The following is a 71471-nucleotide window of genomic DNA, read 5'->3' as shown; positions in this document are numbered from 1 at the left end:
TGTCCAAATTTCCCCTTTTATGAGGCACAGTCATCCTGGATTAGAGCCCACCCCAATGCTTAACTTGATCATCTGCATACACCCTATTTCCAAATAAGATCCCACTCACAGGTACCAAGGGTGGGAGGGACGTAATTCAATCCATAATTGGGCTGCAATGAAATACACGTTGTGCGGTGTTTTTGAGCACCAACTGTATACCTGGCCCATGAGGGAGAGAGGCAGGGTGGGGGTGGGGGTGGAGGAGAACTAGTATCTAGAAGCGGGGACCCTCAACGGGTGTGGATTGAGGGTGGTAGGAGGTGAGGTGTCTCTGGACCTGAAGGGGGCGCACGGCGGGGGGCTGAGTCTAGAAGGAAAGTGGGGGGACTGATGGTAATAACGTGAATGTCAGGTGCCAGAGTTAGGAACTGACCCACGAAGACATTCTCAGCAGTAAACAGAAGTCTCCGATGGACGAACTCAAGAGCTGCAGAAAGAATGCTCGCTTGGTCGGTTTGTTTGGCGCGGGGAAGTCTGTGTCTCGGGGCTCAGCTCACCTCCGTGTCCCCAGGGGAAGAATCTGAGGCCCCGAGCAGGGTAATGACTGCCCCAGGGTCACACAGCCAGCAAAGGGCCGGGAGCGGCCCTGGAAGGCGGACCTACTTGCTTCCAAGTCTTCGGAGCCCATGGCCCGGTGTGCAGTTATAAAAATGCTTATTCAAAACACAACAGCCGTTACCGATGACAATAGAAGCCATTTGCCTGGTTTCGCTCATCTACATCTCTAGGGGTTAGTAAATTTGCAGCCAATTTTCAGGGGTTTCAAATTGAATTTCTAGGAAGGTTCCATGGAGACATGGAGAAATGAGTCTTAGTTCCCACGCTTATCCTATAAGGGGCTAGGCTGAATTTTTATTCATCTAGTGAGTCTTTACTGACTACCTACTGTGTGCCGTCCCCCTCCCCTCCCCAGAAATGGGTTGGGGATTCAGAGATTTGGAAAAGAAAAGTTCTTCTGGGATCCAAAAATACTCTTGCTGACTCAGCCTCATGGGACTCAGTGTTCATGGGACAGGCAGTCCCGTGCAGGGATAATCAGAATCCAGGTAGCATGACTGGAACAAGCTTAGGGGCCAGTGGGAGCCCCGGCGGCTGTCTGACCTGCCTGGGGGGTGCCAGGAGGGCTTCCTGAAGGAGGTGATGCTGGAGTGAGTCTTGAGAAAGCGGTTGGAATTTACCCAGTGGGGGAGAGGAACAGGTGGGCGTTCCAGGCAGGTGGGGTAGCCTTGCTTTGGAGTGCAAAGCCTCAGAAGTATAAGGTTTTATGAAAGACTGTAAATGCATGGGCATGGGGTTGGAGAGTATGAGGAGTGGAGGGGCAGAGGTGAGCAAGAGCCTTGGAAATCATGGGAAGGATTATCCAGAAGGTAATATCTAGAAGGCATTATCTAGAAGGTAATAGGGATCTATGGAAGGGTTTAGAGCAGAGGAGTAACCTAGCAGTATTGGCCTTTCTGGAGAGATCCCTTTGGCTATCATGAGGGGAACAGGTAGGAATGTAACCATAGAGACCAGTAAAGAGATGGAAGGGTGGGGTATTTAATACGAATAGTAATTATGACAATATATCGCTTACTGTGTACCAGGGGCTGTTCTAAGCGTGTACCTGTTTTTAACTCATGCCATCCTCAAACATCCCTGTGGGCTGAAAGGCATGTCAATAAAGCTCTTAACCTTAGGGCCTGGCACATCGTTAAGTATCAACAGATTATTTGCCTAGTGTTAGCAACTCCATGCCCCATTTTGCAGCTGAGGGCTGAGGTTCAGACAGTTTATGTAACTTGCCATATTGGATGCCGTGATGCACAGCCCAGATCTGCTTTTGGAAAGAAAGGATTTTTTAAATGTTTATTTATTAGTTGAGAGAGAGGCAGAAAGAGAGGGAGAGAGAATCCCAAGCAGGCTGCACGCTGTCAGCCCACAGCCCGACGTGGGGCTCGATCTCATGAACTGTGAGATCATGACGAGCTGAAATCAAGAGTCGGACACTCAACCGACTGAGCCACCCAGGCACCCTGGAAAGAAAGGATTTATTTCTTTGCTGCCAGGACCTTGGGCGCTGCCACTCCCACGGTCACTCCCTTCTGAGAACAGTAGGCATCATATGCTTGGTAGATGACGAAGGATAAGGACCATGTCCCGACTTGAGACAGCCTTGAAGGGCCACTGAGCTCCAGAACTGCGCACGGGGTCTGCCGAGACCTTGGCTGGACCTTCATCACGGCTCAGCTTCTACCTCTTCCATTGCTGCTTCCTTCTCTCTTCCACGGGTTTGGGGTCCCAAGATCACCTCCTCCTGAGCATCTTGCAGGTTCTCCTTGCTGAGGACGGACCTGTGATACTCGCCCAAGGGAGCACAGCCAGTAATCAGCAGAGCTGGTGTATCAGGGTTTTCTAGAGAGACAGAACCAATAGGAGATAGATGATAGATAGGTAGATAGATAGATGATAGATAGATAGATAATAGATGATAAATAGATAAATGATAGATAGATAATAGGTGATAGATAGATAGATGATAGATAAATAGATAGATGATAGATAATAGATGATAGATGGATAATAGATAGATGATAGATAGATAATAGATAGATGATAGATAGATAATAGATAGATGATAGATAGATAATAGGTAGATGATAGATAGATAGATAGATAGATAGATGATAGATAATAGATGATAGATGGATAATAGATATATGATAGACAATAGATAGATGATAGTTAATAGATAGATGATAGATAGATGATAGATAGATAGATAATAGATAGATGATAGATAGATAATAGATGATAGATACATAGATAATAGATAGATGATAGATAGATAGATGATGAGAGAGAGAGAGAGACTTTGCCCTTCGTCTACCTTTTTGTTCTATTCAGTCCCTCAACGGATTGGAAGAGGCCCACCCACACCGGTGAGGGTGATGTTACTCAGTCTGTCAGTACAAATGCTGATCTCTCCTGGAAACCCCCTCACAGACGTGCCCAGAAGACATGTTATGGCAGGTATCTGGGCATCCCTTGGCCCACTGGAGCTGATGCATGAAATTAACCATCACAGTGAGGAGGAAACCCCTGACTCATTTGGCTTCAAAACCTCCATCCTGCCCTCACGCCAGGCTCCCTCGATCAAGTCTCTTGGACTCTCTGAACTTTGGTTTCCTCGTCCGTAAAGTCAGGGTGTACCAGTGTCTCGGTCTGTCCGGGCTACCGTGACAAAATGCCATAGACCGGGCGGGGGGCGGGCAGGGCTTAAACAGCAGCCATCCGTCGCCTCGGTGGCTGGAAGCCCCAGATCGAGGTGCCAGCAGGCTGTCACCAGGCTCGGATGGCTACAGGCTTAGGCATTCCCAGGCGTTTCTTGATTTCAGCACTCAAAGTCCACATCTCAGGAAATCCATCAGTCCCAGATAAATCAAGGTCATCCGCTTGGGACTGTCCCCGTTTGAAAACCGCAACACCCTCAAGCCTCGGGGAAGCAGGACAGTCGGTCACCCTTTCAAAAAAGAAAGGTTAATTTTTCACTCACTCACGTTTCACCACCATCATGTACATCACACTCCACATTGGCTGCGGCTCCTGCTTCAAATGGTTTTTGCCCGCGACTCAGGTCACTGGAGCCACCTCTCTCTGGCACGTGGCTGGTCTGTCTGGAGGCAGCGGAAACAGAGATTCAGAGAAGCCTGCACCGTGTCTTAAAGAGTCAGCTCCTTAAGAGTCACTTCTGCCCTCGTCTCATTGGCCAGAATGAGCCACATGACCAAGGCCAACGGGAATGATGGTAGAACCCCGCCTTCAGGAAAGGGATCTGGGACAGCTGGATGCTGCTGGGAGGAGGCGATCTAAAACATCTTGGGTGGCAGTTAAACACTTCTTTCCAGAGCTGGGGGCCTCCTCTCCGTGTCTGCAATGCTCCGCCATGCTCATGATTTGAAACAGTGGCTAATTTGACAAGCCAATTGGAGTCCCCGTGATTGCATTTGACTTTCTGACTAATGACAAGAGATGAACTCCCTTTTCTTAGTGCAGCTTACAGTTGGATCGCCTTGGGCCATCGCGCGATCCCAGTGTTCAAAATGTTGCCTTGTAAATTGTCTAATAAAGTAATAAAGGAAGGGACTTGATACATGATTTGTCTTTTAACCATTGTAATGGGATTTTTTGGGGGGTGGGTGGGGTGGGTAACATTGTTTTATGTTAGAATGCAGAAATTATCACGCATAATTAGAATCATTTCAATTCCAGTCTCTGCCAGGCCCCTGACATATTCCTCGATTTGCACCACGTCGAGCACGGCGGCTTGTAAAACCTCATCGAATAAAATTTTAAAAGGCAAACCAATCTGCAGTGGTGCAGCGTAGACTGGAAGAGAAGGCTGCCCGAGTGAGCTTTGCCTTTGAGGGAGGAGAAAGAAGGGGGAAAGGAGGAGAAAGAGACAAAAGGATGACATAAGAGAAAAGACCACGGCCAGTCAGTGTCATTAAGGCCACTCTCTGCTAGGGCAGCCTGGGACCCGTCTGGCCATGGGTCAACCTCAATGCTCTTAATTAGTGGCCCTTCAGTCCCACTCAGATTCCACATTTGTGCCCCAGGTTTCATTTCATTCAGGCCGACCAGATCCCTGCCTGTGCATCTTCTTAATATTTAATCCTAATCATGCAGACACATGTATGGATCTATTTATCCACAAAAGCTGCCGTATAAATGTTTAACCAGGAAAGCACGGGGCGACTCAGATCAGCCGAGGGACAAGCTTTTCCAGGGGCGCAAGGACAGGCAGGCTGTCTGGCTCTAGGGAGAAGATATTTATCGAGAAAAATGTCCCCGGTTCCGAAAATGTCCAGGTCAGGCCTCGGAGGTGGGGGGGGGGTTAGCAAAATGTTGCTTTCTTCAGTTGGCTTGCGTGAGAAGCTGTGCACCTCTCTCTGGAGCTCCGGCGGGAGGGGGAAGATGTCGGTGGGATTCTTTCCCTGTCCTATGGTGTCCCCATGCACCAGAGGCCGGGGCGTCTAGTTCTAGGGAGGAGGGGCGCCTGTCCGGGCTGGGACGTGTGGCAGCCTCTGAAAACCTTGGCGGACCAAGTGCCTTGCAGTAGAATTATCGCGCTGTAAAGGGGGAATGGTGCCTCAGGAATGGCCACAGCGCTCATGAATATTCCGGGCACTTGTACCCACAGCCAGCACCGGGCCTGGCTCCTGATTCATCAATATTACAAATCGGCACCGTGGCGAGCAAGCTGTCAGCAATTTTAATATTTGTCTCCAGCTCGAGGAATTACAGTGGAGGTATTTCCCAGGGACACCCGGCCTGAATGCAGGGCAATACCTCCCCCTGCGGTCAGAGAGCCTGGGAGTGGGCCTCGGAAGCTCTGGGTTCAAGACCCAGGTGCCCCAGTCAAGTTTTATGTAGCCATGGGCAAGGACTGAGGTCTTCCCGGACCCCCCCCCCCCCCCCTGCCGTCCCCTCACTGTCCCAGGGAGATAAGAAGAAATTACGTGAGCACTTACTGTGTGCCAGCAAGCACACTGCAGCAACTTTGCAGGAGAGAGATGATTGGGCCCCATTTTACAGATGAGGAAAACTGAGGCTCATCATGGGCAGAGCAGTTACCTACCAGGGGGGTGTCGATGCCAAGTCTGGAGGCCTGTTTGAATTGCAGGCGTGCAGGAAGGATGGCCAACTTAGAAGGGGCGTTATGAGGATAAGAGGAGAGCCAAGCTTGGGCGTGCTTTGCAATTATCTTGAGTCCCCAGAAGGAGAGCCTTCAGAATCCTGGGATAAGCATGGCTCACATCAGCACAGCCTGCTGTGGGCTGCGGAGACCTTTCGCCTCCCCTGTGCCTACTTTGTGTCCTCAAGGGGGAAGGAGCGTGCTGTCCGTCTCGCAGGTGGAAAGACTGAGGCTCAGAGAAGTGAACTGCCTTGTCCAGAGCTCCACAGGTTGAAAAGTGGCAAGGTCGTGGTGGAAGGTCATAGCCGAAGGTCTTTAGCAGAGTAAGGAGGGTAGCGGCTATGCACCCATTTTACAGATCAGAAATGGGAGGCCACGGGCAAAATGCTGAAGGGCTTACTTCTCTGCAGCAAGTAAGAGTTTTTTTGAAAGGGGGAAGGAAAGATGAACCCATTCCTGTAGTCTCTCTCTTTATGTCTAGTATTTTAGCTAAAAATAAGGTGGGGGATGATCCTCCCTCCCTCCCTCCCTCCCTCCTTTGTCCTTCCTTCCTTCCTTCCTTCCTTCTTTCCTTCCTTCCTTCCTTCCTTCCTTCCTTCCTTCCTTCCTTCTCCCTTCCTCCTCCTCCTCTGCCTCTCTCTCTCCCTCTTCCTTTCTCTCCTTCTCTCTTTCCTGACTCTGTTCTAGTGCGTCAGGAAATCAGAACCTCTTGTAGGTATTTCAAGCAGGCAGAGTTTTAACACAGGGCACTTGATGCTTAGGAACTGGGTAGGCGGTGGGAGAGTTGCTGTAGTGTTTGGGAAGGCAGGGTGTTCGGCCATCGCAGGCCATTACTGACGGTCTCAGCTGCTTGCCATACCTCCTGCTTTCCCAATCTCACGTGAACACTTCCCACGGGAGTGGTGGGAGGAGGCGGGGGCGAGGGGGCGCGTGGGGACCTGAACCTGAACTCTGTTGGCAAGAAGTCAGAATACCGTCTCCAGGAGCCGTGTTGGGAGCTGGGATGTCAGCACCTGGATCCCTGTCGTGTGGTGGCTACACCTCTTCAGTGGTTTCCCCGCGACGCTTGGGGTCCCCATGGAATGAGCGGTCTACCAACAGGGGGCGCAGTATGAGGCGCGCCGAAAGATTTCAAGCTCACTTCCTACTTTCAAGCCCAGCCACCCTGCCCGTTTTGTGTGTTGGGTTTTCTCTGAACCGCTATGCCACACGCACAAAGTTTGACTCTCACTGTATCGCAGTGAACCACGGCCAAAGAAAAAAAAATCTTCTGACCCTTGTTAAAATGGTAAGGAAGAGTTTATTGGGGAGTGAGGGTAGCGGTGAGAGATGAACACAAAGTACAACGGGAACACGTTGGGATTTTTCAGACAAGGAGCAGGGTAGGGGGTAAGGGGTGGTGGGTGGACAGTTCCTAAAAGAAGACATCAAGGGTTGGGGGGTTTCTTGCTGTTGACCGAACAGGATTCTTGCCGTTGACTGAACAGGCGGGGTGATCGGATATCACGGCTGGAGGAGTCCCCCTAAAGTGACTTAGCAGGATTCTAACCTCAGCTGGGCTATGCCAGAATGGGGGCCAAGGTCAAAGTCTAGTTTGAGAAGGGGGCTCGGAGGAGCCCAACTGGAGCTTGGTTAAGTAGAGATTCTTTGTCAAGAGGCAAGTGTGTCTTACGAGGATGACAGAGACCCTCTGCTGGGGTGATGGGAACAGGATGAGTCAGAAAGCACCTTGACTTGTCGTCCGTCTTTCTGGATCCCAAGCATGGATCTTGCCCCTTCTCCGGCCCACAGCCTTCACGCAGAGCAACTATGCAAATAGCTGCCTGAGGGTAGAGCGGAGCCAACATACCAAATTTCTGCTTCAGCTCAGCTGGGATCTATAGTTCTGTGGTTTTTTATGATTCGATGGTTTTTAGTATTCTTTGATTCTGTAGCAAGCCATCCTCAACTTCTGTAGTGCTTTGATTTTGCCTTTCTTTGATTTTTTAGACACGATGATCCTGGGATGTGGACTTTCCGGCTCAATTATTCCAAGAATGAAGTTTTGTGAGTCAACGAGTCCAAGTCCCTCTTGGGAGGCGCTGGTCCATCCCAAGGCGGGGCCCCAAGGAAGGGAGTGTGATGGGGGGGAAATGGGAGACGCCGACAGAGATGTGGACTTAAGTCCCCGGTCGAAACCAAAGCACTCACACCTGCCATCAGGTTTGAGGCGCCAGTATGAGGCCAGGAGAGTCATGCCAGGTGGTTAAAGGTGGGAGCTGACTGGGGCGCCTGGGTGGCTCAGTTGGTGAAGCGTCCAACTTCGGCTCAGGTCATGATCTCCCAGTTTGTGAGTTCGAGCCCTGCATCAGGCTCTGTGCTGGCAGCTCGGAGCCTGGAGCCTGCTTCGGATTCTGTGTCTCCCTCTCTCTCTGCCCCTCCCCTATTCGTACTGTCTCTCTGTCTCTCTCTCTCAGAAATAAATAAACGTTAAAGGAAAAGGGGAACGTGAGCAATAATGGAGATGAAGCAAACATCACCTGTTTGATAGGAGAGGAAAAAGACGCTTGAAACCATTGGGTTTGGACAGATCCTACGGTTCTCTGTGATAAACCGTTTCTGTCCTCTTTCCCCCCTAAGTCAACCTGCCACAGTATCCCTTGCTTCCTACCAGGGATCCAGACAAAGGGACCTACGTATTCCATGTTGGTTAACACTTCTATTTGCATTTGGATGGGGGTCTTCTAGACATAATACAATAATAATGACTGATCGATCAGTCAGGATAAGGTGGGCTGCTGTAATGAAAAACCCAGGGGCATCTGGATGGCTCAGTCGGTTGGATGTCCAACTCTTGATTTCAGCTCAGGTCATCATCTCACAGTTCGTGAGTTCAAGCCCTGCGTTGGGCTCTGCACTGGCAGCACAGAGCCTGCTTGGGATTCTCTCTCTCTCAATCTCTCTCTCTCTCTCTCTCTCTCTCTCTCTGTCCTTCCTGCTCTCTCTCTCTCTCTCAAAATAAGTAAGTAAACACATTAAAAAAAGAGAAAAGCCCAGGGGCACCTGGGTGGCTCAGTCGGTTGAGCATCCGACTTCGGCTCAGGTCATGATCTAACGGTCTGTGAGTTCGAGCCCTGCGTCGGGCTCTGTGCTGACAGCTCAGAGCCTGGAGCCTGCTTCGGATTCTGTGTCTCCCTCTCTTTCTGCCCTCCCCTGCTCATACTCTGTCTTTCTCTCTGTGTCTTTCAAAAATAAACAAACATTAAAAAAGAAAAGAAAAGCCCAAACCTGGAAGCAAACTTTATTGTTCACCTCTGTAACGTCCACTGTGGGTCTGGGCCACTGTGGTCCACGTGGTGACTCAGGGATCCAGGCTCCTTCCATCTCTGCTTCTGCATTGCAGCCTGAAGTCCCCTCCTGAACTGCATCAGCTCGGAAGGGATGCTCGTCCCCTGCACTCACAGAACCAGTCGCGTGATCCCACCCGCCTGCAAGGGGGCCGGGAAGGGTAGCTTCCTGTGTGTCCTGGAAGAGTGAATAAGGAACAGCATTTCGTGAACACCTGGTACCATTTCTGCTGCAACCGCCATCTTTTCTTCTTCTTCTTTTTTTTTTTAGTAATCACCGTAAGACCGTTACTCTACATTCATTGGCTGAAATCACAAAAGATCTTCATAAGAGGAGGAAACTGAAGCCCATAGAGAAGTCCGGTAAGTTGCCTGAAATGACACAAGTAATGGCAGATCCAGAATTTAAACCCAGATGTGCACGCGCCCCAAATCTGTGCCTTTTACGCTCATGTGGCCGACCCTCGGACTCCAGGGGGGCTGCTGGGGTGACTGCCTTCCTCTTCAAGTGACGACATACGTACCAGTCTCTGCCCTAGTCGGCCTGTGGCGGCCACACCTGGATCCGTGAGTGGAAACACCGTCCGCCACCCCGGAAATCCCACACCGTGCATGTGACACCTCGCAAAAGACAATCGATGGCTCCTGACAATTTTTTCATTTAGCATGAAATATGGAAAGCATATTTTGATCTTTGGTTTTCTTCCATTTCCCATCTGTTCTTCATTAGGATTTCAAACTTAATAACCTAGAGTCAGCATCAACTTCAGAAGCCGATGCTCCTTGGAGGGTTTTTGTTGTTGTTGTTGCAAGAGGGTGGGTGTTGTTTTTTTCCACTTCTGCTCCTGTCTGTAAGTCCGTCTGTTTATCTCACCCTCCCGGATTAGATTCTCCTCATCCCAAAGGTGAAACTCACTTGTAGGTTGAAGCATGAGATCACTGACTGCATAATTTCCAGAACACTTGATTGATCCAGTGACCCTTCGGTTTCTCTCACTTGTGCCTAAAATCCCACCATTCAAGGACCTGCTCTTTAGCTTAAGAGGACCCTTTTCTTGGGGGGACCTGGGTGGCTCAGCCGGTTAAGTGTCTGACTCTTGGTTTTGGCTCAGGTCATGATCTCGAGGCTTCCTGGGTCTGAGCCCCACATCAGGCTCTGTGCTGGTGGTACAGAGCCTGCTTGGGATTCTCTCTCTCCCTCTCTCTCTCTTTCTCTGCCCCTCCCCACTCATGCTGTCTCTGTCTTTCTCAAATAAATAAACTTAAAAAAAAAGTTAAAAAAAAACATTTGAAAACGAGGACCCTTTTCTCTTGTCAAGATGCCCGAGAAAGGTCACCATGCCCCAGTACTATGCCTTTTCAGTGGCTGGGGGAAAATCTTGAAGTCCGCAGGTTTCAGAGGGGAGAGAAGGAACGCAGGGACCCAGAGGACACAGGGACAGTAGCAAGAGTATTGACCTGGGGTTGAGTCTCACATCTACCAACAAACCCCAGATATGGGCCTAACAAGCCATCCGACCTCTTTGACCCTTTGTTTCTTCATCTATAAAATGGGGATGTATTAGAAATTTCTTCCAGGGTCATCAGTGTGAATCAACAGAGAGGCCACAGACAACTTCCATTCACACAGTGCTTTACAGCGTAATAGGGAAAATATTTTGAAATATTAACTGAAGTTCTCTCTCTCTTTTCTTGTTAAAATTCTGTGCATTTATTTATGTCCTGTGGCCAGTCTCGTCTTTCAGGCAGCAGCCAGGCCATGCAACATTCATTGCCTTTGGGAAAGGGTGACACAGCAGAACGCAGATAAGGAAGAATTGAATTCTTGGCTTTTGAATTTTAAAAGCTGGCCAAGGACTGGGCATATGACAAAGGATTTGGAAAGATGTAAAACCCTGTATCTAAAACCAGGAGAGACTCCCTGGACTGTGGAGCAGAGTCGGGTGGGGAGTGAAGGGAACACACATATATCCTGAGAAAGGACAGAGAGGGCTTGAGGTCAGGAGGGAAGCAGGGCGTCTGTAAGGTACCATGGGCCACACGTGAGCCAGGGCATCTCCACAGAAGCCGGGGGTAATTACACTGAGAAGAACCAGATGACCCTCATTCCTGACACCCCATGGGTGGCCGGTCTCCAAGATGGCGCCCAGCGAGTGTCCCCTCCTGGAATACAGCCCCTCCTGCAGCCTCCTCCTTCATTCAGTCAGGACTGTCTGTGTCATCAGTATTGTGCAGGACAGGTGACCTCTGAGGTGAGGGCACAAAGGGCTTTGCAGCTTCCACCTCATTCTCTTGGATCCCTGGCTTTGAGGGAAGCCATGTTGGGGGGACCCCAAGGAGCTCTGTGGAGAGGCCTGCGTAGAAAGACAGGAGATGCCCGCCAACAGCCGGGGCCAACATATCAGCCTTGTGAGTGGGCCCTCTTGGAAACAAAGCCTCCAGCCCCAGTCAAGCCTTCAGAGGAGCCTGCAGGCCCAGCTTATTATATCTGACTGCACCCTCCTGAAATCCTGGACCCTCCCCCAGCTCACGAATTTCCAACGTATAGAAACCACATGACCTAATCAATGTTTATTGTCATTTAAACAATTTTTTAATGTTTATTTATTTTTGAGAGCGAGAGAGGGGCGAGGGGGGAGGAGCAGAGAGAGAAGGAGACACAGAATCCGAAGCAGGCTCCAGGCTCTGAGCTGTCAGCACAGAGCCCGACGCGGGGCTCGAACTCACGGACCGCGAGATCATGACCTGAGCCGAAGTCGGCCGCTCAACCGACTGAGCCAGCCAGGTGCCCCAATGTTTATTATCTTCTTAAGCCACTACGTTTTGGGGGGTAATTTGTTAGGCAGTAAGTCACAACTGATGCATTCGAGCTGGCATAAGCCAGCTAAATTCTTGGCAATTTAGACACGATTCCAGAGAAAGGGGGCAGAGGACCCTAACTGGACTAGGCTTACATTTCTGCCACCTCGTGTAACACAGGCTTGCATAGAAATTAAACTCAGCTGCAGAAAAGTAAACTCCTATTTCTAGACTGCCTGAGTTCCTAGATTTACCTGTTTTGCTGTGACCCATTCCAAAGGGTTTCCATGGCCTTTTCAGGATGCTGGGAATCTGGGGAAGCCAGGACAAGAGACGCTAGATTTTTGGGACAAGGCTGCCCTTTTCTGCAAATGGGAAAATAGGGTGATGAAGAGACAGACTCCCCCCACTCAGTTCTGGAATTTGGGGACCACTCAGCCTGTGCGTTTGTCTCCTCCAGGCCCTCTCTTGCTCCTTGCTGCACCCTTTCCTGTGCACATGCACAAGCTCTGACAGACACCAGAGCCCTTCAGTTTGTCTTGTTAGAAAACCCTCGTGTTAAAGAGGCCATTAAAAAAAGAGGGAAAGATAAATTGCCCGCAGCTTCAGGGCCCAGGAGGAAAGGGGAGAGCAGGTAATGGAAAAAAGTCCTGTGATTACAGGGCAGGGGTGGCCCAGGAGCCAGAGCAGGCAAAAACCTCCACTTGGAGATGTCAAAATATTTGAAAATTCTCTTCCTTTGGTGAATTGAGTTACCAAAATGTATTCCACCCCCCCCACCCCCTTTTTCCACACAGAGAAGAATCTGGAAGAGAGGTTAAGAGCACAGTTTCCAACATCAAGCAAAGCTCAGCTCTGTCCCTTTATAGCTGCTGTCTGACCTCGGGCAAGTCTCTGAACCTCCCTGACCCTCAGTTTCCTCATCTAGACAGAGGGATAATGATAAGCCTATAAAAATGGCCCACCATCTTCCCTTGCCTTTGTACTCATGTCCTTTGCAGTGCGATTTTACATCTCCTCCCATCTCGAGGTGTTTTTTTTTTCCCCCAACACCTCTTGATTCTGGGCTGTCCATTTGACTTATTTTGGTCGCTAGAAGGTGGGAGGCCAGTCCCGAGCCTACGTTCCAAGAGGCTTTGTTCACTCTGTTCTCCGATCCCCATAAGGAGAAGCTCAGGCAAGTCTGCTGGTGAATGAGATGCCACCCGGACCAGACACGGGCTGTCCCCGCTGAGGTCGTTCTAAAACACCTAGCACCTGGGTCAGCGCAGATGCATAAGTGAGCCAGCCAGTATCTGCCAGGACAGACCCAGAAAAGCGAAAGAGCCAGCTGACTCATAAACTCATGGGCAGCAACAGATAAAAGTGTATTGGTTTAAGCCACTAGTGCTTGGGATGGTTTGTTACACAGCCACAGCTAACAGATACACCTGTGTCTTAAGGAGTTGCTACAGGGAGGAGGCACAACAGTCGAAACAGCTGGCATGGGTGGAGTGCTGACCACCTGCTACCGTGCCCAGGATGGACACACATCATCTCAAAGCCTTGCAGACAGAAGAACAATAGAAGGCTGTGTTCCAGACTGTATCTGGAGGCCGTCGCGAGCACAGAGCCGTGGGAAGATCAGGAGGCAGCATCTCTGGGTACAGGGGTGCCACAGGGAATGAAATTAGGTCAGGAAAGGGATAAGGCACCGCAGGGGGTGCTCCACACTCTCCTCTCACCAGTGTGGCCCCTGGACCAGCACCACCAGAATCCCTTGTTGGGGATTCACCACTGAGCCCTTGCTGAAAATGCAGACTCTCAGGTCCCACCCTACTGAAGTCAGGCCACCTGGCCCACTGCTATCGGGATCCCCGTTTTAACAAGATCTCCATGGGATTTGAAATTTGATGTGATGTTCAGGTTTGTCTAGAACATTGTTTTTTAAGCTACCTGCACTGAGGGGCCAGTATATTTTCCTTAATTCCCGTTGCATTGCAGACTGACGTTTTGGCAAAATACAGTAAAAAATGAATTGTAGAACTAGGAAATAAAAGATTAAAATGCATCCAAAATCCAGGCCTCTGCTTTTTTTATCATTTACATTCAACAGGCATAGAATTGCTATCTGTCAAAATGACTACAGAAGTTTCACTCACTCCCTTTCTCTGTACCTACCTCACTATGGGCTGCAAACCACACTTTGGGTAGCACGGTTCTGGAGTTCTCAATGATAAAGATGTGGGGAGAGTACATGTTTTTTAAAAAAAAAATTTAATGTTCATTTCTTTATTTATTCATTAAAGATGTTTTTTAATGTTTATTTTTGAGAGAGAGAGAGACAGAGCATGAGTGGGGGAGGGGCAGAGAGAGAAGGAGACACCGAATCCGAATCCGAAGCAGGCTCCAGGCTCCGAGCTGTCAACACAGAGCCCGATGTGGAGCTCGAACTCACGGACCGGGAGATCATGACCTGAGCCAAAGTTGGATGCTTAACCGACTGAGCCACACAGGGACCCCTGATGTTTATTTTTGAGAGAGAAAGAGAGAGAGAGAGAGAGAGACTGTGCGTAAACAGGGAATGGGCAGAGAGAGAGGGACACAAAGAATCCCCACTCTCTGCGCAGAGCCCAGTGTGGGACTTGAACTCACGAACCCTGAGATCATGATCTGAGCGGAATTTGGACGCTGAACTGACTGAGCCACCCAGGGGCCCCCGCGAGTACATGTTTCTAGCATCACTTTCCAGATGGGGCAGTGGAGGCCCAGAAAGGCTAAAAGACTTGCCCGAGGTCACACAGCGCATAAGCGGGGTAACCACAGGCCACCTGTTTAGCCACCGCAAGGCGGGAGGAGGAAGAGGAAGGCACCGCCAATGAGAGGCACAAGGACAATGTCCCTTGCGCCCTGGGTGAGTGACAGCTGTCAAAAAGCCAGGCAAGGGAGCACTTGGTTGTGGAGCCTGCTGGGCGATCTGCCAGCCCCGGGCTGGGAGAATCTCCGTCTCCTGCGTTCTTGGGCACAGAGCCGGCGGGAAGGAACCCAGCCCCTGGAACCACCCTGGCCTGGCGGGCGGCAAGGGGCGGGGGCCGAGTTGCTTGCAGCAGGCTTCTCTGTCTTGCTTTCTCTCCTCTCCCTGCCCCAGTCCCCCCAGCCCTGGGGGCCGGCGAGGGGCCAGGCCGAGGAGGGGTCTGGCAGGCTGGGTGATAGCTAGTTATCGACAGGTTGATGACTCCCACAGAAGACTGCCCGAGGACATTGAGGCGGGAGCTGCTTCTGAGGCCCGCTGCTCCCGCAGAGCTGGCTGCCCGCGACTCTGCCCAGGGCTCGGCGCTTCCCCTCACCATCTCATTAATCCTGATTTACAGAAAAAGGCAGCAGGCAGGGGCCCTCTTAACAGGCTGAGCAGGCGACTGATTTGCCTTCACTGAAGACAATAGTGCCCAGGAGACCGGGCATCGCTGAATTATTCAAATCAGCCGTGGCAGGGAAATCTGAGGACACTGAGTGGCGGGGGGGGCCCTGGCCCCCAGACAGCCCTCCCTGCCTGCCCCCCGAGGGTGGGTGGTGCCCCGCCGCATGGGGTGGCCGACACAGGTCCCCTTGCCAGAGTCCCAGAGCTGCTCCAGGCGCCCCCCCGCCCCCCCCATCGCTGGACGGAAGCTGGAATTGGTGTTGATGGCTGCTAAGCACCTTGGAGCTCTAGTAATGGCTCCAAAATGACATTTCCCACCTGCCGGTCCCGGGGGGGATATTCTAACAAGGACTTCGGGATGAACATGGGTGGGGGCGGGGAAGATGAAGGCGGCTGGAGAGGGCTAGTCTGCCAAGGTGTGTGTGTGTGTGTGTGTGTGTGTGTGTGTGTGTGTGTGTGTTTCAAAGAAGCAGCGGACACGGATGGGGTGAACCCTGGCTTGGCAAACCCTGGTTTCTGCTCCTGGAAAGAAAAAAAAAAGACGTAACAAACAGGCAGTTATGCTATTCATAGAATTTGCGGAGATTCAGGAGCAAAGATGCTCAGACTCAGCGCAGATAGGGGGTAAGGACGGAGTGTGCCACTGCGTGGTGGACCCCCCAGAGGGGAGGCGGCCTCTGCAGAGCAGGAGGGGTAAACTGAGGCCCAGAGAGCGGTAGGGACGTGCCCAAGGTCATTGGCTAGTTTGCGGCCAAACTGAGGTTAAAAGCTCTGGTGTCTGACCTGCAGTCAGGGGCTCTTTCTTGATAATGATATCCACCCTTAAATACAAAGAAATTAAAAAATAATAATATCCATGGGGCGCCTGGGGGTGCTCAGTCGGTTGAGCGGCCAACTTCGGCTCCGGTCATGATCTCGCGGTCCGTGAGTTCGAGCCCCGTGTCGGGCTCTGTGCTGACAGCTCAGAGCCTGGAGCCTGTTTCAGATTCTGTGTCTCCCTCTCTCTGACCCGCCCCCCCCCCCCCCCCCCCCCGTTCATGCTCTGTCTCACTCTGTTTCAAAAATAAATAAACGTTAAAAAAAATAATATCCATCCTTTACAGAGCGTGGACAGTGTGTTGGGCTCCAAGTGAAGAGCTTTGTCGTGTATTATTATCTCTGTCAACTTCATGATAATCCCGTGAGGCTGATGCGATAGTATTCCCATCTTACTGATGAGGAAACTGAGGCTTACGGAGATTCACCCACCAGGTGGGCGAGGAAGAGACAGATCTGACTGGGAAGGCGGTCTGTCTGAGGTTGGGTCTTTCACTGCTGTGCTTCAGTGGGAGGGCGAGGCTCCCGGATCCAGCCTTTAACACATGCCTCCTCGCCAGGGCTGGGCGAGGGACCTACACCATCTCCTTGTGATGGCTTCTTTGGGTCAAGCATGGTCACCTGCCTGTTGTCCGCCATGGGGAGGGGCAGAGAAAGACTGACTTTGCAGCATCTGAAAGGGTCTGTGCTGAGCCCAGGGAAACCTAGCAAGGAGAGGGTCCCTGAAGGGTGGAAGGAAATTTATTAATGAAGGATCTCTGGGCACAAAAATCCATGGCTTTGGGAAGCCAGTGGTTTTCTTCTGTGTACGGACATCTGACCCCCAAACAAGACGCCTTTTTTTCTCTAGCGGATGCAGAAGCTGGGGACAGGTGGCTACACAGCACCCACGTGTGCTGGTGGGAGAAGGTCTAGTGAGGGTGGGCGTGGGAGCAACGGGCTTCTGCTTTTCTGCCTCAGTCAGATAACAACAACAACAACGATGACGATAATAATACTAACTGCGGTAGGCATAGCCACCTTTATTGAGAGTTGGCCACATGCTAAAACCCTTCCTTTAAATGCAGACGCTCATTGAATCCCCAAGACCATTTTATAAGGGGGCACCTGGGTGGCTCGGTCGGTTAAGCATCCGACTCTTGATTTCATCTCAGATCATGATCTCACGGTTGGTTAGATCGAGCCCCGCACGGGGCTCTGCGCTGACAGCCCGGAGCCTGCTTGGGATTCTGTCTCTCTCCCTCCCCGTCCCCGTCCCTCCCCGGCTTGTGTACTCTCTTTCTCTTAAAACAAATAAACAAAAAAAGAGAGACTATTTCATTAGGTCAGCATCTCTGAGGTCAGTATCGTGTCCATTTTACAAGGAGAGAAACTGGGGCTCAGAAACGAAGCCGTTGCTGGGTTGGAAAGCCGCTAGGGCTTGAACTCAGGGCCTGTGCCACAAGCACGTGGCCTCTAGGATAGGCTGCGCATGCGCCTCTGGGCTGGTCCGCTGGAAGCCCCTCCCACCCAGTGGCCCCCCTTTCCGCGTGCCCACTGTGCCCCCGTTAGTGGCCCCCTCGTGGGGCCCCCCATCGGTGTCCTGGAGTCCCCAGAGGGAGGCGTGATGCTTCTGAAGCAGCCCAAAGCGCCTTTGCAATCCTGCCTTTACAAACCCTCTTTTCTCAGAGAAACCTGCTTTTTCCCCGGGAGTGTCAGCCGCCTCCCCACCCTCGCCCTCCTCGGATCAGCTTCCATTTGGAATAATCAGCATCCGCATTAGCGAGGTCTCTGGCATTTGTGAGGTGCGGCACCAGGGCCTCCCAGGCTCCCACCCCCTCTCCCCCCTGCGGAAAAACCAAACCGAGAGAGATTTATCTCCTGGGTCAGGTAAAGGTGACTAAATGCAAACTGGCCTATTCCTTTCTGCAAACAGTTCCCTGGGGAGGGCTCCTACAAGGAGGAGAAGAGCAAATCGATCAAGGAAATGCTTCGGGGTGACTTAGAGGGGAGGCTTAAAGGAAAGAGCCCTCATGTTTTTACAGCCTCTCCCGCGACTCATTCAGCCAGTAAAACTCTGCAGGGGAGTGGGCAGCAGGGGGGTGGAGCATTGCCTCATGTACCGGGCAGGCAAAGACACGAATTCTGCAAAGCGGGCTGTGTTCTTCATTCATTCATCTGCTGTGCATCTGTTGAGCGCCTACTGTGTGCCTGATAAGCACTTCTCGCCAGCACTAAACTCCCCTCTCTGCGTCCCACCCCCAAACTCACGGACACCTCCCTTACAATCTGGGGAAGCAGTATATATCTGGGACACTGGCGTCTCCCTTGGAATCTCCAGGTTCACCAACGACCTCTTCTTCCATTGTCCCCTGTCCCTCATTTCATTAAGGTGCACGTTTTGTGCCGGGGAGGGTAACTTGGTCTGACAGTGGTCTGCAAACTTTTTCTGCAGAGAGGCAGGCGATAGGCATTTCAGGTTTTGTGGGCTATGTGATCTTAGCTACCGACTCAGCTGTTGCACCTGAGGACAATATGTCATCGAATATGGGCCCGGCTGTGTTCCAATAAAACTCTGTTGGCAAACACAGGCCACGGGCCGGATTCGGCGGATGCGTGCCCTCTCATTTTGCTGACCCCTGGAACAGAGAATCAAAGACCGGGTTTTGGAGCCACACAGACCTGAGGTCTCCCCGAGGCCACTTCCACTTTCTGGCTGTGTGACCCTGCGTGGGCCGCTGCCTCTCTCTGAGCTCTGATTCCCGTCTGTAAATGAGGATGGTGATAGGACCTGCCTCATGGGCTGTTGCTAGAATGATATGAGTAATGGTAAACGCGGCGGGCGGCTCAGAGCTAGCGTGCAAACTGGTAGCTGTTACTGTATAATTAATGACTTTAAACCTTCTGAGAAAAGCTACCCCCCCCCACCCCGTCTCCTTCTGGGGTAGGGGGAAGCCGGTGTGCTGCTGTTCCGATATTTGGTGGCTCATTATGCTGATAAGATTTCCATTCTTTTCAAGTTAGCACGCTTGCATTTTAATGATTTGAAGAGGATGCAGAACGTGTCTCCTTAGGGACGGAACTGGCTGGCTGCCTTTTCTCAGGGCGATGGTCAGTGAGACTCCAGGTGCCCCCCAAGCCCCTCAGAGTTCAGCCTCTGGTTCCCCCCCTTCCCCGGCCCCGGCAGGACTGGCTGGGTGGGTCCGGCAGCCGGGGGATCTTCTAGTTGAGGGCTGATCGCAAGTGGCCAATTAATCTATTACTCGCAGATACATTTTCCATTAGCCATGGTGGAATCACTGACTTTGAAGCAATTAGTCAGCGTAATGAACTTGAATCTGGGCAAACAGGAGGGAGAGGTTAACCCCTTGGTTCCCGGAAGAGGCTGTGATGGTGGGGGCGCAGGGGGAGTATTTGGGCTTTCCTAGTCACACAGACATCCGTGAGTCATGTTAACCTCTGTTTCTCTGTCTGCGCGATGGGGGTCATCCTAATACGCACTGCATGGGATCGTTGTATAGCTGTACGTAGCCCCGTGTCGCCCCTCCTGGCAAACTTCCGGGGGGTGCTGCTCTCCCTACCACCCTCCCCTACCTTGCCGGGGGGCATGAGGAGACAAACAAGGGACTTCTCGACTTAGGACTGAAAATAAGAGAAACTTCTTTCAAAATCACCTTAGCTCAGATCCGTGATCAAATGTGTCACAGAAGTGAGCATTCCGACAGGTGTCTTTGCTGCAGGCAAAACGAACTGGCCCCAGTTTCCCAGACCTATGGGAATGAAACCATTTTCTCTCCCCATCTCAGGGCATCTCCCAGGATGGGCGGTTTGGTGGTAAAGATAATGGGGAAAGGATGCATCTGCCAAATTTTCCCCGGGGTCAGTCCGTTCTCCCTGCCCCCCGCCCCTCCAGCCCCCTGCCCTCCCGGTCTATACGATCGACCTTCTTCCTCCTCTGATCTGGACGGGCCATGGTGGAGGTGACCAGAGGGGGACGGATCCCCACAGCCTCTTGAAGGTGGGATCGGTAGGAGCTGCCGAAGGTGACCGGTGGCCAATAGGAAACAGCAGAGGTCGCACGATCGGAAAAGCTGGAGCCTGGGCCCGCCGAGCACTTCTGATCAGGCAGGGATAGAAATTCCATCTCTCGGTTGCTCTACTGGGAGTCGTCCTTTCTGCAAGCCGGCCTGGCCGGACCGACCCCCCCCCCCGTCTTGGCCTGAGTTTGCCCCATCCCAAGAAGTCTGAGTTCTCTCTTGTCCCCTAGACACTGGCACACGGCCGGCCCCAGGAGGATTGGAAGCTCTGTCTGCGGTGGCAGCGGGGACAGGCCGTGCGTCAGCGTCCCCGGTGCCTGGAAAGCCATTCTGCACCTTCTGGTGGCCGACACCCCCTGCCAGGGAGTGTGCGTGGTGTGTATATTAGCAGGTAAACTACCCCCCATAATGGAGATGGATGGAAACCCAATTTCGTAATAGAGAACCTTTCATTAAGGAAACCACTGCCTTTGGAGGATCTGAAGGCACTAATGGACCAGCCCCAGCTTGGGACTTAATTTCATTACTGCTAACGAGCTGCAGCTCCCAGCTTGCTGGTGCCTCCTACCGCGGGCCACTGCTTGGCAATCGGGCTCTTCTCTTCCCCCTCTGGGTCTCGGGTGACACTGTCGGAGACTGTAGGGGATGCGGTGGCTGGGAGAGTCAGCACGAGGGCCACGTCCCTAGAAGCGTCTCTGTCTCCCTAAAGGTCCAATAGCTGTGTCTGCAGCAGGAGGGAGGAAGGTGAGACATGTGGAAGCACTTTCTGGCGGGGGAGGGGCTTGGAAAATGCTTACGGAAAGGCCCTGAGTCTTAGCAATGTCCACATCCATCTAGGGGACCCGTCCTGGAGCGGGGCTGGGGCCAGAAAGGCTGGGGCAGGTGGGAGGGAGGGAGTCAGGGGTACAAGTATATTCTATGCAGCGGTGTCTGTGACATATTAGGACTTGCTGCCCTCCCGGCTGGTTGCCCGGGGGATTCTTGCAGGCCTCGGGGGATCTGCCGTCCCGCAGGGAGCCCAGTCTAGACCTTGCTCTCTAAAGTAGGAAGCCTCCCTCCCTGCCTCCCCCCAGCACATCGCCCGGGTTTTATCCTTCCTAGCTCATCACTGTCTATAATTATCTTGTTTATTAATGCATTTACTTGTTTACTGTGTGGCCCCTGCGTTCCCGTCACCTCTGGGCCAGCAGGGGTCTTTGTCTGTGTTTTTCGCCTCTGTATCCCCCAGGCTTGGAACCGTGTCTCGTATGTTGTTGGTGCTTAATAAATATTTGGGGAATGAATGAAGGAAGGAAGGAAGGAAGGAACAGATGAGCGTCTGAGTATTTATAATATACGCATAGCCCAGAGGAGCACAGTGGACTGTTTCCCAAGTTTTCTTTCTTTATGCATAACATTTACCATTTTAACCATTTCCTAAAACAACTTGGAAATGTTTATTCAGTTTTTGAGAGACAGAGCATGAGTCGGGGAGGGGGAGAGAGAGAGGGAGACACAGGATCCGAAGCAGGTTCCGGGCTCTGAGCTGTCAGCACAGAGTCCGACGCAGGGCTTGAACTCATGAACCATGAAATCGTGACTGGAGTTGAAGTCGGACACTTAACCGACTGAGCCGCCCAGGCCCCCCCCCCCCCCCATTTTAACCCCTTCTAAGCATACATTTCAGCGGCAGTAAGTATATTTACAATGTTGTGCAAGTTACCACCATCTGTCTCCAGAGCCTTGTCATCTCCCCAAACTGAAACTGTTCCCATTAAATGCTAACTCCCCATCCTGCTGTCCCCGCCCCCAGCCCCTGGGACCCTCGGTGCTACTTTTTCTCTCTATGACTTTGCCTATGCTAGGAATCTCATGTAAGCAGAATCATACACTATCTGCCCTTTGGTGCCCAGCTTATGTCACTGGGCATCACGTCCTCAAGGTTCATCCGTGTCATAGCAGGTGTCAGAATTTCCTTCCTTTTTATGGCCGGATAATACTCCATTGTGTGTTGGACCACACTGCTTTATCCGTTCATCCATTGCACGGTGCGTTTTTGAGGGAGGACGCACAGGTAAAGGTCGGAAATCAGGTATTTCTGCGTCTTTGCAAACTGTGAAACTAAGAGAGGTTTCCCACACCAGCTCCCCCCGCCTGATAATAGAGTGGATTATCTATTGAATAATGATGAACGTTGTACACAGACATCAGCTATTACGATTCCCTGCCCCCCGTCCCACCCCAGCTAGCTGGCTTCAGGCAGGCTTGACTTGCTCTCACAGGGACTGGAAGACCACAGGACACTTGCCTGAGCTTCTGTTCTGTCAACAACTGACCGTCAGTGACACGGTGCAGAAGTCTCCCTTTAAAAGTATCATATGACCTCTTACAAGTTTGTGCAGCTCAGACATTCATTACCTTACCCGAGCTTCCAACAACCCACTGATGGCTAACCAAAAAGATTCTTGAAAAAAATTTTTTTTACATTTATTTGTTTTTGAGAGAGAGACAGAGACAGAGCACAAGTAGGGAAGGGGCGGGTAGAGAATGAGACACAGAATCGGAAGCAGGCTCCAGGCTCTGAGCTGTCAGCACAAGAGCCCGACTCGGGGCTCAAACTCACGAGCAGTGAGATCACGACCCAAGCTGAAGTCAGACGCTTAACTGACTGAGCCACCCAGGTTCCCCATGAGATTCTTATGTTCATTTTACAGGACAGGAAACTGAGGCTCAGAGATGGGTGTGGCTTTGCTAAATTGCACAGCGCTAGTTAGTAACAGGCTATACCAACACTTAGATTTCCTGCCTCTCGGGTCCTGACTGTCTCTCTTTCTTTCTTCCATTTTGGGCAAACTGCTTTTATAAAATGCGTTCAATTTGTCACAATAATTGCAACAAAAACAATACAAACGACAGCTAACTTTTGCTGAGGCACTGCTTCTCCGCTGGCACGGTGCTCACAATCTTGACCACTAGGAAGTAAGCTCTTGGCATGGGGCAGTTTCCCAAATGTCCGCTTTTGAAGACATCGGAACAAATCCGTATTTGCCTTATGTGTCTCTTGGATCAGACTGACATACGGGACGTGGGGAAGAAGAGACCATGCTCAGTCCCTGACCCTGATTTGAGTCATCACATCCTTCCCTCTGGGACTCTATTATCCTCATCTGTAAAATGGGTGGTTGGGTGAAATTTACACCGCAGGCCTTTCAGAACTGACACGCTGTCACCGCATCAGGCGTTGGCCTCCCCCTCCTTGAGCCTGACTTCCTCCTCATGAAGACTGATCCCGGAGGCAGTGATGGGGACTCTGCCTCCCTTTCTAGAAACCCGGGACCATCAGCTGAGCCAGGAAACACTACGCAACACCAGAAAGCCACACGCGCCACATTCTTCAATGGCAGCAATTTTCCGTGTAATTAAGTTTATTCATCACGTATATTAAGGGGAAAATGGAGACGCATGATCATCACAGCCCATTTGCCAATGACATCCATCTCTCAAGCGTCGCTTCTGTTTTCCCCAGAACCAACTGCCATGATGGATGCAGGGCCCAGGAGAGCCATCTGGCATGAGGTGCGCTGGGAACTCAGCTCCCCTGCAGGACCGGGGCCTCATCCACCCGGGTGAGATGCTTCTGCAGAAACCGGCCCTGCCCTCAAGGGGCTCACAGCCCGGCCATCGGGGGCAACGCTGACGTCGGTTAAGGGTGAGCAATGCTTTCCGTCTGCCTTCTTCCAACGGAGTGGTGGCAGTGTTATGACTCCGGGAGGATGAGGAAAGGCCGTGTGGACGCCACATCTCTGCCACCCTGGATGTCGCAGTGCCCACTGGCTTTCTCCCTTCCAAGGCGCAGGTAAGCCTTCGCCCGACTCCTTGTGCGTAAAGGGAGTCTGACTCACTCGCCAAATTTACTCAACAAATATTTGAGTGCTTACCCCAGGGGCAGACACCGCTCCTGGCCTCTGGGGCCAAACGATCCTCGGCTTCCTGAAGCTTACTTGGTGGATGTTTGGGAATAAAAGAATAAGTGAATGAGCAAGTACACGCAGAACACTTCATTCGTTCAATGAACGCTGAGCGCTGACTGTGGACAGCACCGTGCTGGTCACCGATGATTAAGATGGGGTCCAAATGGGGTGTTCTTCGCCCCCACAGGGCTTGTATTTCTAGCGGAGAAGGGAGGTGTAAATCAAAGAATCACACCAACGAGAGTGTGATTACAAACTGGGATAAAGTGCTTTGAGGGAGAGAGACGTGGTTTTCAAAGGTGGGGCTTGCTCTAGGTTGAGGGGGAGATTCAGGGAACCAGGAGGGAGGGATGCTGAAGCTAAAGCTTGGAGTAGGAGTCTTGCAACAGGTAGGAGAAAAGCGTGGAGTGAGGCGGGGTGGAAGCGTGAGGCTCTGCCTGTGAGGATGCCCCAGGCTGCCAGCGTCTGAACACCCAAAGCAAAATGATTTAAATGATAAGGACAGGTTAGTGTCTGGGGTAACAAGAAGTCCAGAGGTAGGTTAATTCAGGGGCTCAGTGACATACCAAAGACCCAAATTCTTTCTATATGTTCACTCTGCTTTTCTAAGTGTGGGCTTTTGTTCTCAGTGGTATCTCCTCATGGTCACAAAACGGCTGCTGTGGTGCCTCCTCACGCAACAGCATCGAAAGCTAGCAGAGAGGCTTTCCATTCCTCTGACCCTTTTAACTGTTTTTTTTTAATGTTTATTTATCTTTGAGAGAGAGAGAGAGAGAGAGAGAGAGAGAAAGAGAGAGAGAGAGCATGGGTGGGGGAGGAGCAGAGAGTGAGGGAGACACAGAATCCAAAGCATGCTCCAGGCTCTGAGCTGTCAGCACAGAGCCCGACGAAGGCCTTGAACCCACAAACCGTGAGATCATGAGCTGAGCTGAAGTTGGACAGTTAACTGACTGAGTCACCCAGGCGCCCCTCCTCTGACTCTTTTAAAAGGGTGACAAAATCTTTTCCAGATTCCTCCCAGGAGACTTTTCGTTGGTCAGAATTGAATGGATACATTGGTGCCACTGGGATGGAGGTTGATGCTGTGGGGTGAACAAGAACATCCTGGCCAGGAAGTCAGGGGAACCTGAGTTGGAGTCCCCAGTTCTGAAGTCAGTTTGCTGTGTGAGCTTGGATAAGTCTCTTTCCTTCTCTGGGTCCTGCACTCCCAGTCTGAAACACTGGATGATCCCAACCGTCTTTCTATGTGTGAGGTTTTAGGATTCTAAATGACCCTTGTTATTACATATTGTCTTACTTTTTTTTTTTTTTGAGAGAGAGAGTGAGTGGGGGAGAAAGGCAGAGGGAGAGAGAGAGAGAGAGAGAGAGAGAATCCCAAGCAAGCTCCATGCTCAGTGCAAAGCCTGACACGGGGCTCAATCCCACGACTCCAGGATCATGACCTGAGCCAGAGAAATCAAGAGTTGGGCGCTCAACCGACTGAGCCACCCGCTCGCTCCATCATATTGTCTTACAATTTATTGTTCTGGGTCCCTTGTGGGTGACAGGGCCATGTGATGAGTTCTGGCCCAAGAATCGAGGGCACGTTCCTTTCTAGGCTGGGGCACCGAGCGGCTGATTGGAAACTCTCAGGATTTCTCTTCTCCCTAGTGCGGCCACAGGTAGCATTTAAGATGGGGACTTAGCCCCATCAACCCGAGTCCCCGACTGACGGTAGTGAGAGCCCCCAGCCTCGTGTCAGCGTGACCACTGGTGCCAGCATGAGATGGACTTGTGAAGATTTGGGGGTTACTTGTCATCACAGCATCACCTGTCTCATCCTGACTGATGATGATGATGATGGTGTAGCAGACACAAAAGGCGAATTAACGGGGGGCCAGGCACTGCGTTAAGCCCTTTGCTTCTATTTTACTACTCAGTCCTTGCAGCCACCTGGGACCGGACGGGCACGATTATCACCCTTATTTTCTAATATTTTTTTAACGTTTTTATTCGTTTTTGAGAGACACAGAGAGACAGAGCACGAGTGGGGGAGGGGCAGAGAGAGAGAGGGAGGCACAGAATCCGAAGCAGGCTCCAGGCTCCGAGCTGTCGGCACAGAGCCCGACGCGGGGCTCGAACCCACAAACTTCGAGATCGTGACCCAAGCCGAAGTCGGACGCTTACCCGACCGAGCCACTCCGGCACCCCTATCGTCCTTATTTTCAAGGCCAGGCACCAGAGTCTCAGACAGGGAAAGTCAGTAGCTCAAGGTCACAAAACTGGGAATGGGCAGAGCCCAGATGGGGCGCAGGCGTGCCTGACGCTGAGGAATTAATCGCAGCACTGTTCGGATTGATGAAGCTTGGTGGCGCTTTTGCTCGGGGCTAAAGAATGAGCTTGCAGAGCAGGGTACGTGTATCAGCCTCGCCCCGGCCCAGCCTTTGCTGCGGAGAGGCCCCGGCGGTGGATAGTGAGGGAGGAGACCCCCAGCGCGGCCCAGGTCTCCGTCTGTGGCCACCCCCTCCCTTCCTTACAGCTTCCTCTGCCCCAAGCTCCCCGCGGGCCCTGAGCCGGCTCTGCCTTCTAAGAGACCTAATTAAGCCCTGGTGAGGGGGTCGGGAGCAGGGCTCCCGGCAGGCAGCTCCCTGGAGTAGGGAGATGGGTGGTGGGGCAGCTGTGGGTCCCGGGTAAGGTGGCAGACAGACAACAATGGTAATAATAGCAGCCACCACGGCACCTTCCTAGCCCTTCGTGAGAGTCGTAGACGGAAGCGGCCATCATCACGGCTGTTATGAGGATGATCGTTAGCCTGGCTCGGGGCTGTAATGAGCATCTATGGGGCATTTTCAGTTCACCCTTAAGACCTCACTGAGAGATGAGATCCTCTCCTCCCTGTCGCATCCACACCCACCTGCCTTACCCTGAGCTTTGAGGGAGGTGGCCCATCTAGCCTTGGCCTCAGGTCCGCTTCTTGCTCCATTTTCCAGATGGGGAGACTGAGGCCTCGACAGGCCGTGTTCAAGGCTGGTCAGAGCCTGGATGAGAGGGGTCTGGTATAGGCGAGGGGGCCCTGGTCCCTCTCAGGGCCCCTCAGGACTGCGGGGGAAGTCTCCCAGGGACGACTGGGGGGGGAGCCTGGAGAGAGGCAGGTGTCCCCAGGGGTCACTCTGGGGCTGTGCCGGCCCTGGGCTGCCGGAGGGCACCGGGTCATGGCGGGCCACCGTCCTGCTGACGAAGCAGCCTCGGCGAAGGGCCTGGGAGCCCAGCCCCAAGGCTCCGAGTCCCCGACCTGCTCCGGGCAGCCACCGCCTCGGGGAAAGCAGTCTTATTAGCGCAGCCGCCTGCAGGCCCTGGGTGCAGCCGGGGGCGGAAAAGGCCTCATTTACCCCAGCGCTGGACCTTGCACGCGGTGGCCACGCGTGCTCCCCGCGGGGCTCACAGAAGCACAGGGATGCAGCCACACGCGTGCCTCAGGCCCCGGGTAGACCCAGTCACGGGCGCTTCTCCGCTCAGACAGGCCGATGTATACACGGGCACACAAAAGCGCACGCAGACGTATAACTCCAGGGACGCAGCCGCATGCACACGGCTCAGACGCATACCACGCATGTGCGCGCGCGCTGCGCGCGCTCGCGCGCGCGCACACACACACACACGCATCGGGACTTCTGCCCTCCAGGACCGCGGACGATACGTTTCTCCGATGGAAGCTACCCGGCTGTGGGACTCGGTTACAGCAGACCTGGGGCGATAAAGCGGGTGTCACTGGCGGGGCCCCACTGCCTGGCATCGTCTCCATGCCTTGGTGGGTCTCGGGCGAGGGGCACCAGGCCTCTCTAGAAGAACAGGACCCACAGGGAAGCCGGGATCCCCGAGGGCGGGTGTTGCCGCAGCCGACAGCCAGGCCCGTAGTAACAGTGACTTAGAGCAGATATAACAGCCCTCGTATTCTTTTAGTGGGGCCTCAAAGCGCTATTAAATGGGATATTGAGATAAGGCGGTGGGAGCAGGAAAGGTTAGACACTATTTATTCAGGTTTTCATGGGGCACTAAAATATCCTCCCTGCTGCCTCTCACCCCCTCCCTCCTCCCTCCTCTCTCCTCCCTCCTCCCCTCCTGCTTCCTCCTTCTTTTCCTATCCTCCCCTCCCTCCTCCTTCTCCTTCTTTTCCCCTTCCCCCTTCCTCCCCCTTCTCCTCCCCTTTCCTTCCCCCATCTCACCTTCCTCCCCTCCCTCCTCCCTCCTCCCGGGCCCACAGCTGGCTCTCCCAGCACACAGGGCTCCTGTGCTGTCTCCCTGGGAGGCGGCCTGGGCCTGGGAATAGCCTGGGTTCTGGGCCTGAGGGCCCTGGTCTGAATCCACCGCCCCCCCCCCCCCACTGCAGTCTGCAGACCCACAGGTGAACAGGGCCATGTGCCCGGACAGTGGCGGGGGACCAAGGTGGGGTACTGGCTTCACTACCTCCCTGTCTCCCCAGAGCCCAGCTGGGGCAGGAGGGCCGAGGGACTGTTCACAGCATCCTGACCCCACTTCACACTCCTCTGACTGCAGGGGACCCCACAGCCACCTAGCCCTTTCTCTCCCAGCGTCGGAATCCTGGCCGGGGGGCTGCCCACACCTCCCTCTGCACGCACATCTCTGTGATGAGGCACATCTCCGTGATGGGAAGCTCATCGCCTCTTGCCTGTTGCCTTGAGGCACAAGTTGACCTTTTGACCAGTTTTCCCCCAGGCGTCCCCCCCAATTCTGGACTTTAAAATCTGGAGGAAACCTTCCTCTTTCCTCCCCTGGAGCTCCCTGGGGGAGAGAAACGTCCAGGAAAGAGTGACGGGGTATCAGTTCCAGGAAGGCAGGGCCCGGGTGATTCTACTCGTTGCTGTATCCCCAGCGCTTAGCAGAGGGCCTGGTGCCGAGTAGGGGCACCTTGAACGTCTGTGGGAGGGAGGAGCAGGAACGAAAATCCAGGCTTGGCCTCACCCAGTGCAGAGTATCTGCATTAATTCACTCCAGACCACACCACCACCCTGGGAGGTTGGAACTACCTTCGGGCCCATTTTACAGATGCAGACACTGAGGCCCCACGGAGGGGGAGAAAGGTCCCTGCGGCTAGTATGGAAAGAGCAGGGGTTCAGAGCCCGTGATTTTAACCTGTACGAGGTGAGCAAGCTGGTGGGGAGGGTGGTAACGTAACAAGTAGCACATGCTTATTGGTCAGGCGCGGAGTGCTTTTAGAGACCAGCTAGCCTCGGTTTACCATGCCCACGGCAAGGCAGGACTGTGACTCCCATCCCTGCCCACAGATGAGGAGGACGAGGCCCCGAGGGAAGCAGCCTGTCCACTGGGAACCTGGGTGCTATTGATAAGGAGGCCACAGGCTCAGATTTAAACATTATTTCACGCCTCCTCCCCCCGCTACTTTGGAAAGACCCTGGGAACTTCACAGATGCTGGCTATAGAGTCGGTTTTTTTTTTTTTAAATATAATTTATTGTCAAGTTGGCTAACATACAGTGTGTTGGTTTTGGGGGTAGATTCCCGTGATCAGATGCCCCCCTCAATGCCCAGCACCCACTTTCCCCTCTCCCCCACCCCCCCATCAACCCTCAGTTTGTTCTCTGCATTCAAGAGTCTCCTATGGTTTGCCTCCCTCCCTCTCTGTCTGTAACTATTTTTTCCCCTTCCCTTCCCCCATGGTCTTCTGTTAAGTTTCTCAAGTTCCACATATGAGTGGATAGAGTCGGGTTTGAAGGATGGAAAAGATTCGCTCCCCACCTCCCTCTGTCCCTCCTCCGTCTTCTCTTCCTGCCCCTCCCTCCCCCCTTCCGTCTTTCCTTTGTTCCATACTTGAGTGTCCATAGGAGGGTCTCCTATGTGCCAGGAATGCAGTGATGGACACAAGTCGGCTCCCTGCCCCGGTGGAGCTCCCGTTTTCACCCTCGATAGCCCCGTCTTCATCCCCATTTGACAGATACGGCAACTGAGGCTATGTGCCATGACTTGGGCCAAGCCACCCAGCTGGTCCGAGACGGATGAAGGACCAAAACCCAGCTGCCTGACCTCCAACTCAGTGCTCTGTCTCAGAGGGTTGCTCCCGGGATCAGAGATGGGTGCCCCAGAAGGGATGAGGCCCCCAAGCAAGAGCACGCAGAGTGGGCACCCATGAGGCATATGACAGTCCTGGGGGAGAACTGCCGTGGGGGTCGTGGCAAGAAGGAGGAGGATGGAGGGGCAAGGTCATCTCTGCATTTGGAGGGGCCTCAGGACGGGGTCAGCCAACCCTGTGCCCGGTCGTGAGGCCCCACAGCAGACTCCTTTCCAGGTGATGGATTATCCTGATTGGTGTCCACGACCTCCTTCCCTGGAGGCAATTTGCCGAGGGGTTGTGATGGCTAACGGGGCAGCTGGATCTGAGTTCAAACCCTAGTTCTGTCTCTTCCTGGCCGTGTGCTCCTGGGCAAGTGACGTCCCAGCTCAGATTTCTCATCAACAGAGTGGGCATTGATCGCATCGCCTTTCCAGTGTTACCTGAGATCTGGGGACGAAGGAGGTAGGCATGCTATGTAAACTGCGAAGTGCTGTCCGAGGTGAGGTTTTGGCCGTTATCTCAGCATCCTGAGAGCAGGGTTGTCGGATTCAGCCCTGTGAACAGTCGACGCTTCATCAACTGTTGCTGGGTGGGGTATAGTTTTTCGTCTGTTTTGTTTTGGTGTATTCCTTTGGCAGACGGGTAGTGGACTGTGAGCTCCTCTGGCCCCCAGGGATGCTTCAAAGGTGACGATACTTAGTATCATTACTAATAACAATGATGACAGCAGCTCATTTTTATTGAGCGCTTTCTGGATGCTTGGCTCGTCTGATCTCCTTCTCTGCCTTATGGGCGTGTGCTGGTATCATCCCTACCTTTCCGATGAGGAAAGGAGGGCTCAGAGACCTTGTGTTGCTTGTCTAAGGTCACACAGCACATAAGTAGGAGAGTTACGACCAGAGGCCAGGTCGGGGTTTTTCAGACTCCAAAACCAGGCCACCCCAATGACGGGGGGACGCTGTGTCCGAAAGCTTCTTTCCTTGAGCCTGGGCAGAAGGCAGACTTCCATCCACTACTAATACAGTCAATTGCTCCTTTCACATTACAGTAAATGTTTCCCCCCCTTGAACAAATCATTTACCGCAACTGCAGAAAGAGTGTCCTGTTTACACGCAGAGCCCAAGGAATTCCAATCTGAGTCTAATTATTGATGCTGCAGCTTCTACGGCCTTGGGAAAGGCCTGCCTAATTGCACCAATTAATATCTGCCACTCGTGGGGGCTCTGTCGGGTCTGAGGTTTGCTTTCCTTCCTCCGCGGGGACGCGGACGCGGACAAGGTGGGTCTGTCTGGGCCGCCACCGTGGGCGCGCACCTGCAGGGCCACGGGCTGGGTGCAGCAGGCGCTTTGTTTTCAGGACAGTGTCATTTGGGGTCGGGCTGCTTTGATGGGGGCCACGCAGGCGCCCCGTCACACCGCACCCTGGCAGGGGCTGCCTCCCGCCCGGAGGGTGAGGGGAGGCTGGGGGATGGGAATGCCAGATTCCAGTCTCCATCCTGCTTCTGACCGGCTCTGAGATCCTGGGTGGGGCAGGTGTCCAGCCGGAGCCTCAGTTTCCCCATGCAGGAAATGGGCCTCACACCTGTCTTCGTGTTATTGCTGGGAGGATGTAACGGATCAAGTTAACACGTCCAATTGCTGTGTGAACTCTAAGCTGGTCAAGAGGCTGAAGGAAATTTTTTAAAAACCAGAGACCTGGGTTGTAGTCATGGGCTGTGGGACTGTGCCTTTACCTTACCTTCCTGGGTCTCAGTCCCCCCAGCTGCAAAATGGGAGTGAGTCCATCTGCCCTGTTGGGTGCCTGTGTAGAAACCTGGCCAATAGTACCCTCGTCTGCGAATACGGAGGCTGTGATTGTCCCATGGTGCTGGTAGGCTGGGTGGTGAGTGGCCATGTTGGGAAAGAGAAACTGTGTTGGGGACTAGTTGGGGGCCCGCCGGGGTGCAGGGTGGGTGTGAAGAGGCAGGGGACATGTCACAGGTTCCAAATGAAACTGACCTGGCTTTGAATTTCACCCCCCCAACCCTTCTGAGTCGTGTGGTTTTTGGTAAAAATAATTACAACAGTTGCTCTGTGCTTGCCATGTATCAGTTTCTGCCTCACACACTCCACATGTCTGATCCCATTAAACCCTCAACCGGGGCGCCTGGGTGGCTCTGTCGGTTAAGCGGCCGACTTCGGCTCAGGTCATGATCTCGCAGTCCGTGAGTTCGAGCCCTGCGTTGGGCTCTGTGCTGAAGGCTCAGAGCCCGGAGCTTGTTTCTGATTCTGTGTCTCCCTCTCTCTCTCTGACCCTCCCCCATTCATGCTCTGTCTCTCTCTGTCTCAAAAATAAATAAACTTTAAAAAAAAAACCCTCAAGGGGTAGGTGTTTTTTTTTTTTTTAATACCTTTTTTTACAGACGAGGAATCTGAGGCTCAGAGAGGTCAGGTAAGTTTCCTGAGGTCACACAGCTAGGGATGGTCAGAGTCAGGACTGAGATCCAGTTCTCTGTGATTCCAGAGCTGATGCCTGCGGCTGCTATGCCTTACGGCCTCGTGTGCCTCACTTTCCCCATCTGTATAAGGGGCCAATGTTACCATCTTCTGAGGAAAGATGTTGCCAGGATTGGGCAGGATCAGTTATGCGAGATGTGAGGCCCATGGAGGGGGATTGTTGCTGTGTGTTGGGTGGAGAGCCACGCGGCCCACGGAAGCCGTGATCCTTCACGAATATGTGTGGGTTGGGCCACCGTCCCGACGACCTCTCACTTACCCCCGATTCCATGAGGCCTGGTGGGAAGTTTGGCGGCTGGCTTCCCAAGAGAGGGGGATGGGTGGCCTTGGTGTTTTCTTGTGCTCCCAGCCCTCTTGGCTGGACTTTCCCTATCTTTGGTTTTCTCAGAGCCCCTGGGGCCTGTGGTCCCACCTGAGCGCGCGGGGAGCTGTGTTTTCTGATGTGACACCTGTCGCCATGCATCATGCGCCATCAGTCCCGCAAAGCCGTGACACCAGTGCCTGACGCCACACGATCCACAAAAACGATGTGGATCCCCCGAGGGGTCTTGGGCCTTGACAGGAGCCCTGCGGTACCCCCCCCCCTTCTGTGCAGAGCCTCTCTGCTGCTTGTTGGCAGAACCCGCAAGGCCCCGAGGGGGTGGGGCTCCGCCAGCGGGGCCTTGGTTCACAGGGGATGAGCTTGATGTCCCGGTGCCTGACACATGCCTTGTATGAGGTCCCCAAATTAAAAGAAACAAAGCTCCCTAGTCAAAGGCAGCCTGGGCCTGGTGGGGAGACGTGGCAGGGCTCCCGAGCGCGGTGATGGGCTGATTTCCCCTAATTACCGCTGGTTTAATATTTATAGGGTTGACGCCAGAGGGCTGCAAGGGAGGTGTTCAGCTTGAATGGCTGCTGTTGGAGGGGGGAGGCTCTGGTAGGGGCACGGAGCAGGCAAGGGTCTGCCTGCATTCAGGGTCCTGGTTGGCCAGACCCAGCTGGTCTGCCCCTGGTGCCTTTCTGAAGCACAGAGACCATCCCTTCATGTCTCCCTAACTCAGTGCTGGGCACCAGGCTCAAACCCTGACAGCCTGGAGATTCTCGTGGCTCAGTAGTTCAAGGTGGGGGGGGGGTCCAAAATTTGACTTTTTCCCGGCTGTGTGCCCTTGGGCAAGTGATCCCACCTCTCTGAGCCTTAGCTCCTTGGGAAAATGGTGGTAATGATATGCCTCCCTCCTGTGGTTGTTAATGGAAATCCAATAAGGTAAAACATGCAAGGTGTTTTTTTTTTTTTTTAAATTTTTTTTAACGTTTATTTATTTTTGAGACAGAGAGAGACAGAGCATGAACAGGGGAGGGTCAGAGAGAGAGGGAGACACAGAATCGGAAGCAGGCTCCAGGCTCTGAGCTGTCAGCACAGAGCCTGACGCGGGGCTCGAACTCAGGGACCGCGAGATCGTGACCTGAGCCGAAGTCGGACGCTCAACTGACTGAGCCACCCAGGCGCCCCAAACATGCAAGGTGTTTAAGACAGTGCCTGGCACACAGTTGTGCTCAAAAAATAGTAGCCAGGGGCACCTGGCTCAGTCGGTTGAGCGTCCAACTTCGGCTCAGGTCATGACCTTGCAGTCCACGAGTTCGAGCCCCACATCGCGTTCACTGCTGTCAGCCTGTCAGCACAGAGCCCACTTTGGATCCTCTGTCCCCCTCTCTCTGCTTCCCCCCCCCACCTGTACTCTCCCCCCAAATAAGTAAATATTAAAAAAAATAGTAGCCATTTCTATGACTTTATAGACATTACTTTTAGGGGTTGAATTCTACTGTATTAGTTAGCTATGGACTCAGCGATGCTGCGTAACAAAACAGCCCCAAACCTGGTGGCCTAAAACAGCGATCATTTACTCCCACAGATGTCTGGGAAGACTGAGGATGGTTCTCTGTCTGCATGGCTCTCTCCTCCTGTCGGGGCCAGCACTGGCCCCTGGGTGTCATGCTCTTGGCAATGGAGTGCGAGATTATTGCCTACCCTTTCGTCTAACCTTCCTGTGAGACAGGCGTGATTATTTCCATTTTCCCCAAAGGGAGACTGAGATTCGAGACAGGAAGCCACAAATGCTGGAGCTAAGGTCTGAACATTTCAAAGACCGTGTTCTTCTCCAGATTCTAAGTCTTCCAGGCTCTCGTAACTAACAAGCAAATGACAAGTTACAGATTGGAACACAAGTCTTTTTTTTTTTTTTTTAAGTTTATTTATTTATTTTGAGAGACACAGAGACAGTGTATGTGGGGGAGGGGCAGAGAGCGAGAGAATCCCAAGCAGGCTCCACACTCTCAGCGCAGAGCCCAATGCGGGGCTTGAACCCGTGAAACTGGGAGATCATGACCTGAGCCGGAACCAAGAGTTGGACGCATAGCCAGCTGGGCCACCCAGGCGCCCCTGGAACACAGGTCTTTTTAATTTCTTGCCAGCACACCTCTCACCTGATGTTTCCTCTGCTGCCCTGGTTTCTTTCTCTTTCTCTCTTCCTCTCTTGGTCTTTCCAGAGCCAGACTCTATGTCCATCAAAGCACTAGGTGTTCAGTAAACGATAATAAATCATAGGTAGTGTGAATGAAGGTGGCAATGTCCCCATTTTAAGGATGGGGAAGCAGGGTTGCAGGGAAGTGGTGCCTCTTGCCTGGGTCACAGAGCCGGAAATGGTTTTGTAGAACCAACAACCGAGAACCAAGAGTCAGTACTTGAGCTCTGGGCTGCCCAGCATCAAACCTGGAGTTTTTGTGTTTTTGCAACGCGGAGGTGCTCAGAAGGATTGCTGCTGTGTGAGGATCTGTCTGACAGCCTCTGGCCTCCCTTTCTTCTCCTGCTCCCTGCACCCCCGGCTCCTCATCTGCCCTGGGGTGTCGCACCCAGCAGGCTGCCCTGTGCCCACCCACACCTTTCCCTCTTCGACGACAACATTGCTTCTGGACTTACCGGGAAGCAGGAGCTCATCTCACGGGCCAATGTGAGCGCGCCCCCTTGCGGTGTGGGGCGGGGGAGAGTAGCTCTCGATGCCTCTTCTCCTGACCCCTCTGGGCTCACCGGGGTGGACACTCCCTCGGACTTTCCGAGCCTCAGTCTCCTCGTCGGCGAAATGGGGGCGTGTCACGCACACACCAAGGCTGCTGTCAATATCACTTGACATCCGCGCTTCCATCCGGTCTTAGCAGGGTACCTGGGGAAGAGTAAGCGCTCAATAAATGTAAGCTATTGTGACTGTCAGTTGGGCCCTGCCATATTTTTTTTTTTTTCATTTTGAGGAAAAAATGAAAAAAAGCTTGAAAATTATGGAAGCCAGAGACTTAGGATCCTGCGCCATCCTTCTACAGACGCGGAAATTATGTAAACGCCATCGCAGACTCCAGGAGAGCAGGGGAGGAAGGGGGAGAGATTCTGCAGGGTTCCGGCTGTTGCCAAGGAGGGGTGAGGAGGGGGTCGGCTCGTAGTGGTGACTGTTCTGCCCAATGCCCTAATTTTATAGTCCAAAGGCTTGGAAGGGCCCCGGGTGTCACCGCGACCGCGCGGCCTGCTGCGGAGGGGCTGAGGCCCCTCTCAGGCTGGAAGCTTCTCAGCAACTTCTCTGCCCCCGGGAGACTCAGACCTCTTGGGGCTGCAGTTGAGGCTCTGTGGGGTGTCCCAGAGAATAGCAGCAATGCTCTCCCTGCGTGGGGAGAGAGCGAAAGAGCTGCCAAAGCAATTCTCAGTGAAATCCCCGGGGATTTGTGTCAAGGACAAAATAGTGTGTCCCATGGGTAAATATAGTTAACACAGCTGCAAAACAGAATTTATTTCTTGTTTGAGATATCATTTTTAAAGTATGGCATAGGGGAAGCTTTAAAAATGAAATTATAGCCGGCAATAAAAAACCTCATAGGCACTGTATTCAAATTATGCTACAGTAATAGGCCAAGTTCATAAATAAACATCTCTGGTTAACCCTTTCCTGAACCGGGTGGGCAGACCCACTGGGACCCAGCTGGGAGAGGTGGTTTTCAACCCGGGTGGGAGGAGACAGGATCACCTTCCACGTGCCCCTCCCTTAGCTCCCCCCACAACCCTGCATCCCAGACTTCTCCACCCGGTCTCCCCATTCAGGTGTTAAATATCCACAGATGATTCTGCCCAAGTTGAGATGCTTGGGTTTGCAGAAATGCACCACACAGACTCCTGAGCCGGGAGTATTTTAGGGTCTGAATTAGGTATGTTCCTCCCAAAGCTCCACCTCCTCTGAAGAATTATATTTATTATATTATATTGTATTATATTATATTACTATTCTCTTTCTCATTACACTTCAGTACAGTGGTTCTTTAAAAATTTTTTTTAATGTTTATTTATTTTTGAGAGAGAGGGAGGGAGGGAGGGGCAGAGAGAGAAGGAGACACAGAATCTGAAGGAGGATCCATCCAGGCCCCGAGCTGTCAGCACAGAGCCCAACGCGGGGCTCGAACTCATGAATGGCGAGATCCTGACCTGAGCTGAAGTCGGACGCTTAACCGATTGAGCCACCCAGGCGCCCCCAGTACAGTGGCTCTAACCACTGCTGGGGGCAGCGAACATATGGCCATGTCTGGAGGCAGTTTTGGTTGATGAAATTGGCAAGTGCCACTGGCATCTGGTCCCTGAGGTGTGGGATGGCCCCAACTGAATCCTACAAGGCACAGGACGGCCCCCACCACAAAGAACGGCCCGGCCCCTGGGGCGCCTGGGTGGCTCCGTCGGTTAAGCGTCCGCCTCTTGGTGTCCGCTCAGGTCGTGACCTCACGGCTTCGTGGGTTCAAGCCCTGAGTCGGATTCTGCGCTGGCAGCGGGAAGCCTGCTTGGGATTCTCTCCTTCTCCCTCTCTCTCTGCCCCTCCCCTACTCAAGCTGTCTCTGTCTCTCTCAAAATAAATACATACACTTAAGAAAAAAAAAAAAAAAGAATGGTCTGGCCCCAAATGTCCATAGTGGTGAGATGGAGAAACCCAGCTTTACTGCAATTCCTGGTTCCCTTTAGGGATTTGCTACAATGTTGAATGAATGAATGGAACCTCCCCCCATCCCATCTTTCCCTGATGGACTCTGCCCTGTCCTTTTGTTCTTAGCTCAGAGATTGCTTTCTGCAGGGACGCCTCCCGGGGGACCCCCTACTCCAAGGTTACTGACCTGCCCCTTCCCACTAGACATTCCCGTGGTACCCCTTGTTCCTCATCCTTGGATTTCCTTATTCATTGTTCACATCTGGGGTCAAATGTCACCGCCTCAAAGCAGCCACAGGACTGCCTTTGCTAAAGTGAGTGCCCTCTTGTCAGTGTCTCTTCACCTGCTCCTTGCCATCGCAGCATTTATCAGTAGCTGAAATCATCTCGTATGTTACAGGCTGGGACTTGGCCACCACTGGGTCCTGCATGCTGGGCCCATAGCCCCCGGAACACCCTCTGAATGCATCAGCGGGAGTCAGAGGAAGGGAAAGCTGCTCCTGCCCGAGACCTCCCTTCTCCTTCCTTGGAATCCTCCCGAATCTCCTTTCTTGGGAAAGGACAGCGTCCTGGGACTGAGAAGCCTCTGGTTCCCCTCTGTGGTCTCCTGTAACTTGCTGGGAGAACCTGGCAAGTCACTGCCCTCCCTTCTCTGCAAAATGAAGGTGCTGCTGTCCATCCCTGCTTTGTAACTGGGGTGTGTGTGTGTGTGTGTGTGTGGTGTCAGAATCACCTCCCGGGGCTTTCCTAAGAGACAAAGCCGGGCTGCAGACCTGTGGAGCCCCGTTCTTGGTGAGAGCTGTGCCCTGCTCTGTGCTTTTGGGAAAACTCCCTGGGTCATCCGGATTCTGGCCCCGGCATCTGACATCTCTGTGATTTTAAGGTGCCCAGCCTGGGCCATTTATCTGAGCGACCTGCTCCCCAGTTCTCCCCTGGCATTTTTGCTAATTTAATAGCATTTAATTTAATTTTGAAATGATTTTTTAAAAAAGGCTGGTGCTGCAGAAGGCCCCAGCCACTTCATCCCTCTTTCTTACTAAGACTGCAAATACGTTTTGTGGCTGAAGCCAGGCTTCTGGCCACAGATGTCCCTTGGCGGGCCCACAGCCTTTTTGCTAAAAATGCTGAGTTTGCTCTCTACCCATTGGGCATAATTACCTTTCTCCTCTCCAGGGCCCCCTGCGTGTTCTAACCTGAAGAGGAAAGGAAGGGCTGGAAAGCCAGACCAAGTTAGAGCCTGACTCATGAGCTCTTGTCTCAGACAAAGAGATCAGCATAACCCAACACACACACACACACACACACACACACACACACACACACGTACACACATGTGCAGGTGCACACGCACACACCTTTTTTCATATTCTTTAGGGCTGAGTGGCCACAGCTGGGGGCTACATTTGGCTCTGGGCTCTCTTGAAATTTCCAGATTTTCTTTTTGCCTGGACTCTTTCTGACTTTCTTGGGCTTTCTCCCAGGGATATGCCACATCCATTTCTTTGCTCCTTTTAATTATTTTTGGTTCTGTTATTTAAACCCACCTTTACGTGCTCGATCATTATAACTCAGCCTAGATTCATCTATTCGGGGATTAATTAATTTTTATCAAGCATCTCCCCTGTGGCCAAGGTGAAGACAGATGCAGGGGTGAGCCACAGACTTGACCCTGTCCTCAGGAATGAAAGAGCCTGCCTAGGAGGAGAGACAGATGAAGCGGGGAAGGTTGTTAGGGATAAAGATGGGGAGCGAATGTGGAGGACAGGGGATGGGCAGGTGACCCTGGAAGTCTTGGGGGAAGTACCTCCAAGAGCATAATTACACTCTTTGTCAAGATGGCCAACCTTACATGAAAAGACAGAATGGGGAAGGTGACCGAATCTCGCTACACATCCTGACAAGTGGAGCTTCTCCCTTCTGTGGAAGACGTTGTTAGCTGCTCCCCAAATCTGTTTGCTCCTCCTCCAGGTCACACAGCTCAGACCCTTCCCCCAGCCTCCCTCACAGTTGGCACGACCATAAGACCAAGCATCCGTCAAATGTGAGCGGAGCGATGTACTTCACAGCCGGACCCTCCCAGGCGTGACCCTTCATGCTCTTTCCTTTCCCACTGATGGAACTCAGGGAGCTAGACATCCCGCGCTGAGGGTGGAGGGAGCCACGATACAGCAAGTACCTGGGTCTCTGCTATCTCTTGGAGGGAAGTCACCCTGGAGAGTTGCCCGACCGCAACTGTCTTCCCTGGACTTTGCAAGAGCTAGAAATAGACAGCCGCCATCGTTGAGCCATTGCACGCTTTTGGGTTTGTTTGTTACATCATGTCTGCAAATTAAGTTTTGTTGAAACACAGTCTCTGGCTGCTTTCATGCTGTAGCAGCAGAGTTGAGTAGTTGGGGTAGAGACTGTATGGTCTATAAAGTCTAAACTATTTACTATCTGGACCTTTATAGAAAGTATTTGTAGACCCTGGCCTTAATGAATACACCAAGCATCTGGCCAGTCTAGATTTCTGTCTTGCTCCCCAATATGGGTTTCTTTGAAGATACCAGTCCTGGATGCCATGGCTTTCTGCCCTGGCTTAGTTCTGGTTTCTTCCACCATTTTGACTCCTTTCCTAGGACGCAACTAGGTTTTGTGCATTGGACCCAGAGGCAGAAAGAATGGTTAAGGATGATCATTCTTCAACCTTCTCAACTGTTAGCGCTGACCTTCTGAATCATCTAGAACAACTCTCTGAATGTTCAGAGAGAGGGCAGTAGATTTTCCCAGGGTCACCCAGCCAGCGAGTGGCTGAGAGGTCTTGCAGAGGAAGCTGGGGGGGCAAATGAATTGCTTCCCAGTTGAAAACAGCTTATGTTTATTGAGCGCTTGCTATGGGCTAGGTGCACACTGACTCCCTCCAGCAAACCCCAAGGTCTACACTGCTACTTTTGTCATCACTCCCATTGTACAGAGGGAGAAACTGAGGCACAGAGGGAGGTTAACTTGCCCAACGTCCGTCCACTCCTTTGGTGAAGTGAAAATTTGAACACAGCAATGTGGGCTCAGAGTCTATGTTCTTGCCCATGGCGCCATATTGGATCTATCATCCTTGCCTTCACTGAGTCTTGAAACTTTCCCCTGATCATCAGCGATGGGAAGAAAAGACTGAGGTATGCAGGGTGGTTCTTCCCTAGCCCTTTCCCTCCCATCCCAGCTCCCTCTGATCCTCAAAGCCTAGAATGGTTCATCAATTTTGTTTGCATATCCAACTTGAGACACTGTCATTTCATTAACTCAAGTGAGGGGCTCTTCATACAAGACTGAGCTTCCATAATTCTCTTTAAAGTTACGGAGAAATGTATGCTTAATTATATTTGCATATGAAAAATAGGGTCTAATTAGTTTGATTGATTATTATTTTAACCCTAATGGCATTTTGAGTATCTGTCCCAACTAATAGCAAGTGTATCGCTAATAAATCATTGAATTTTTACGGCATGGTCTATTGAGCTGGCTTATGAAATATATTTTATTAATATCCCGGAATGTATTGAAACTGATACAAGTCAAACATCAGCTCATTTATTAAACTGTTTAAATGTCAGTTTTATACAAGAGTAATAATACAGGAAATATGTTCGTTCAGGAGACATCAGTAGGCCACGGGTCCTCAAAATATTAGTTATCTTGGAAAAATATATTATGGAAATAAAAGTCCAATTATGTCATTTATTGCATTAAATAAATCTATATTGACTAACATAAATGTTGCACATTAGCAGATGCACTTTCTTTGAAACTTTTTAATTCTCCAGGATTGCGCTCAAGGGCACAGGGGAGTCTGGGTCGGGGTCGGTTCTCATTGTGGTCTGAGGCTGTGCTGTGCACGAAAGGTCCCCAGGATATCCTTCCTGAAGGGTTTTGCTTCTAGGACATTCCCAAGGACTGGAGTTTGGATCACTGTATTTCCGGGAGCATGATGTCATTCATGTGACCCTCTCTTCATTTGTTCATCTGTTGAGTACTTCTGGGTGCACACCCTGTGTCGTGTGCTGCTCCGTGGGGGCACTGTGGTGCACCAGAAAGGTGGGACCCTGCTTCCGTGGAGGTGACATTCTAGTGGGGGTAAAATGAAAAAGAAAAGCCTCTTTCTCTGCCTCCGCAGCACATACCGACCAAAGGAAAAAACAGCGTTGTTGTTTTTTTTCCTATCACTCGCAGCACCTCTGACCCCCCCATGTGTGGGTTTTTTCCTACTCCAACCAGTTTTCTGTCTGGACACCAACTGGGAGTCCTATCATTCAGCTCTAGTATGAACTATGTGGGGCTAGGGCAGACTCCACTGGTGAAGGGCTCAGTGCCACAAGACTGGCCCCGGGTCCAGACACCCATCCTAAGTCCCCCGCGTTTCTGATTGACCAGCTGTACGTCTGGGCTTCCCATGAGCCCCCTTCCTCACGTTTGATAATTTTCTAGAGAACGCAGAATGCAGGAAAGCACTTTACTTATATTATCTGTTTGTTATAAAGGATACAACTCACGAACAGCTAAGTGGAGGAGAATCATGGGGCCAGGCATGGGAAGAGGGAGGCAGAGACCCCATGCCTTCTCTGGGCTCACCACCCTCCTAGCACCTATTTGCTGGTGACCTGTTCAGCGACCTGGAAGCTCTCAGAACCCCACTCTTGAGAGTTTTTCATGGAAAGCTTCGCTACTTAGGCACAATTGATTAAATCATTGACCATTGGTGATTGAACTCCACCTCCAGCCCTTCTCCCCTCCTCAGAGGTTGGGGGTGGGACCAAAAGTGCCAACCTTCTAATCACGTGATTTGTCCCCCGGGCAACCAGCACCCCCTCCCCCTCCCCCCCAGGGCTTCCCCAAAGTCACCTCATTAGCATACACTCAGGTAGGGTTGAAAGGGGCTTATGAATAACAAAAGACACTCCCATCACTCACAAAATTCCAAGGGTTTTAGGAGCTCTGTGCCAGGAGCTGGGAACAAAGACCAAATATGTATTTCTAATTATGGCACGTCGCAGGGGGAGACAACGGACGAAAGAAGAAATGAGATAATTTCGGGTGCTGGTCCCTGCTCTGAAGGGAATAATGCAGGCTGTTGGGGTGGGGTATGCCCTGGGTGAGGCTCCTTTAGATGGGAAAGTTGGGGACAAGGGCAAGAAGGAGATAGGCAGGTCAAACAGCCTGAGGCAGTGACCTCCAGGTGGAAGGATCAGCAGGTGCCAAGGCTCGAAGTTAGAGTGGACTTGGCCTGTTGAAAGGATGGAGTGAGAGTTGGTGGGACTGGAGCTAGGAGCGGGGGAATGGACAAGTGGGGATCCCCAGCTTACGAAGGGCCTCCCAGTCCAAGAAAGGGAGTATGGGTCTAATTCACTGAGTGATGAATACCCCGGGGTTGTTAGACTCAGGAGGGGCGGTGGGGGGTGGGGTGGGGAGATGGTCAGATTTATATTTTGCCAAGGTCACTAGGGTGCTGGGGGGGACTGCAGGGGGCCAGGCTGGCCGTGGGGACACAGGCAGGAGGCGGGTGCAGTCATTAAGGGCAGGACAGGGGGGAGGAGAGAAGTCGAAGCTTCAGGATGTATGTAGAGGTCGAGCTGACAGGATACCCTGATGGATTAGATACCTAGAGACGGGTAGAGAGGAACCAAGGACGCTTCCAGTGTTTGATCTGAGCATCTGGGTACCATTTACAGTGCTGGGGAGGAGGTCATGGGAAGGAATGGTTTGAGTAGCAACGTCAAGAGGGCATTTATCATCACATCAGGGTTGGAGGGCCAGCATGAATCATCGAGTCCGGTGGCGGTTCCCCCAAATTAGGCTGGATCAGAATCGCCAAGCCTGCTCGTTGCCATCAGGAGTCCTGGACCTTGTCTCCAGAGATTCAGATTCTTCAAGTCTGGGGTGGGGTGCAGCCATGAGGGTTTTTTGTTTTTCTTGTTTTTGCTAACCCCTGGTGATTCCAATCCAGTCCCCTCATTTTTCAGATGAGGAAACTGAGGCCAGGGGAGGAGACAGGAGATGCAAATTGGTGGCATGAACTACGATGCAAACCCGGGAATCCTTGGCTCTTCCCATGGCTGGGGCTGTTTTTGTCCCTATGAAAGAAGCCCCAAGGCATATTCGAGTGCCCTGGGTAGGCAAAGCCCAGACATTCCAGCTCAGCCAAGTTCAGGAGATAGGTGAGGTGTAGGAAGTTTTGGAGTTAGGAAGAGGGAGGAGGGAACAGTTTAGCTCTTGCCATCTTGCTGTGCAACCTTGGGTAGTTCACGTAACCTCTCTGTTCCTTGGCTTCTCCACGTATAATTGGACATAAGAATGATGCCTTCTTCATAGGATGTTATAAGGACCAAATGAGAGATTCTCACGTGAAAGGCTTAGCACAGCGCCTGACACATGGTAAACCCTAAAAAGACATTAGCTGTCATCTGAATACAAATTCTATGAATCCCTCAGGTGGTAACCTGGAGAGGCAGCCAGAGCAGTAATAGGTAAGTGTGCAGACGTGGGGATCAGACAAACCTGGGTTCAAATCCCACTTCTTTGCTCTGGGAGCCTGGGCGGACTCTCTGAGCCTCTGTTTCCTCAGCTGTAAAACAAGAGGGCAGCAGTTATAATACCCACGTGGAGGGGTGGTTTGTGGATTTGAGAAAAAGGTGCAGGGAATTTTCTGGCTCGGAGCCTGGTGTTTAAGGACTGGGAGTTATCGGAGTTATTATGCCAATTTCAACTCACTGACCCAAATCCCAGGCAATTGTATTTCCTTCAGAAGCTGCCACCTGCCGCCTGGGGTCTGCCAGTGGGTGGTCTTGGAGGAGAGTCTGGCAGTGCTGTGTGACCTTGAGCAAGCCCCTCACCCTCTCTGGCCCCTGTTGCCTCATGTGTGAAATGAGCAGGCTGGTCTAGTTAATCTCCAAGGTCTTTTTCACAGCCTTTAAAAAAAAAATCGATGATTGTAACGGTCTGTGATTAGTGAGAAACCATCTGCCCCAGGCAAAGACCAGACCCTCCCCAACCTTTGGGGGGTGGGCGGGGGGGGGGGTGGTGGTGGGAGGGGAAGGAATCAAACAATAAGCAGTCCGCTTAGCAAATTGCCACCTCATAGGCCTTAAAAACGAATATCTGCTTTTGTATCAGCCTTGATTGAAATTCTTATGCTATGGCGGCCGTCCCTGCCATCAATGCCTTAATTAGAAATTAGGACAGTCACATTGGCATAAATTAAATCAGACTAAAGATGATTAACAAAGTAATGCAAGAAATCATTAAATTAAACCATTGTGCCAAGTCCTCTGCTGATCTATCACAAATTTGGGCTGCTAATGAGGTCTTAATTAGTAAGTTAGGTCGAAATAATTCATATCATTCACTTCAAAGACAGCCCTCTTTCTTTCTTTCTTTCTTTTTTTTTTTTTTTCTCTTTCTGAATCCAACCCCCAATGCAAATTTACCATGGGCTGCGGAAGGGGGTGGCGGACCACATCAAGAAATAACAGCGTTCCTTGGATTATCAAAACCAGCTTGGCACTGAATGTGTGCGTTGGGGAGCCTGTTCTGACGTCAGATTTGCCTGAAGGGCAGAGAGCGCTGAGCTCCTTGGATGCAGGAAGAATGATAAGAAGAGAAGAAACGTCCAGAAGGCTGTCCCCTCATGACAGAGATGGGGAAACTGAGGCCCCGATCAGGGAAGCCACACAGAGTGGGTTTGGGGTGGGGGGGGGGGGAGCTGGTGTCCTGAGTCAGGATTGGCTCTTCTTTTCATTGCTTTGTGGTGTCTCTTGTTTGTCCGGAGGGTGAAAGAGGCAGGTCCTGAAATGGTCAGCGCTATGGAAACCAGTTGGTAGGAGGTCCTGCTCGGTTGGGTAGAGCCTGGCATCTTCTTGGTCTGCCAAAGCACCGCTCCAGCGCCGGCTTCCAAGAATAATGTCAGTTATCGGAACAGCGAGCATTTACTGGGCACGCACTACATGCTAGTGTCTGTGCTCAGTGCTTTCCACAACTCTCCTCGTTTCACTTGCAGAAAGTAGCAGGCATTGTTGGGTTCCCCATGTTACTGACAAGGGAGCTGAGGCTCAGAGAGGGGAGCTAGTTTGCTCTAGGTCACACAGCCAGGAAGAGGCAGAGCTGGAATTTGACTCTGATGTACCAGTGTATGAATGCTTAACTGCTTTGCTTTCCTGTCTCCATAAATAACCACCGGATGGCAGGGCGGCTGGCTGGGCAGTGCTTGGGCAGGTGGTAGCAGCTGTTGGAAGGGTGAGCGGGAAGAACAAGCCGGCCGTGCAGATGAACGTGTTGATTTGGCAGGGGTGGGGCTTTTGGAAGGAAGACCCGTGGCTTGGGGCTCGGGCAGATCTGAGGTTGACACCTGGCTCCCCAAACTCCTAGTAGCCATGTGTTCTTGAGCCAATTGCTTCCCCTGTCTGAGCCTCAGTTTCCTCATCGGTAATATGGGTACAATTAATGCCTAACACGAGGCATTTGTGCGACTTCAGCGTGATCACGTGAGAAATGTGCCTTGTGCACAGTTAGGTGTTCGGTAAATGTTCCCTTCTCTCACTTTCTCAATGGTCGTCTGGTGATTCAGTGAGCTTTTGCTGTTTAATAAAGTATGAAACTCAGTGGCTTAAACCAAGAATGGCTTATTTACTTATTTATTATAAAATTTTATTTATTTATTTTGAGAGAGAGCGTGAACCGGGGAGGAGTACAGGGAGAGAGGGAGAGAGAGAATCCCAAACAGGCCCTGTGCTGTCAGCACGGAGCCTGATGTGGGACTCGAACTCATGAACTGTGAGGGCATGACCTGAGCCGAAATCAAGAGTCAGATGCTTAACCGACTGTATTTATTTGTTTGTTTATTTATTTATTAAAGTAGGCTTCACTTCTGGCATGGAGCCCAAGGCGGGGCTTGAACTCATGACCCTGGGATCAAGACCCGAGCTAAGATCGAGTTGGACGCTTAACTGACTGAGCCACCCAGGCACCCCAAGAATGGCTTATTTAACTCAGGATCCTGTGAGTTGGCCATTTGAGCTCTACTGGGAGGTTCTTCTGCTGGTCTTCTCTGGGCTCCCACAGGAGCTGGTGGCCATTGGCTGCCGGGGGCAGGGAGGCTCCACCATTGCGGGCTGGTTGGCCGCTGGCTGGGGTGACCGGGGTAATGCAGCCACGAGTCTCTCATTTTCCAGAAGGCAAGTTTGAGCTTGCACTGTTGGTGGCCAAAGGGCTATCCAGCAAGGGGGGGCTAACCCTACGGCCCAAGCTTTTCTCAAGCTTCTCCCTGCATCACATTTAGTTAAGTCTCGTCAGTTGTTGTCGACTGAATTTACGTCCCTACTCCCTCCTCAGATGTCCAGTCTGCATCCCTGGAGTTTATGAAAATGTTACCTTATTATCTGCAGAAGGGACTCTGCAGATGTGATTAAGCTCAGGACCTTGAGATGGGGAGGATTATCCTAAATCATGGGGGTCTTTATAAGAAGGAAGCAGAGGGGTCCTGCAGAAGACAAGAAAGTCATGTGATGTTGGAAGCAGAGATTCGAACGACAGCCTTTGAGGAGGGAGGGAGAGGCCACACGCCAAGGAATATAGGTGGCTGCCGGAAGCTGAAAAAGGCAGACATAGGTTCTCCCTAGGCGGCCACCGAGCTGCCTAGTGGGGGTGTCCGGGACTGAGCTCTGATCTCCTGGACCTTCAGCAGGAACCAGCCCCGCCAACCCTTCGGCTTCTGTCCTTAAGGTTCACCTTGAGACTTGTGACGTCTGAGAAATGCGTAAGAGGACAGAATGTGTCGTTTTAAGCCACTGAGTTTGCGGTAATTTATAAACCTTGAGCAACCACGGGAAGCTAAATGTGTTGCCCAGAGCAGTCACGTGGCCCAGCCCAGATTCCCGGGGTGGGAAATGGACCCCGTCTCTTGATGGAAGCTGCCAAGTCCCTTCAGAAAGGTGTGCGTATAGGGATGGGAAGAATATTTGGTCATATTTTACAGTCTACATGAATATATCACTTCACCGCGGTGATTTTAAAAGAATAATAGTAATACGAACATGAAATATATTATTAATAATACAATAAATATAATAATAATCACAATTGTAATGTATATTTATTATTTCTTAAAAATTTAATGTTTATTTTTGAGAGAGAGAGAGACAGAGCATGAGTGGGGGACGGGCAGAGAGAGAGAGGGAGACACAGAATCCGAAGCAGGCTCCAGGCTCTGAGCTATCAGTGCACAGCCTGACGTGGGGCTCAAACTCATGAACTGTGAGATCATGACCTGAGCTGAGGTCAGAGGCTTAACTGACTGAGCCACCCAGGTGCCCCAGATCATTTTTTATTATTAAATTTTTTTAAATGTTTATTTTGAGAGAGAGAGAGAGAGCGCAGGGGGAAGGGCAGAGAGAGGGGGAGAGAGAGAGAATCCCAAGTAGGCTCCACACTGTCAGCACAGAGCCCGATGTGGGGCTTGAACTCACGAATCATGAGATCATGACCTGAGCCGAAATCAAGTGTCGGACACTTAACTGATTGAGCCACCCAGGGGCTCCTATAACGTATATTCAGTGGGCACTTTCTAGAAGCCAAGCAGCGTCAAGCACCCCGCATACCTTACTTTTCTTCTTCTTTTTTTTTTAGCTGTGGTAAAATAGGTTGCATAAAATATTTCAGCCACGTTTAGGTGCGTCGTGCAGGGACATGAAGTCCATTCATCGTGTGGTGCAACCATTACCACTTTCTATTTCCAGAACTTCTTCATCGTGCCGACAGAACTCTGACCGCTAAGCAGTGACTCCCCATTCCCTCCTGGAACCCCTGTTCTACTTCCTGTGTCTATGAATTCGCGCATTGCAGGTACATATGGAAATGGAATCATACACTATTTGCCCTTCGGTGTCTGGCTTATGTCACTTCGTGTGATGCCTTCAAGGGCCATCCATGCTGCCGTTAGCACGTGTCAGGATTGAATCCTTACAGCAGCCCTGGGAGGCCATCGAGCTGCCTAGTGGGGGTGTCCGGGGCTGAGCTCTGATCTCCTGGACTCCGAGGCGACATGATGACCACATTTTACTTCTCTGTCTTGCCTCTCACAGCAGGTGCTGGGCGTCCCGGGTCTCAGTACCCACAGCCCAATCATAGCTCAGTGCAGGCCCCACCCCTCCTCCCCACTGCTCTGCCCAGAGTCATTCATTTATTTTGCACAGTCAGGATGGCTCCCCACCCCGCCAGGGCCAAAACAATCACTTCTCCATTGATTCTGCATCAATTAATTAAAAAATCTATCCAACCGCTCCACAGTTTGATGGACTTGGAGGGTTTGGAAGGGGATAAATAAATGAATCCTGGGGTGGGGGTGGAAGTGAGGGCCTGGGGAAGGGAGCAGGTGGGGAGGCTCAGCTCTGGGGTGTACAAATTGTAGGAGACCCTCTACAGGGGGCAGGGGCCCAGACCTGGTGGTTGTATTAGTGGTAATATATATATATATATATATATATATATATATATATATATATGTATATATATGTATGATGGAAACATTAGCACCGTGGAAATTGGCCGTGCGATGCATCAGGGCCCCTCCTCCCAGACACCCCCAGAAGCTGGCTTACCAGCTGGCCACTGACAATGACCACTTCATATATATACACATATATATACATATATATATATATATACATATATATATATATATATATATTTTTTTTTTTTTTTTAAGTAGGCTTAATGTCCAGCATGGAGCCCAATGCAGGGGTTGAACTCACAACCCTGAGATCAAGAACTGAGCTGAGATTGAGTCTGATGCTTAACCGACTGAGCCACCCAGGTGCCCCATTAGTAGTATTCTTCTTTAAAAAAAAATTTTTTTTTAATGTTTATTCATTTCTGAGCGACAGAAAGAGACAGAGCATGAGCGGGGAAGGGGCAGGGAGAGAGGGAGACACAGAATCCGAAACAGGCTCCAGGCTCTGAGCTGTCAGCACAGAGCCCGACGCGGGGCTCGAACTCACAAACCGCAAGATCGTGACCCGAGCCGAAGTCGGACGCTCAACCGAGCCACCCAGGCGCCCCCCATTAGTAGTATTCTTAATAATAGTTACATTTGATTGAGGCGCGTGCACTTCACAAATGCTCCACATACGTTATCCCGTTAAAAAGCCCTCTCAGTGGCTCTGTGAACTAGACGAGGCTCAGAGACGTCGAATGATTTGTCTGGGGCCACACAGCTAGAATGTCGGGAGAGAATCTTGTTTCTCGGTCCTTTCGTACCTCTCATTGGTGAGTATTTTCTGACTTGCCCAGTGTGGGACTCTGAGGGAAAAAGGCATGGGGCAAGGTTCTGTGCCTTGGAGGGAGTCTGGGGAATGGTCTCCGAGGAGGTAGGCTTGGGCACAGGCCCCCTGGGATGTTATTTCAAGCTGGAGGGGACTTTACCAGATCCTTTGCTTTGATGGCTTTCAGACTATTTTTAGCCTTGCAGAACCCAGGGTTGAAAGTGAAGTCTCATGTAGATTTACTAAAGGAAAACCCCAAAACAAAGCTGCCTGGTTGAATAACAAAAATACTACTAAGAGCAAGAGTAGATGGCCCTTGTGGAGTTGAAGCCCGTGTGCACCAGTTCACTCGAACGGATTGTTAAAGATTCAGAAATTTTGTAAGCCGGTTGTTGAACCACTGGCTTGAAAGCAGTCATGATGGAAACATTAGCACCGTGGAAATTGGCCGTGCGATGCATCAGGGCCCCTCCTCCCAGACACCCCCAGAAGCTGGCTTACCAGCTGGCCACTGACAATGACCACTTCATGAATATTTGCTGAGCTCCAGACCCTGTGCTAAGCACTTTATTAAAACAATTACACTGTCGAATTGTAAATCGCATTGTAAGGCACATAGTATTTTTTTTTAATATGAAATTTATGGGGCGCCTGGGTGGCTCAGTCGGTTAAGCGTCCGACCTCGGCTCAGGTCACGATCTCACGGTCCGTGAGTTCGAGCCCCGCGTCGGGCTCTGGGCTGATGGCTCAGAGCCTGGAGCCTGCTTCTGATTCTGTGTCTCCCTGTCTCTCTGCCCCTCCCCAGTTCATGCTCTGTCTCTCTCTGTCCCAAAAATAAATAAAAGTTAAAAAAAAATTAATATGAAATTTATTGTCAAATTGGTTTCCATACAGCACCCGGTGCTCATCCCAACAGGTGCCCTCCTCCATGCCCATCACCCACCCTCCCCTCCCTTCCACCCCCCGTGGGCAGATAGTATTAACATCCTCGTCTCTCAAAGGGCGGCATCGAGGCTTGGAGAACCACTTACACAAAGTTACCAGCCAGTAAATGTTAGTGCCTGCCTCATTCAAAATCTCACCATCTGTCTGATGTACAGGGGAGTGGTTTTTAAAGATTCGAGGAGTCCCATGGGGGCGCCTGGGTGGCTCAGTCTGTTAAGAGTCCGACTTCGGCTCGAGTCATCCTCTCGCGGGTTCGTGAGATCGAGCCCCACGTCGGGCTCTGTGCTGACAGCTCGGAGCCTGGAGCCTGCTTCTGCCCCTCCCCCACTCGTGCTCTGTCTCTCTCTTTTCCTCTCAAAAATAAATAAACATTTAAAAAAAAAAATCGCTGGGTCCCAGAGAGTGGAGCGCACCTGCTTGGGATCACACAGGGCACCCAGCGAGCTGGGCGGGGTGCTGAGCTCAGGGCTCAGTGTCCAGTCTTCCATCCTGCAACTCGGTCTGGGCGAGCAGGCAGCAGGTGGGAATGTGAGGTAAAGAGTAACCCAGTGTCTGTCATAGTTTTTCTACTCCTTAGCAGGTGTATCCTTGGGGTATCACCACCCTTGTGCTCCTTAATCAGGGTGGCAAATTTCCACCCTCTCCGGGAACCTTCAGCCTCCTCCCCTCCCTGGCAGGGTGGACAGCAGGTGTCCTCAGCTCTCAGGGATGCAAAGCAAGCAGGTGACTTGCCTTTCTGCCTCCAGTCAACCCCTGGCTGTTCTCCGGCCCCTACAACCTGGGCCAGGGCAGGGCATGCACCCCTGTGACAAAAAGCCAGGAGTGGAATCCAGGGACGGCTAGGCTGGGTCTTGCTTCTCTCATCTGTCTCCTTATTTCTTATATATATGTTTATTTATTCATTTTGAGAGAGAGAGAGAGAGACAGCATGCGAGCAGGGGAGGGACAGAGAGGGAAGGAGAGAGAGAATCCCAAGCAGGCTCCGCACTGTCAGCACAGAGCCCGATGTGGGGCTCGAACCCACAGACCTGAGCCGAAATCAACCCGAACTTAACCGACTGAACCACCCGGGTGCCCCTGTCTCCTTATTTCCACAGCTTTGTGAACAAGGGGTGGGCACTGGGCAGGGGAGCCAGGGGGTCCTTGGACACTCGAGGTCCAGGCGGGGCGTGTTCATAGTGATGGGAACAATCTTTGGTCCTATTTTGCAAAATCGACCACACTGGGAACACCTCACCCCACTCCAGGAGCCAGCCTGTGAGGTGGTTACAATTCTAGGGACGGGTCTGAGATCTTGCCCGAGGTGGAGAGCCTTTAAGCCTCGGCCAGGAAATCCTTCGCCCGCTTCCTGCTGGGGTGAGTGTCCTCCCGGGGCCCAGCTCACATCCCTCAAGTAAGTGAGGGACACTGCAAATAGAATGACTTGGCGCTCACCAAATCTCCTCCAAGGATGGTCCTCATTTTACAGATGGGGAAACTAAGGCTCAGAGAGGGCAAGCAGCTTGGCCAAGTGCACACAGCCAGGAAGTAGCTGAACTCCGGATGGAGTTCCAAAAGGTAGACAATTTGTTTTTCGCTATTCGAAGCAGCGCGACCTAACAGAAATGTAATGTGTGCCACAGGTGTGAGCCACAAATGTAATTTTAGATTTTCTAGTGGCCCCACTAAAAGGAGGAAAAAGGAACGGGTGAAATTAGCTTTGGTAATGTATTTTATTTAACCTATGTATCAACATTATCATTGCAATATGGGATCAATATGAACGATCACTAATGAGATTTTTAACCTTTGTTTTTATTCTAAGGGCTTTTACACGCCCTCTTAACAGCTCAGTTTAATTCAGACAAGGCACGTTTCATGCAGCTCATGGCCACCGTACGGGACAGCGTAGCTGCAGAGAGAGACAGAGGCTTGGAAGTCAGAGCGGGTGGGTAGTTCTTCTGTTCTCTGTCACTCAATTTCCCTCGTCTCTTCTAGCATACATTATACTTGTGCCTTTAGCTAAGATGTCATGTCATAATAACACTATTGCTTTTTATATGCCAGGCCCTGGGCTGTTTGTCCCCCTTGTGCAGATGAGAAAACTGAGCCCAGAGAAGGGAAGTTATTGCCCCAAATTACACAGCTGGGACGAGTCACAGCCAGATGTAAACACAGGGCTTGACTCCACACCTGGGTTCTTGACGGCCAAGCCTGGGCAGTGACTGACGTCCTCTCTTAATCCTGGCTCTCCTGATTAACCCTCATGCTCTCACTTCTGGGCAGCTGGGAGCCACAGTGGAGCTGCCTGATTTCCCAGCCGTGCCTGTCAGAGGTGGGTGGGCCTTGGGAGTGCCTGGGTGGCTCAGTCGGTTGAGCGTCCGACTTTGGCTCAGGTCATGATCTCGTGGTTTGTGGGTTCGAACCCTGCATGACGCTCTGTGCTGACGGCTCCGGAGCCTGGAGCCTGCTTTGGATTGTGTCTCCCTCTGTCTCTGCCCCTCCCCTGTTCGTGCTCTGTCTCTCTCTGTCTCAAAAGTAAATAAGCGTTAAAAAAGAAAAAGGAGTGGGTGGGCCTGTGCTGGCTCCCTGCCCTGGTTTCTCTGGGGTCCCTGAGGGCCAGTGGCCTTGTAAAGGCAAAGGGTCATAGTCTGCACCATGTCCTAGAAGCACTTTAGAGATCGTGTGTTCCAAAGTCACATGACCTGGCACAGATTTCCGGCTTTTGCAATTCTTGGTTGTATGGCCTTGAGCAACTTACCTCCCTTCTGTGAGCCTCAGTCTTCTGGAGTCTGATGGTGGTTTCTGCCCTCCCCTTGTCATGGGATTAAACCAGACACTGAGCAGAGAGCATGTTTCCTGATGCATGAAGCCTGCCAAGGAGTGGCTGGTTTCTCCCTCTTCCCATTTGTGGATGAGAAAACTGAGGCCCAGATGGACTAAGAGGCTGAACTGTGGTCCCCAGGGAAGGAATGACAACATCGGGACAGGATTGAGGTCTTCAAAGCCCACATACCTTATTTGCACAAGACTCCCCAGAGCTGGACGTTTGGGAGGAAAGATGCACACCATTGTGCTTGATTTCCAGGCTGCCATTTTATTTCTTCAGCAACTTTCTCTCTCTGGCCTCAGCTCAGGCTTTGGGTCTGAAAACCCCTGATTCCGACTCTCATGGAGGATATTAGGTGAGATGGGTCTCCTGTCAGAAAAAGATTTATCTGGGTCTCAGAGTGAGTAAGAGGCAGAGCCGGGCACTCAAAGAAGCCACAACTCTATTTCCCTCCAGTGGGGCTGCGGAGGGGTCAGACTATGTGTCAGGCCTTATTTTTGTTGTGTGTTTATTTTATTCCCTTCCACAACAGCAGTTTTAAGTGAGAAGACTGATGTCCTGTGCACCCATCAAAGGTACTAACTGAGCACCAGCTATGCGTGGGTCTTGAGGTAGATGTGTTTATTGTGTGTGTGTGACAGACACTGGGGTTCACCCAACAGGCATCTCCTGAAAGCCTACCTTAATTGACTCATCCTTCCATCCATCCTTCCACCCATCCATCCTTCCATCCATCCTTCCATCCATCCATCCATCCATCCATCCATCCATCCATCCTTCCATCCATCCATCCACCCATCCATCCATTCATCCACCCATCCAGCCATCCATCTATCCATCCATCCATCCATCCATCCATCCATCCATCCGTCCATCCATCCATTCATCCACCCATCCAACCATCCATCTATCCATCCATCCACCCATCCATCCATTCATACACCCATCCAGCCATCCATCTATCCTTCCTTCCTTCCTTCCTTCCTTCCTTCCTTCCTTCCTTCCTCTCATCCTTCCTTCCATCCATCCATCCTTCCATCCATCCATCCACCCATCCATCCATTCATCCACCCATCCAACCATTCATCTATCCATCCATCCATCCATCCACCCATCCATCCATCTATCCTTCGTTCCTTCCTTCCTTCCTTCCATCTTTCCTTCCTTCCATCCTCTCATCCTTCCTTCCATCCATCCATCCATCCACCCACCCTTCCTTCCTTCCTTCCATCCTCCCATCCTTCCTTCCTTCCATCCTCTCATCCTTCCATCCATCCATCCATCCTTCCATCCATCCATCCACCCATCCACCCATCCATCCATTCATCCACCCATCCAACCATCCATCTATCCATCCATCCATCCATCCATCCATCCATCCATCCATTCATCCACCCATCCAGCCATCCATCTATCCATCCATCCATCCATCCATCCATCCATCCATCCATTCATCCACCCATCCAACCATCCATCTATCCATCCATCCACCCATCCATCCATTCATCCACCCATCCAGCCATCCATCTATCTATCCATCCATCCATCCATCCATCCATCCATCCATTCATCCACCCATCCAGCCATCCATCTATCCATCCATCCACCCTTCCTTCCTTCCTTCCTTCCTTCCTTCCTTCCTTCCTTCCTTCCATCCTCTCATCCTTCCTTCCATCCATCCATCCTTCCATCCATCCATCCACCCATCCATCCATTCATCCACCCATCCAACCATCCATCTATCCATCCATCCATCCATCCATCCACCCATCCAGCCATCCATCTATCCTTCCTTCCTTCCTTCCTTCCTTCCTTCCTTCCTTCCTTCCTCCCATCCTTCCTTCCTACCATCCTCTCATCCTTCCTTCCATCCTTCCATCCATCCACCCACCCACCCTTCCTTCCTTCCTTCCATCCTCCCATCCTTCCTTCCTTCCATCCTCTCATCCTTCCTTCCATCCATCCATCCATCCATCCACCCATCCTTCTTTCCTTCCTTCCTTCCTTCCTTCCTTCCTTCCATCCACTCATTCACTTCTTCATCCCAACCAGCATCTGAGGTTCCCACCTGCAAAGCTCACTCTCTATACGGGGAACAAGCATCACACCATGAGCTGATTAGTACTGTACTGGTTCTTACCAAGACATGTACAAAGAACTGTGGAAATGAAGGGATGAAGCAAAAGTTTCTTGGCCAAGGGGGCATTTGACTTGGGCTCTGAGGGAGCCTTTCACTTAGGAGTTCGCTAGGCGGAGAAAAGTATTGTAGGAAGTGGTGGGAATACCATGAGAGATGTAGAGGAACAAGTATGTGTCCAGAGGTATTGTTGCATATACGGGGTATCTTTGGGGGTATCTCTGTGTGTGTTGGGGAGGTGGTGGTGCTTTTGGTAATGAGGTGCACAGCTGAAAATGTGGTTTGGGACAAATTATTAAGAACCATGCTCAGGCGATTCAATTTTGCTTAGCACAGAATTGGGGACAGCAGAGATTCCCATATAAGGGAGGAAATATCAGATCCATGTATTGAAAAAAATAATGTTGGATGGATTGGAGATCGTTCCCCCTTCAGGGTCTTATAGAGAATTGAGTGTATGAGGTTAGGGGACATCTCTGCCCCCAGAAAACACAGCTCGCTGGGACTCTAGCAGCTCTAAGAATGAGTTTCAGTCCTGTCTCTTCCAGGCAGGCCTCCCTGATCAGTTCTTTCCCAGTTGTTATGGTGGGTTTGCTAAGAGCAGTAAGGTGTCACCCCATCTAAGTTTAAATTTTAGATCCTTATTTGACCAGCTCTGTCTCTTGAGAAAACACTTCATCCTTAGGAGTCTTGCTTTCTTCCTCTGAGAAAGGGGCATGATACTAATTATATTAGCCAGGTAGGACTCTTCTGAAAAGCAAATGAGATCATGGATGGGGAGGTGCCTGCTGATGGGTCTCCTCCCTGACAAGAGGGGTCAGGAAATGGGTCTGCTGAGCCTTTCTCAGATCGCTCAAATCAAACACTCTGGAAGTTTCTGGCCCCTCACTCCCTCCCTCTTGGAGACGTCCGCTCTGACACTGTTAGTTTTATTTCTAGAACGGAGGATCAGGGACAAAGCGAACCCTCTTAGTGCCAGGACTGCTCATAAATTATGGGGAGATGAGAATATTTTAATATAAACCAAAGATTCTCCAGTACAAAGAACTGTTCTGAGAAGTGTTTTTTTTTTCTCCCCTTTCTCTCCCTTTCTGTTCCCCTGATATTTGGAGCTGAGAAGACTCCTCGGGGAATTTATAACGAGTGGAATATTTAAGGGTAGGAAGCCAGAGGTCTTTTCGGCATTCTCGTTTCAAGGGAAGTCACCTCGGAGTGTCTGCTACGTGCCTGAGTGAAAGGAAATCTGTGTGCAGAGAAGGGGAGAATATGCCAAGAATTGTCAATTATGCAAAAAAAAAAAAAAAAAAATTGCTTGTCCAAAAGAGTGATGTGTCTGGCTTTATTCCCCAGACGGAGTTCAGCGTTCTGGCCAAGGCCTTTGCCAGACTCTGAGATTTTCTGGAAGTGCCTCGGGGTTTGGCTCTTCCTTCCCACCGGTGACGACGGGTCACTTGGTCAGCCGGGGGGTCACTTTCCACCTGCTTCTTGGAGACTGCTGTAGGATTTGTGCTTTGACACATCTCGAAGAGCCCCTGATATTCCGGATCCTGTGGTCGGGAGACAATGTCCAGGGGAAGTTGGTGATGCTGCTCTCCTCCTGCCAGGACCAGAGGAAAAGCTGTTCAAAGAATGTATCAGTTATCCACCGGCACATTTCTGCTGTGTAAAAAGCAGCAACATAGTCTCAGAAGCGTATACCAGTTAACTTTCTGGGGGTTTGTTTTTGTTTTCTTTTTTTTTTAATGTTTATATTTATTTTTGAGACAGAGAGAGACAGAGCACGAGTGGGGGAGAGGCAGCGAGAGAGGGAGACACAGAATCGGAAGCAGGCTCCAGGCTCTGAGCTGTCAGCACAGAGCTCGATGCGGGGCTCGAATTCATCAACCGTGAGATCATGACCTGAGCCAAAGTCGGACGCTCAATGGACTGAGCCACCCAGGCGTTCCAGTTTTTGTTTTCTCAGAGGTTACCTGGATGGTTCTGTTCGCCGGGGCCAGGCTTGGCTGATCCCGGCTGGGCTTGCTCAGGCAAGCTGGTGGGTTGGTTGGAGGCTGGCTGATCTAAGATGATATCACTCTCATGTTCTGAGGTTGACGGGCAGCTGACAGGGGGTGCTGGAAGCGATCGGGCCACATGTCGTCTGGTGCCTTCCATCAGGCTAGCCTGGGCTTGCCTGCCTGCTGACTGGCAGGGTTCTAAGGAGAGAGTGGAGGCTGCAGGACTTCATAGGACCCAAGCTCAGGACTGCCATAACGTCACTTCTGCCACACGCTATCGGCCAAAGCAAACCACGTGGCCGGTCCCCACGCTAGAGGTGGGAAGAAGCCTCCGTCCTTTGATGGGAAGAACTTCAAAGTCACATTGCAAGGGCTGTGGATTCAGGAAGGGCAGAGAATTGGGGCCTTTTTTGCCCTCAGTCTACCATGAGGGATGAACAGATGGAGTTTCACTTACAATTATTCCTGGCAGCTCGATGTTGGGTCTTCTGCTGGGTGCTGGGGTAGAACTGAATAGGAGACATTCCCATTGTTTCATTCTGAGGGCAAGAAACAGACCTAGAAACAGACGATTATGGCCCACGGTAAGTGTTGCAATGGGGGAGCCTAGAGGAGGCACCAAACACTCCCTGGGGATCTGGGAAGGCTTCCTGGAGGAGGCCGCTCCTGATCTGAGTTTTGACATTTGAGTGGGAGCTCCCAGGGTGAAGGAGGTGCTGAACAGGGAACGGGGTGACAGCGGAAGGGGAAGCCGCTCCGGGAGGGGAAACGGTGTGTGCAGAGGCATGAGCACAAGGGACAACCTGCAGGGTGTGAGGCTGGCGTGGACGCAGTGACCCCAGTTGGCCCTTAGAGGGCTGCTGTGAGGGCTCAAGTTCAGCAGAGAGACCGGGACAGAGGGACCCGGGACCGAGACCTGGTTAGGGCCTGATGCCCCCTGGCCTGGGTCTCACACTAACTGGAATTAGTAGGTTATTGACTTGAAATAATCAGCAAGCCCAGAGCAGGATGTCCGAGGAAACCCTGATAAAGGACCACAGGGAATAATGAGGACATTATTTAAAAGAAGTTTTTTTTAATGTTTGTTTATTTTTGAGAGACAGGAAGAGATGGAGCACGTGGGGGCGGGGGGAGGGGCCGAGAGAGAGAGAGAGAGAGAGAGAGAGAGAGAGAGACAGAATCGGAAGTAGGTTCCAGGCTCCAAGCTGTCAGCACAGAGCCCGACGCGGGGCTCAAACCCACGAACCGTGAGAGCATGACCTGAGCCGAAGTCGGACGCCCAACCAACTGAGCCACCCAGGCGCCCCATAATGAGGACATTATTAGCAAATGACAACCCTCCACTCATCTGTCCTGAGACACTGAGCATCACCTGTGAGCCAGGTCTTGTGCAGGCGCTGGGGTCTCAAGTCAGGTATAATTCCCGCCCTGGAAGACCTCCCTGGGTCTGAGAGGTGCTTCAAACTCCCTTGCCTTCCGGGGGTGCAGCTGGGGCTAGGAGCGGCCCCACTCCCGTGGCCCACCTGACCCCGTTGTCCAGCTTCATTTCCTGCTCGGCAGCTGGGTATTGCGGGGGTGGTCCTGCTGGTCTCTTTATCCACTCAGGCGCTCTCTGCCTCCTCCCCTCCGAGATGGTGAACTTCATCAGAGCGGCCGTTCTCTGCGTTTTGTCCCCACCTGTATCCCTAGCACCCGGCTCAGTTCGCCTGCTCTGAGCCTCAGTTGTTACATCTGCAAATTGGGGGGTGTTGGACAGCAGCCAGTGTTTCCACTGTTTCCTGAGCTGCTTCTCTGGGGGCTACGGGGATGGTTCGGACCCATGGATCTTCTTGCCTGGGAGCACCATCTGGACTCTTCACCTCCTAGGGCGGGTGTGGGGGTGGATGAGGGGAAGGACATATAGCAGGTGGCAAGAAACGTTACAAATGGGAGACATTTCAGTCCCTCTTTCCATTTCCCTTCCGCTGGGCTTGTAAAAGCTTTCTCCACCCCAAGGGGGAGGCCCAAGGTCACCCGTGCTCATGAGGAAGGTGGTGTAAAAAAATCAACACTTGGAATTATTTTCCAAACAGCATGATTGACGCGTCCTCCTCTTCCCCGTCCTTATTTTCACTTGGGTGCTTTTTAAAAGGATGCCAGACACCCACATCCTCCCTGGAGCTTTGTTCATACGTCCCTTTTATTTGAATCCAGGGGAACTGGCCCAACACAAAGCCATCAAAACCAGAGAGGCCCGAGATGTCCACCTGGCCCCAATTGGCCAGCAAATGAGTATTTCCCAGCTGTCAAAAAGGCTCCGCCTGACCCTGGGTCCTGAAACCTCCATTTCCCCGTCTCCCCGGGGAGCAGCTGGCTTGGGTCACTCTCCCAAATTCCTAGCCCGGCAGTGGTTAAAATGTGATCCCTTTTATTCGAGTAATAGAGACGAAGTTCCCGGGCCTTCGAGGAGCATCAATCCCGAGATTTATTAACCAATTTAAAATACTATTGTCTTTCACTTCAGAGCAAGATTGAGGGGTGTTGTTGCAGGAATGTAAAGGCAGAGTGACTGAGCCTCAGAGCCAGGAGGTGTCTGTACCTGGGACTCAATAGATATTCATGAACATTCCCGTATTTAGTGAAGGAAATAACTTAATACCGACAGTGCGATGGAATAATAGCTATTTCCTGGCTGGCTTGCAGGCCTCGGAAAATGAGGTTGTGGCAGCTTCATTTTTCTTGTCTTTTCCCGCGTGCTCCCTGCCAGAGAAGGCGGCCGCTGCTCGGATTCTCTCTGCATTTCCAATGAGCCTGGGCTTGCCACCCCGCCCCCCTCCAGCCCTGGTGCTTCCCTTATTACCCTCTCTCCCTGCAGTGACCTTGGCCCCAGCTTCCTTGAGAAGTCACCCGAGGCCCGATTTTGTGGTTCAGAGCGGGGTGGAGGTAATGCAACCTTTATTCAGGTGGAGAGCGGCCAGGCTTGTCTATTTCAGATGGTTCCAACATTGGTTTGTTCATTCATTCTCATTCATTCATTCATTCATTCATTCATTCAGTATTTGCCGGGCATCTGCCATACCCAGGACGTGGAAGATGTAGATATGAACCCTCTCAGGTCCTTCTCTCTTGGAGGTCACAGGGCCTTGAAGGAGATGAACAGCGAAGCATTCCAGAGGCTCCTAGAGTTGTCCACACAAGGCTCAATGAAGCTCAAAGAAATGTAGGGTCCTGATCCTTAGGGGGACAGATGGTCAGGAATGGCATCGTAAACCATTTGCCCCCCCCTTTTTTTTTTGAGAGAGAGAAAGAAAGAGAGAGAGGAGCAGGAGCGAGGGACAGAGGGAGAGAGATTGAATCCTAAGCAGGCTCTGTGCCTCGCACGGAGCCCAATGCAGGGCTCGATCCCATGACCCTGGGATCATGACCTGAGCTGAAATCAACAGTCGGACGCTCAACGACTGAGCCACCCAGGTGCCCCAAACCATTTTCCTCTTAAAAATGCCTACCTCATGATTCAAGTGATCCTCTTTCCAAGCATGATTTCATTTGGACCTCGTTGAAACTTCATGATGTAGACTTTCTCATTCTTCCCGTTTTACAGGTGAGACAAGGGGGCTCTGCCGGATGAGTCAGCTTTCCCCAGGTCGTGCAGCTAGGAAGTGGCAGACACAGAACTGGACCCCAGGTTTCCAGACTCTGCAGTGCCTCCCTGCCCTGTGGCTTTTGCCCGGGTTGTGGGTGTGGAGAGGTCATTCCAAGTGGTGGGAACAGCCTGGGCAAAGGCACAGGGATGTGAAAGGGCCTGGTGATTTTGGGAAGCCCGAGAAGTGGCTTGCGGGGAAGACGGAGGGGGTACTGGAGCAGGGCTGGGGTGGGGACAGGTGTAGATGGGAGAGGGGCTGGGGCATCCTGGGAGTTTGGACCTTAACTTGTGGGAGCCAGTGACTGATTTCACCCTGGAAGTGTGTGTGTGTGTGTGTGTGTGTGTGTGTGTGTGTTGCTGGAGGGGGCGGTCTATGCGGGAATACATCTTTTTTGAACCTCCAGACTGATCTCAATCTTTAGCATCCTGCCTTGACCTGCATGGATGCGTCAGCAGGTTCCTGTGCCCTGTGGGCTTGGCTGGGTTCAGCCAGTGAAGATCCTGGCAGGAGATCAGAGAGCAGAGGAGAGGCAGGTGTGAAGGTCCATCACCTGGTTTCCCAGGGGTGGCTGTGGCCTTAGATGGAAGGTCAATGCTGGTGGGGGCTGCTCTAATACCCCTCTCTTTCCTCCCCATGTAGGTCAAAAGTCCTAAAATCCACGGTTCAGCAGGGCTGCATTGTTTCCAGAAGCTCCAGGGTAGAATGAGTTTCCTTGTCTTTTTTAGCTTCTAGAAGCCATCTGTACTCCTGGGCTCCTGATCCCCTCCTTTATCTTCAGAGCCAGCAACATAGCATCTTTCGGTGTCTGTCTCTGTCTCTCTCTTTCTGTCTGCCTGACCACACCTCCCCCCTCCTACCTGACCCTCCGCTTGACCCTCCTGTATCCCTGTTATAAGAAGTCTTACGATTGTATTGGTCCCACTTGGATAATCCAGGATAATCTCCCCATCTCAAGACCTTTAATTTAATCACACCCGCAAAGTCCCTTTTGCCGCATAAGGTGATACACTCACAGGTTCTGGGGATTAGGATGTGAGAATCTTTGGGGGGCCAGTATTCAGGCCACGAGAATGGGGAAGTTTGAACTCAGAAATCAAGCTGGGCCAATATCATAAGTAGATAGGCTCTCCCACTCAGCCCTGGAAACGAGCACATATGGCTGTGGCCACAAGGGCCTGCCCTGGTTCTAGAATTCCTGAGTGACCTTATACAAGTCACTCAAACTCTCTGAGCCTCAGTTTCCCCACCTATAAAATAAGAGACCCTGCCCTGGTAAATCTGAGCTCAACTTCTTAAGAAGCTATGAAGGTATATATGTTCTCAGAGAATCACTATCCACAGCAATCCATTTGGATAGAGAAAGACAGACCCAGCCACCAAAGCAACACCCCTGGCTTGGAGACCAGAGCGAGTCTTAATGTACTGCAGTCATCTCCTTGTTCCCCCCCGGCTACTGAGGGGCAGACACTAAACGAGGAGACCATATGTTATGTAGTGGTGAGTGTTATGAAGAAAAGCAAAGTTAAGAAGGGGACTAGTGAGACAGGGATTCTCTGTAGTTGGGGAAATCAGGGAAGACCTCTCTGAGGAGGTGACATTTCATCAGGGACCCAGTGAGTGGGTTATGAGGCATGTGGCAAGATTCCAGGCAGAAGGAACTGGTGCAAAGGCCCAGTGGCAGCAGGGTCACGGGGAGTCCAAGAGCAGGGAGGAGTGTAGAGGGGGAGGAGGGAGGTTGGCAGATCCCAGATCACCCATGACTTTGAGGCCATGGGCAGGAATTGGTCTGTGTCTCAGGAGCAGTGGGAAGCATGGAAGAGGCTCAAGCATGAGGTAACACTTCGGTTTTGACAAGATCCCTCCTGACTGGTGAAAGGAACGGGAAGGAGAGAGAATGTGGACATTCCGTTCGAACACAGAGAAACATCCTGGTTGGTAGAATGGCCTCGGGTCTTCAAGGGAAATTCCCAGCACTGGAGTGGGGGTGGGGACTGCTTTTGGGGTCCGTAAGAATACCGCCCGATGGTGGAAAATAACGGGTTTCCTCCCAGATATGTTTGGGGGGAAGGACTATCACCCTCCTCGAAACCTGGACAGTGAGAGAGGCTGGTGACCTTACTGAGCTCACAAAGCTCGCTGGAGCCATTGTTGGGGCGACGCTCCGAGTCCCCTGTATTCTGGACGTTTTCCACCGTGTCTGGTTGCAAAGGAGGCCCATTCATCCCCTCTCTGGGTCTCAGGGGCCTCATCTGTAAAACGGGGGTAATTCCCACGCCTGCCTCCAGGGAGCGCCCCAAGTTTTAAGTGCAATAGACCAGGGGAGGACTTGTCCTCTGTGCAGGTTAGGAGCAGTGATGGGGCTGTTGTAGGCTTGATCACGCTGGTTTCCCTGGAGCTCCTCCCCAAGGCCTCTGAATGAGCTGTCTCTGGCCCTCCCAGGGCTGCCTCCTTGGTGCTCCAGGGCTCTGCTTAAATGGCACTGCCTTAGCCAAGTCTCCCTGGGCTGCTCCGAGTAAGAAGCCTCCCGGTTATTGTCCAGCTCACCTCTTTTCAATGCCTTCACAGCACTAATGACCACAAAGGCCAACGCATTCATTAATGTGCTCGTGAATGAATTGTGTATGGCGGGCTGAATCGGGGCAGGGACCGTGTCCAGGGTGCTGACTGAGGCGATCATTATGGAGTGCTTATTACGTGCGGTGCCGTCTTCTCAAAACTTTACCCGGATTAATTGTCTGAACTTGGGCAACCTCGCGTCTCCCACTTTATTGATGGCACACAGAGGTAAGGTAAGGTTCCCAAGTTCATGGAGCTCTAGCAGGTGCCCACATTGGTATTTGAGCCCAGACCGTGCCTGGTTCAGAGTCAGCGCTCGGACAAATCAAGTATTTGTTGCAAGAATAAAACAATGGGTTTGGCTGCAAAAGGACTTGGTTGTTGACTGACCATGTGACTCTCAAAGCCTTGAGATGCATCAGATGATCAGAGCTGCAGGTCAACATGATGAAATGCCCTCTCTGGGTTCCAGCCTGTGTCTAGACCTTGCTTGCCTCTGGCTCCCAATAGAAGGGAACAGGGCTGTACCATGGCGTTCCTGGGCCCGGGGCGTTTTTGGTTTTGTGGGTCCCTTCCTCCGTTAGAAAGTAATTAAAACCTGGGGGCGCTGGGTGGCTCAGTCAGTTGATCGTCGGACTCTTGGTTTGAGCTCAGGTCATGATCTCACAGTTCACTGGATTGAGCCCCGTGTCGGGCTCTGCACTGACAGCATGGAACCTGCTTGGGATTCTCTCTCTTCCTCTTTCTCTGCCCCTCCCCTGCATGCTCTCTCTCAAAAGAAGGAAACAAACAAATAATTTAAAAATCTATTTTATGACTGCGTTGCTATAAAGAGGAATTTAATTCAGGCTGGATTATATTCAAAAGTTGATCTTAATTTTAGAAGAAATGAAAACATCGTCATGGTCCCCTGAAAGGATTGTGGTCCCTACACACGCTGCCTGGTGTGTGTAAGGGAGAAGTCAGCCCTGAATGGTTGAGCTCTCACCAGACATTGTCTTGGGCTCAACACATCCGTTATTTTATGTAACTCACACAGCAAACATTTGTAGAGGGAATAATCATGCCCATTACAGAGATGGGAAAACCGAGGCTCGGAGAGGTCGGCCAGCTCCCGCAAGAGCACAGAGTGAGTCGACGGCAAAGCTCACATCTGTCTGACAGTTGACCACGTTGTCACAGAAAGTTCCCAAAGGGCACACTCTTCGGCTGTGCTGAGGATGAGTTCCAGGTAGCAGTGATTTTGTCACAGTGTCAAGATATATGTGGGACTGGAGCAGGGATGGCTGATGGGACAGAGAGATTTGGGTGACTCAGATGGAGTCTTGCTTGACTTACGGCGCCAAAGTGGTGGCGGGGGGTGGGGGCGGAGGAAGGGCCAGCTCCGCACCCTTGCTCTTGAACTTCTGGGTAAAGCTGGAGGCTGATTCTGTGACTGCAGTTGGGGCAGATGTTGGGGCTCGTTATGGGCTGGGAACAGTCACTCCCAGCTCTGAGTGCAGGTGGCAGGTGATGAGGTAGCTGCTCAGTAATGAGCTCAGGGGGAAGTTAATAAACACTATTACAGTCAGAGAGCAATTGCAGACTTGACCGTGGAATAGGAAGACGAGCCAAGGGGCGGCCGGACGCCTGAGTGTCAGACTGCACACCTACCCTTTGTTGGAAGGAGTCTGACAGTCCTGCTGCTTGCAATGGCCCGGCTGCTCCCTGGTGCATGCCCTTGGGCGAGACACTTCACTGTCTTAGCCTCAGTGGCCTCCTCTGCAAAATGGGGCTCATGAGAATTCAAGTAACAGCTACAGCAGAGACGTCATGAGCATGTTGGGGTGCTTAAGCCTGGAGCCTTGTCAAGAGCTGATAAATGGGGAAGCCATTAAAGTCAGGGGCTCTTGCACTGTGAGTGAAGAACTGGGAGCTTATTGATTCAGCCCACAGATATTTACTGAGTGCCTACAAAGTACAGGATCTGGGCTGGGGGCTGGGTAGACGCAGTGCTTCGGACAGGACGTCCTGGGGCCTTACGTTCAAACGGAGGGACACAGAAGATAACAGCGAGGATTATACAGTATGTTGATGGCAGCAGTGGGGGGAGAGGCAGGGGGTGTGGGAGGAGTAGGGAGCTGCTTTTTAATTGAGGGGGTGTCAAGGGAGGGTGCTCTGATAAGGGGACATTGGAGCAGAGTCCTCAAGACAGTGAGGGAACGAGGCATGGACAGAGCCGGGGGAAAGCCCTCAAGGAGGAGAGACAAGCAAGAGCAAAGGCCCTGAGGTAGGAAGGTGTGGTCATGTTTGAAGAAGGAGGAGGTGAGGGTGGGCGGAGTAGGGGAGGAGAACTGAGCTCAGAGAGGTAATGGGAGGCGGGCTGAGCGGAGACTTTGTTAGGACTCTCCTCGGGGGAAGGCTTTGTGGCCACAGTGACCCAATATGTTGTCATTGGCTTGTGGCTCTCAGCTGTCACCCTCATCACGGGTGGCTCAGCTGCAGAGAGCGACCTTGCTGTCCTCACCATCCACATCCATTGACTGACAACAGCAGGGGTTTAAGGGCCTGGCCATTTCCACCTGATGTGGCCACCTCCAATGATCCACCTCACTCCCAGGTCCCCAGGAGCCCGCATCCGTGCCTGGCTTCTCTTCTGGCCAGATATCTTCCTTTCCCTCCCCTCCCTTTCCCTCCCCTCCCCTCCCCTTCCCCCAGCTTCCATCCCAAGTGTGCAAGCTTAGATACATCTCAGTTTCTCCTTTTACAAGATGGAATTGATGACCCCAGAGTTTCTTCCTTCTCCACATTCCAGATTGTGTGAGAAAGGACCATCCTGGCTGGGCTCCCAACCTGCGACAGGCTCATGGGGAGTTTCAAAGGGCTTGGGCTTTTGGTGGGACTCTGGAGGGTTGTGTCCAGAGGAGGGGCATGGTCTCGTCTGCCTTCTTGAAGGATCGCTCTGGCTGCAGTGAGGAGAAGGAGGACGAGGGCAGATTCTGGGAGGCCAGGAGGAGGCTTCCGCGATGGTTCGGGAGCACGGTGACGGGTCTCCTGTCCAGAGACTCCCAGCTTGAAATACAATCCCTGTGACTGATATTGCTATTATTACTACTGACAATATGTGTAGCTGGGGGACAGGAGTCCTGGAAACTGGGAAGCCAAGGCACCCTGCTGTTTGGTGCTCAGAGGGGCCTTCTGGGACCTCATCTCCCCCCAGACCCTTGGGATCCCCAATACCGCTCCAGTTTCATTGGGGTTCATTCTTCTTCTGTGCACCCTGTGTGCCAGGCCTGGTTCTGGGCATCAGAGATCCAGCCATGACTCAACGCGGTCTTGACCTCGAGGCACGGACAATCTGGTGGGACAAATAGGTCTGCATGAGACAGCAAAATCGGTAAAAAGTGCTCTGATGGGGAATAGAGGGTGTGGGGATGTGATGGGGGGATTATCCTAAACTAATTTGGGGGGTGGGGTAAGGGCGAGGGGGGTGACCTAGAAGGAAGCGAGCATGAGTAGGAGTTAGCAAGGGAGTGCGCTTGGGGAGGAAGGGGTCCCAGGTGGAAGGGACCTGGAGGTGGCCTGGAGGCGAAGGAGAGGGGGTTTGTTCCCAGCAGCTTGAGTGTTTCCAAGTGACCAGGTATGCTAGCCGGGGCGGGGCAGGAGGCATTGCGGATGGAGGGGTGGCAGGAGTTGCGTCAAGAGGGGCTCCATCCACGGTTAGGACTTTATCCTCCTAGTTAACGCTGCCCTCCTTCAATGCCACTGCTGCTCACACAGGCAACTTGTGACCCCAGCTCTGGCTGTCATGGCTAGAAAGAGGGCCCTTCCCAACCCCCCGGGATGGCCTCTACCACGCAATCTGGGATGCTGAGATGGAAATGCCCTTGGAGCCATCGGCTTTGTTTTCTAAATGGAGACACTGAGTCCCAGAACCAGAGATGATTCCACCAGGGACGTGCCGCAGAGCTGGGCCACGGTATAGAACTCGGGTTCTTTCCTGCCTTACACACCCAGAGGGTTTGTCCTTAAAGTTTTACCCTGTTGTTTGCACGAACAGCGAAAGCCTGGCTAAAGCCCTCTGCACTGGCCTGGCACACAGTAGGTAAGCAGTTAATATCAGCTCTCTTTCCTTTTATTTTAACGCAGTTAATATCAGCTCAGTTTCCTTTCCAATCCTAGCTCCACCGCCACTCCCTGGCTATGCAATCTTTGCACAGGAACTTGCCCTCTCTGGGCCTTCCCTGCTCGATGGGAAGGTGGGGTGAGAAGCCGCCTGGAGCATCTTCGAGGGCTGGCATTCTGAGAACAGAAAGGGACAAATAGTGATTTGTCTGCTAGGATAGTCACGTGATTCAATTTCTGCTAAGATTTCTGCCTCCTCGAGTAGCCTGGGACATTGTGCTTTGCCTCCAGGCCTGGGGTACAAATTGGAAACGGGGACACGGGGCCAAAGGAGAGCATCCACAAGAGGCTGAGGTGGCCCCACTGTGTGTGTGTTTCCATTTGGGTTTCATCCCTACTGAAGAGTCATTTCCGGGCCGGCCGCTGCCCGTCCCCTTTGAAGAGCCCTCGTGACAGCCGCCATCCATCACTGGCTTGGCATGACTGTTAAGTACCAGAGCTCCGTTCAGAGGGCTGCGAGAGGCGACTCTGAGAGGGGTCAGCCCAGGGCCAGGGAATTAGAAAGAGGCAATCAAAATAGAGGGACTGGAGCAAACTGGTTAACACACAGGCTGTGAGTGAGACGGCGCCGGGTCAAACCCCTGCAGAGTGGGACACTGCCTCTCGGTGGCTCCATTCCACTCTGTGGGTTTTGATGGCAGATTCTTGTTCTTGCTTGGTGGGAATGGTCCCCTCCTACACCCGGGGCTCCTCCCAGCCTAAGGGGTGGGCTTGCCACCCTGGCCTGGGCAATCCTTCCACAGAGAGCGGGTTGGAAGGTCACACAAATCCAAGCTGGTCCAATGATAGTTGGGTTTCTGTTGGGGTTGCTGCGGAGGTTGGGGTATATCCAGACTGTTTCTGGTCATCTTGCCTCCCTGAGGGAGAGTTTGCCCGAGAGTAAAACTATCACCAACAAAGCACACCGAGAGATGGAGAAAGACAGATCACCAAGTGCCTGGATCCAGCCATGCCTGATGCTGCTCCCTTAGACTTTTGTGCTACATGAGCCTATAAGCCCCTTTCATTGCCTTAAAATAGTTTCTTCCCCCACCTTGGATTGGTTTCATGTCAAGAAAAGTGATGAGTCCCCACTATGACACAATTAGACATGTGGTTTCACCTCTCTGGACCTCAAAGCTGGGTGGACTGCTCTCCCTCTGGGTGCTGAGCTCTGGCCACGCTGTCACTGGCGTCATCCGCGCTTCTGCCCGTGTCCCCACCGGACTGAGCCCTGTTGGGCTGGAGCTCAAGCGGCCTCAGCCCCTGCTGGTCACCACACGAAGTGTAGGATGGGCACCGAGGGGGCTCTGGCCAATTTGGCAGGTGCCCCCGGGTGCCCATGCAAGGGGTGCCCACCGTGCGGCTCTGAAAGGCTCTGCACGATTATCAGGCATAATCCTTGCAGCAAGGCTTATTAGATCTGCATCTATATATCGCTATCTATATTAATAACATTCCTACTATTTAAAGAACTATATTCTGATTACAAATGCAATGCATGCTCATTGCAGTAAATTGAGAAATTAAAAAAAAAAAAAGAAAGAAAACTCATCCATAATCCCATCCTTTGGAGATAATTACTGTTCTCATTTTTATGTATATCTTTCCGGACTCTTTTAAAACACATTCACACGTATATTATTATTATTATTATTATTATTATTTTTACATCATTAGGACTCATGTAGCAATATCAACTGCAACTCACCCAGTCTCTCCTGAACAACCCCCATGTTATACAGTATTCTTTGTTAATGTTTGTCTTGACTGGCTCTATGGAATTCCATGATAAAAAAAAAAAAAAAAACGACAACAAAACATTTCTGTATTTTGGCCATTCCCCTCCCAATTTGTGGCCATGCTAATTGACGTTTCTGGAACGTGCCGTGTCGTCCCCTTTCTGGGTCCTCACACGGCTCTTCCCACGTGGAGATCACTCCTTCTCTCATCCTTTCTTGATTCCAGTCACCTTTGAGATTGTAGCCTACGTGTGCCTCCTCCAGGAGGTCCTCCCTGAAGCGCCAGTTCTGGAGCAGCACCCCTCCTCCCGCGGACCCCTCTTTTTCTTTCCTCACAGTGTGTGCTAAGGAGGCGCACCAGCAGCCTGCTCCTGGCCGGACCGGGGGCTCCAAGGAGCCCAGGGCGGCATCTTCTTCGCGACGGTAACTGGCGCAGTGCGCTGCAAAGTGGGCTGCCCATATAAATTGGATGACCGTGGAAGAAACACTGCGACACAGACCCTTGGAGCGTCTTGGGGGCCAGGGCCACCACCCCATTTGGTAGATAATGAGCTTCAGACTCCGAGAGGCCGTGGAAGCTGAGACGACGCAGCGCCGTGCACGAATCCGGTTTCCTCTGACTGCAAAGTCTTGTTGCCATTTTGCTACATAATCCTCCAGCCCAGCACCTGCCATTGCTTCTCCCGTTAGTTCCCCACCGCTTCCCAGCTCCTGGAAAAGGCCAGAGATGAGTAAAAACAGCTGGGGAAAGGGCTCTGTAACCTGGGGAGCAGAAGGCGTCACCTGCTCCCGCAGGAAAGGAGCCCAGAACACTCACATGATGCTGGCATTTCCCGTTATTTTCTTCTGGAGGAGAACTTGGCCTCCTTCCCTCATGCTGGGGACTCACAAAATCTGATTTGAAATCTACTCAAGTGTACATCAACCAACTTCCTCTTGGCACAGGCTGGGGAGCCTATAATTAGAGCAGATGCCATACCATTTAGTGGGTTTCATTCACACGAGCAGAAAGCGTGCTTGCAAAAGGGGGTGGCTGGAGAAGCAAACTCGGGAACATTCTCTGGACGGCTTGCACTCGTGGAGCGCCAAAAAGATGCCTTTCTAAGTTCAGGGATGGTGGCTGGCGGAACGTGGGTGGGGACGCCATCCTGGGGAGCGTAGTCCTTAGACACATCGATCTTGGGGTGGGGTTCTCACGCTCGAATTCCAGCCCCACGACTCAGGTAAGCAGCTCAGCTTCCCTGAGCTGTCGCCCATCGGGGCTGTCGGGCCATCGTCACCAGCCTCACAGGGTTGTGTTATCGAGGTCCGCGTGAGATGGTGTATACATGAGACCACAGCCGGGGGTCCACAATCACGAGACTTATTATGATTAAAACCACCACCACCACCAAAATAACCAGCCACGTACTGAGCATTTCTCATGTCCCAGACCCTGTTCGAACACTTTACGTGTGTGAACTCAGTTTCACGGCACGTGGGAAGTCGTATTCATATCTTCACTATACGTTTGAGGCATCTGAGGCTCAGGGAAGTCATGCCGCGTGCTCCAGATCAAACAGGATGAGAGTTTTTCACTAGTGTTCCAAGGCGCGGAGGAGAACATGACAGTAGAAGACTGTGCGGTTGTCTCGTGGGCACCGTGGGCACGTATGAGCTCATCAGTGCCTGGCTC

The sequence above is a fragment of the Panthera pardus genome, unplaced genomic scaffold (assembly GCF_024362965.1).
Source record: "Panthera pardus isolate Hobbes unplaced genomic scaffold, ASM2436296v1 HiC_scaffold_15, whole genome shotgun sequence".
Classification (NCBI taxonomy): domain Eukaryota; kingdom Metazoa; phylum Chordata; class Mammalia; order Carnivora; family Felidae; genus Panthera; species Panthera pardus.
This window is presented reverse-complemented; position numbering follows the sequence as displayed.